We start from the raw sequence: 72,089 nt of genomic DNA on the forward strand, positions 1-72,089 counted from the left end.
CTGTTGGGTTTTATTTGCAAGAATGTTCACAAATACTTCTGTGCTGTGTTCACCCAGCTGTCTATACAACAGGAACAGCTTAATATTTAGAGGGATCCCTCTCTTACCAAATTGCTTTGAGCTCTGTTTCATATAGGAAACCATACTGAAATATAAAAATGACACTAAAACTATAAAACAATCTCTTAAAATGCAAAAGGAATAAATGTGTTAAATACTCGGAGGGAGACCATTAAAGGCAAAGGAGTAAACAGGTATGAGGGGAAGGTAATAAAGATGACCCTAATAGGGGTCATCTTTAAAAATGTTTCCGGATGTTTAAAAAGAGTTTTAAGGCCTCCTTGAAAAGGGAGGTTGATGAGTGTCTCAGGGGAGCAAATTCCATCAGAGGAAAGCCCCAATTGCTCTGCCAGTCTAAAGCAAATGATGAGATTCCTAGAAGGCATCTGTTGTGGGAACACATTGATAATCATCCAGACAGGGCTTGAGGAAGAAGTCTTGAATGTAGCCTACATCATTAAGGGGTTCGGCCACCAGTAGTTCCATCTTAAACTCAATTAACACTATTCAACGCTCAATCAACAACAATCAAGACCTGTCAGGAATGGTCTAGATCAGGGGTGGGCAAAAATTTTGGCTCAAGGGCCATATCTGGGTAGGGAAACTGCATGCAGGGCCATGAATGTAGGGCTAGGGTAGGGGGTTGGGGTGTGGGATGGGGTGCAGTGTGCAGGAAGGGCTCAGAGCAAGGTGTTGGGGTGTACGAGGGGTGCAGCAGGGGATTCAAGGCAGGGGGTTGGGGTGCAGGGTGCAGCAGGGGGCTCAAGGCAGCGGGTTGGGGTGTAGGAGGGGTGCAGCATGGGGCTCAAAGCAGGGGGTTGGGGTGCAGGAGGGAGTGCAGGAGGGGGCTCAGGGTAGGGGTTTGGGGTGCACAGGGCTGTAGGGTGCAGCAGGGGGCTGAAGGTAGCAGGTTGTGGTGTAGGAGGGGTGCAGCAGGGGGCTCAAGGCAGGGAGTTAGAGGGCTCAGGGCAGGGGTTTGGGGTGCAATATTTTAAAATTCTGCAAATGTTATTTGCCAAAATAACACAATATAATCACACTAGTTTCAATTATTTTGGTAATTTATTTCAAAATACCTGTCAGCAAGTATGTCTGTAACAATACAGACACACAGAAAAATTCCCCCAGGACTAGAGTTAAAGAAATCCCTACAACAACCCGTTCCTGTTTCTCTGCCCCCTTGCCTGCAGAGCCCAGATGTGGACCTGCCCCACAGCCCATCCACTCACACCCCTTCCCCCCAGAGCCCAGCCGCTGCCATCCCCTAGCCCAGATACTCATACTCCCTACTCCCCAGAGGCTTCCCTCTGGTCCAGACACTCACGTCACTCCCCCCGGCCCAGACACTCATACCCCCTACCCTCCTAGAGCCCAGGGATCCAGAGAGAAACATCCTGATGCTGGATCCCAGGCTTGAACAGAGTTTCCTGCACACCACCACCTCCTTCTTTCAGGGCATGCTGGGAACTGCAGCTGCCAGGAACCCTCCAGCTCCCTTGCCCTCCCCCAGGCATTGTCTTCTATTTCCGAGCTGAGCTCTGCTGGGTCAGGTGGCGCCTAGTGGTGGGCAGCAGCTCTGCAGCCCATTTCTGTAGGGGGGAAAGGAAATTCTGCATGCTCAACACTATTTTCTGCAAAATTCTGCGTGGTGCAGAATTTCCCCAGGACTAATTGCCATGCCTGCAAGTATGCCGCTCTGTAACCACTCAGCGGTATAACAAACCACCTGGAAACAGTGACTTTGGATTGTGGGAGGAAGGTGAAAATGGTGGAAATTCCATTCATATATCTAGTCCATTTTAATTAACGGTAGTCCATATAGTCCACGGGTGACAAAATCATTGGTCCCAAATTCAATTGAGGTTTGAAATTTTGTCCAGAAATGTTCTGAGGTGGTGAGAGTGAGGGAGTAGAAGGGTGAAGGCTTTGAAGTTGTGTGTGTTTGCATGAAGCCATAAGCAGCTAAGTCACATGGAAGCTAATGCATCATCCTGTTGATTCCCTCAGATTTCTGTCCCAATCCTGGGTGCTGATAGCTGCAAACTTTCCCTGAAGCAGGAACTCCAGATAGGTAGTCACATTTTGGGGAAGGACATATTTTCCAGTGCCACCTTGGTAGCTGACCAGCTCACTCCACTCACAGATGTGCTCTTCAGTCACTATATTTTTGAATAATTTGGTTGCATACACTGCAGGTTTCCCACTGGCAGCTTGGAATAACGTCTCCCTTTGCCAATCAGGCACCACAAGAACTATTATGTCTTCCAATATGTTGAAGTGCTGAAATGATAGAAAAGGTTTTGTAGCCCAGCCACTGACACCTGCACCTTCACTGCCTCCTAAACCCAACTTCTCCAATTTTTATAAAAGAAAAAAACCCAAGCTTTGAATTTTTAATTTACCATTGTCTCTGAACTTCTTTTGCTGCTATTAACCAAGCTGAGTCTAGGGAACTTCTGTGGCCTGAAGTGTCTTTCTCACAATATACTGAAGTTGAGTTTGGAAAAATAACATTTTATATCTTTGAAATCCCTCAAAGATTATTTCTGTGCTCCCACAGTGAGCTATTTGAGACAATAACCCTCTATGTCTTGTCCTTTTCCTAGACCTCTCCTTGCTGCAGTACCTGAACAGCTCACCCACGCTGCAGCTGAAGCCTGGTCCAACGTGCCTTCATGGACGGTTCCAAGAAGAAGCGTTTCCTTGATGAACTTATGGTTGAAGTTCTGGACAGGGCCAACAAGCAGGTCCAGAACCAAAGACAGAGGGACCGTGGCAAGAGTAAAGGCTGAGTCTGGCTGCACAGCTTGAGGACAGGGTTTCAGTGGGGGAACAGGCACTTGCTTCGCAGTTCCTGGAACAGGAATGGACAGAGCTTAGTAGAAAGCACTATTTGAGCAGCTGATGTCTCTAATGGCCTCAAGTGTACCGGCTCCTGACACATCATGTTAAATGTATAATTTGCTACATTTATTCAAAATTTACACTTCATGGGTAAAATCCTGGCCCCTGTGAAGTCAATGGCAGTTTTGCCCTTGATATCAGTGGGGTCAGGATTTTAATAGATTCCTAGATTATAAAGTCATAAGAGACTATAGTGATTATCTACTCTGACCTCCTGTGTAACACAGACCATAATACTTCCCTGATTAATTCCTCTTTGAAGTAGAGCACCTTGTTGAGAAAAAAAAATCCAATCTTGATTGTAAAAGTTGCCAGTGATGGAGAACCCACCATAATCGTTGGTAAGTTGTTCCAATGATTAATTATCCTGTGATGGGGTTTACAGACCCCACACTAAACCAGGGCAAGACACAAACTAGTACTGAGCTACGGGGACCCGCATCATGCTGGGGCTTCCGGGCGTGCTCCTGGTGGAAAGATAATTTAAAAGGGCACTGGTAGCCCAGTGAATGGGGGGAACTAGATATAGACTGCACCAGGAAGTAAGGCTAATGCCTAGAGCTGTGAAAGGAGTGCCTACAGCATTGTCAAGGCTAATCTGGAAGTGGTAGTCCCAGTCCCCACCTCCACTCACATTTGGGGAGTTGGAAACTCACAAGAGACTGACAAATGGGACACTGTGGATACTCCTAAATCTGTGGCCATGCCCCATATGGAGGAGCCGCAACCTGGAAGGAAGGGACCCAGGGAGGAATATAACTTGGGGTGGACCAATGAGTGACCCGGACATTTTAACACCCTTCTAAGGGCCCTGAATTGATACCTATTCTCAAACTTTAAATAGGTAAGGGGTCTGGCTCACTGGCCTGGAGCCAGGCATGGAATGAGAGTGCCTAGTGGACCACTTTTGATAAGCAGAACTGGTGCTGCAGGATGTGGCCATGCCCCATATGGAGGAGCCGCAACCTGGAAGGAAGGGACCCAGGGAGGAATATAACTTGGGGTGGACCAATGAGTGACCCGGACATTTTAACACCCTTCTAAGGGCCCTGAATTGATACCTATTCTCAAACTTTAAATAGGTAAGGGGTCTGGCTCACTGGCCTGGAGCCAGGCATGGAATGAGAGTGCCTAGTGGACCACTTTTGATAAGCAGAACTGGTGCTGCAGGATGAACCAACCACCAGGTTAAGGCGCCTGATGCCGATGCTCATCAGACCCCAGAAAAGGTGTTGGTTGATATAGATAGCAGGATGGTGGCCATGGAAGTTGGAATCCATGAAGGAGTATGTAACAACTCACCTGCCAAATCAACTAGCCCTGAAAATGGATGGCACTGGAGTGTCAGGTCCATACCCAGCCATAGCTGGCAATGAGAGCCGTGGGGGCTACACTGCGATGAGTAGGAGGGACGCTGCAGTACACCTTCAAGCCTGGGGCCTGGGCTCAGGTGGAGCTGCCGCAGGTGCAGATCTTGGTGGTAGTAGCAAAAATTCAAAAGAGAATTTTGAAGGCCGAAGTGGAGAAGGGCTCCATGTGAACAGCAGTTGAACATGGGTCAGTCGGTCCTAAGAGATAGGCAAGTGCCGTTCCGAAGGGACAGGCTATGGCCTCCGTTGCCCTCAGCCAATGGAAAGGGAGTTGGGTTCAGATCCCCATATCCTTCACCTCTGCTATGACCAAACCCTAAGAGGAGTGGAAGGAACACTCAAGAGGGATTGAGGCTGCCACATATGACCCAGCCGGGTCCCCTCTGGAATGGCCAGGCTGGAAAGAACTGTGGAGCCACTGCCTGACCAGAATGCCAGCTGGATAGTTCACTGACCTGCTGCATACCTTTGTGTTACAAATGTATGCCTTATTTGTCTAGCTACAACTATTAGCCATTGGATCTTCTTGTACCTTTGTCTGCTGGATTGAAGAGCCCATTATTAAATTTTGTTCCCCATGCAGTTACTGATAGACTGTAATCAAGTCACCCCTTAACCTTCTCTCTGTTAAACTAAATTTAAGAGATTGACATCCTGGAATCTATCTCTATAATTCATAGTTTCTAATCCGTTAATCATTCTTGTGGCTCTTCTCTGAACCCTCTCCAATTTATGAACATCCTTCTTGTTCTGATGTCCTCAGTTCTGGACACAGTATTCCAATAGCTGTTACACCAATCCCAAATACAGAGGTAGTATAACTTCCCTATTCCTACTCAATATTCCCCTCACTATGCATCCAAGGATCACATCAGCTCTTTTGGCCATAGTATTATATCTGGCAGTTTATGTTCAGCTGGTTATCCACCATGACCCCCAACTCTTTTACAGAATCACTGCTTCCCAGGATAGAGTCCCTCATCCTGTAAGGATGGCCTACATTCTTTGTTCCTAAATGCAAAACTTTACATTTGACTGTATTAAAATGCATGTTGTTTGATTGTACCTATTTTACCGAGCAACCCAGATCACACTGTAACCAGATCACTTTCCCCTTCGTTATTTACCATTCACCCAATCTTTGTGTTTGCAAACTTTGTGTGATGATTTTATGTTTTATTCTATGTCATTGATAGAAATGTTAAATATCATATGGCCAAGCACTGATTTTTGCTGGACCTCACTAGAAATACACCCAATTGAAACATACACACATTTCCAATTTACAATTACATTTTGAGACCTTTCAGAGTAACAGCCGTGTTAGTCTGTATTCGCAAAAAGAAAAGGAGGACTTGTGGCACCTTAGAGACTAACCAATTTATTTGAGCATGAGCTTTCGTGAGCTACAGCTCACTTCATCGGATACATACTGTGGAAATTGCAGAAGACATTATATACACAGACACCATGAAACAATACCTCCTCTCACCCCACTCTCCTGCTGGTAATAGCTTATCTAAAGTGATCATCAAGTTGGGCCATTTCCAGCACAAATCCAGGTTTTCTCACCCTCCGCCCCCCCCACAGACAAACTCACTCTCTTGCTGGTAATAGCCCATCCAAAGTGACCACTCTCTTCACAATGTGTATGATAATCAAGGTGGGCCATTTCCTGCAGAAATCCAGGTTCTCTCACCCCCTCACCCCCCTCCAAAAACCACACACACAAACTCACTCTCCTGCTGGTAATAGCCTATCCAAAGTGACCACTCTCCTTACAACCTGCATGAAAATCAAGGTGGGCCATTTCCAGCACAAATACAGGTTTTCTCACTCCCCCACCCCCATACACACACAAACTCACTCTCCTGCTGGTAATAGCTCATCCAAAGTGACCACTCTCCCTACAATGTGCATGATAATCAAGGTGGGCCATTTCCAGCACAAATCCAGGTTTTCTCACCCCCCCCCCCCACACACAAACTCACTCTCCTGCTGGCAATAGCTCCTCCAAACTGACCACTCTCCCCACAATGTGCATGACAATCAAGGTGGGCCACTTCCAGCATAAATCCAAGTTTAACCAGAACGTCTGGGGGGGGGTAGGAAAAAACAAGGGGAAATAGGTTACCTTGCATAATGACTTAGCCACTCCCAGTCTCTATTTAAGCCTAAATTAATAGTATCCAATTTGCAAATGAATTCCAATTCAGCAGTTTCTCGCTGGACTCTGGATTTGAAGTTTTTTTTGTTGTAAGATAGCGACCTTCATGTCTCTGATTGCGTGACCAGAGAGATTGAAGTGTTCTCCGACTGGTTTATGAATGTTATAATTCTTGACATCTGATTTGTGTCCATTTATTCTTTTACGTAGAGACTGTCCAGTTTGACCAATGTACATGGCAGAGGGGCATTGCTGGCACATGATGGCATATATCACATTGGTGGATGTGCAGGTGAACGAGCCTCTGATAGTGTGGCTGATGTTATTAGGCCCTGTGATGGTGTCCCCTGAATAGATATGTGCTGTCCTTTAGCTAGTTTTAAATCTATTTAATACAGAAATATAGAACATAAATATGTATTGAGCACTTCTGCCTTTCCTGTATTATTATATAAAATTCTAACATTCCTAGCTAGTAATGGACCAATATCATTGTTAGGATTCTTTTTGTTCCTAATATACTTTTAAAAACTCATTATTTGTATTACAGTAGTATTCACGAGGCCTCCATTGTGTTAGACACTGTTCCTCTTATTGTCCTTAACTCTGATGGCCATAAATGTCTCCTTGTGTCCTTGTGCTTCCCTAATCAATTTTCTACACTTCTGGTTTATATTCATTAAAATCAACTTCCCCTTTCTTCCATTTACTTATATTTTTCTTTAAAAATTTTATACCTGTCTTTACTTCCCCTTTAAGCAAGCTTGCTGTTTTTAAAAACTAGTGAAGCCTTCTTTCTCAATTGCCAGATTATGGCTTTTTCAGCATCTAATAAAGTGTTCTTAAGCAGATCCCGACTATTATGCACATTTTCCTGTTTAAACTTGTCCCCCATTATTTATTTGTTTTGTTTGCAGAGAGGAAAGTTCTCATGCAGCATTCCAAAAAGTGAACAAGATTTGTGCACCTGTAGCCACATAAGTGGAGGAGTCTGCATATGCAGATGTGATTGCAGGGTTAATCTTCAACGTATCAGAAGCACTGGTACCAGTGATTCTGGGGCTGTTGTACACATTTTATCTTTGGTGCTATTAGAACTCTCTTTCAGTGGAGTTGCTATTCATACACTCTGTGAACATAAATGAGTGAATGTTCAAACTGACCTTTATTTACTTTGAATACATTTCATACTGCTGAAGGGGTAATTCACAAACTGTTTGCTCTGACGATTCATATAACATGGAAATAGCATGCCTGGTATTACTAGTCTCTAAGGTCACATGGTATTATATCTATTTTTCTTATTGGATGAGTGAAGCATTCTGAACAAGAGACTAAAGAACACTGAATAATCAGCCATGCACCTCTAGGGAAATTCTCAGCCTTGTAATCATTTGAGCTAAAGTTTTTGAAAGTTTGTGGATTTGTGAACATTTTTCAGGAGTACCCAGAGAGGATGTGAACATTCATATGATCCCACAAAACCATGGCATAGTCACAAAAAATTCACAAATTAGTTTTCATTCTCTGCACAACAACACCCTTGAACTATTAGGGTTTGTTCTATAGATCACCAAGAGCAGAAAGAGATTGGAAAGATTAGCATTTTGTCTGCTCTCCAAAATGGTTTGAGCTATTCATTTTCTCATTGAGCTATGGTTTTAGCTACTCATTCACTCATTTTCAAACTGTTTCGTTATTTATTTAGTACTGAACATGGCAGCATCTATATACCCCTCACATAAATGGACCTCTCTTTTGTAGCAAATGCAATGAAATCATTTGTAAGCTCTTACCCAAGAGACCAGCAAAAAATGACTGCCTAGTAGAGATTTAACTAGAGTTTAACTAAAGGTTGAACAAAAGGATACTGGAAAGCTCAGGGATAACGTAAAAGTATTCGAAGAGTGTTGCATATTAGATTTTGTTCTTAGTGAAGATTTCACTGTATTAATATAACTCAGAAGAAAATAGAAGGCTTCAGCCCTGCCAGGAAGTCATTACAGGATGCAACATACTGTATTTCCTTGATTTGTCTTTGTGTTTCTCACAAAATTACAACAGACTAGTTCTTATTGATTGTGGATGTTTGACAGAGCTGCCGAATTTCAGTGGCTTTTGCATACATCTTCAATTTATCACTCAGGTAGATAGTGCCCAGGTGCATATAACTTTATACAACTACATTTGTTTAATGTTTCCTGCCTGTGACAGCATTTTTATTTGATTAGCATTAGAAACAGGCATATGCCTTCATGACAGTAAAGATAGTTCTTTCGCTTTGAGAACTAGCTGCTGTTTATACAGTAGCTTCAGATAACATTGACTAGTATCCAACACTGTTTCATTAACAATTGTATTCAAATCCCATTGATTAAATATTGCTCTTAGCAACTGTATAAAAATGGCACTCTTTAGTGGCAAATTATTTTATGCTGTACCATGCTTGTTAATTACTTCACTTTCTTTCCCACAAACTCTTCCAGTGCATAGCTAGAAAAATTGCGTAACATGGCTTTAACAAGAATTCGATATGACTGTGCAGTTCCACAGATCCAGTGTAAACTAGGAAAAATTATATTAATACAATGATACCATTCATTTGTATCTATTATTTTTAGTAAATATCTGGATCCTACAAGGATGCCAAATACAGAAGATTGACTGGAAGCTAAAGTTATTTTGAATATTGTTGTCTATGCTAGCTCTATCACACAAAAATCTGTGTGTATCATGCATGTGTTATTAGCACACTGGTGTACAGAGCAAGACATGGACCTTATATTCTCATTAGGAAAGGAGGCTCAACAGCTTTCATATGTGTTGCCTTTGTCAAATCTTTGGAATCTCCTGGAGGGACAGAGTGATGAATACTGGGGTGCTCAAGCAGGCCAGCATATCCAGCATACAAACACTCCTCAGCTGGCTTGGGCATGTGTGCTGAATGAATGATGGGCACATCCCAAAGGACATCTTCTATGGTGAATTGGCTCCTGGAACAAGGACCCAAAGGATGCCCAAAATTCTGTTTCATTGTGTGGAAGCAAGACCTCAAAGAAATGGACATGGATGTGGACAACTGGAAAAATCTCACTCAGGACCTTTGGAAACAAGAGCTCAACACAGGTCCCCAGAGTTACAAGAGGAAGCCGTCCAGTTTAGCAGAGGAGAAAGGAGCGCACAGAAGGCGGAGCCCAAAGGGTTAAAACATCACCCTTAAATGTGGCAGCTATGGCAGGGATTCTCTCTCTTGAGTGAGTCTCTTCAGCCTCAGTCACAGCCACAGTTGCCATAAAACCAACTGAGAAAATTCTTTACCTCTCAGGGGCACATATCCATGGTCTCTTGAGACTGAAGGATGCCTACTAGTACTAGCTCTATCAAAGGCACCAGTCCTCATTAAGGCCATAGAGTCAAACAAATCTGAAGTTCCTAGGTCAAGGTTGGGATATTCAAAGAAGGAAATTACAGGAGTTAGGCATCTAACTCCCATTGAATTTCCACACCCTTAGCTGCCTTCTGAAAATCCCATCCTGAGTTATTTCATGCATGGCAAGCCAAAACCAGGGAAGAAATAAAAGGGCAGGAAAAATTTCCAGTAACTAATGTCTTGTTTTGCCTTTTTTTCAAATCTCTAATTTCCCAAAGTATTGTCTAATTTACCATAAGACTTTTCAGAAATACTCTATAGCATGTCAAATTTCAGATGGACAGAAAGCCACAGTCTTAGCTATATGAAGAGAGTGGTACCTCCTCAACATACTTGGGGAAACTCCAGCACCACAAATAACACTAACTTTGCTTCTTTCAGTCTTTTTTTTTTTTTTTTTTTCAAATATGCAGAGAAGATAGTTCCGGGGAAAAGGATAGTTTCTAATGTTGGTGTTCAAGGAGATTGGAATGCTGAGCGCTGCCTTTTAAATAATTAAAATGATCAGGTTAGCATTTACATGTACAGCAGTTACCATTAAAAAGTCAACATTTCTTAACAGTTACCAGGTTTCTCTCCTAGTCTAAGAATGGGGGGAGTCAACATTTCTTAAGTTACCAGGTTTCTCTCCTAGTCTAAGAATGGGGGGAGTGGGGAAGGGAACTGGTATCTCATACACTACTGTTGGTAAAGATTGATTTCTTTTCTTTTTTAAATGGTGAGCAGCATGGAAGATTTTAAACAAATGAGCACGTTGGGGAGGAAAATCTTTCCTGGAAGCAGATTATATGTAATCAAGCAGCGGGTTTTGCCACTGTAATTGAATTTTGCTAATAAGCGCCAATAATTAGGAATATAACTCTTGAAAGACAGTAACATGGAAATAGATTTTTTTTCTATTTTTGTCTAAACATTGTTTTGTGCTCTGGAGACAGAGCAATCTGTATTGCTAAGGATGCCTTGGTAAAAGTATGGGAAATTGCTTTGCGTTTTCTCAGTGGAAGAAGCAAGCGGACTGCCAGGATTCAGAGGAAAACAAAGGCTCTAATTGTACTTGCAAAGAGAGGTGCGTGCAGCCACTGGGAATAATATCCGACTTTGTTTTATGAGCCCTCCAACTTGTTCTCTCAGCCTTGTCATATGATCACCAGAATGCTGAATGGGATAGGCATGCCATTTGGCTTTTGGGACTGACCAATTACTTGCACACTAAAGAAGAGTGCAGATAGACAGCTGACACATAAGTAGAGCCACAGTCACACAATAAACAGAACACATCCTTAGTTTGGGGAACAGAGGGGCTTGTTAAATATGAACGCCAGTGGTGAATGGTTAGGCTTAAAAGAAAAAATCTAGCCTAACAGCCATGTTTGCCTCTCCACTGTTCTCTGCAGCCTCCATTGTATCTTTTTCTCTCTGTAGCCAAATGACCTCTAAACCTTGCAAACAGCACACAGAGCTTTTTTTCTTCCTTCTCTGTGTAGACTATTATCCTTTCATCTTGAAAGGTCACTGAGTATCGGTTGAAGAAATATACCACTTAGCTTTGAGTGTTCTCTCTGTTTGAAGTGATTTGCCTGTTTGTTTTATAAATGGGGGGTCTGTCTACAAACAAATTGAAAATTAGTTAATCGCCTTTTCCAGGCAGTGTACTGTAGGTGCTGTGCCATAAGGAGAACAGGTTAATCCTAAAACAGATTGAAATACTTCATCAGCTGCAGCCACACACAGCTCAGTGACTCAGTGCGGTGATGAGGTGGTTGGGCATTCTGAGTGAACATAGTTCTAATTTTCAAATGCTGGTGCTCTCACAGCTGCTCATTCGTCCCACTTTTGCAGTAACTAATATCCTGCACTAAAATGAGTTTGCTAGATCATGGGATGCACATATGCATATTTCAAGCCCCATGATGGTGAGTCTAGACAAGTCAGAAAAAAAGCATTAGAGTTACCAATTGTACAGAACCAAACACGACAAAGGAATACAAAGTATTGTCTGATAATATCAAGCACTGAAGTGTGATTTCTGTTATGTATTTGTAGAAACTTATATAATTAAAAAAATCCTCTTTTAGATACATTTATAAAGAAATTGTATAACCAAAACAGAAAAAAAAAATCCAGTTCACTTTCTTTGCATTTGTTGTTGACCAAACAAACATTACATTAAAGCTGGTTTTCATGAAGTTTTCTACGCAAATAGATTGCAGTATAAACTAGCAAATGTATTTTATTATCTTATATAATTTTATAGACTTATTTTTTTAAATGTCAACTCTCTGCATTTCTAACGTATTCAGAGAGCAATGTGAAAAAAATGGAAAACAAAAGGGAGCACGATAAACAGGTAAGTAAAACAGGAGCCAAGTTCAGAGCTGCATGGTAGCAGGATCCAGAGACTTAGAGCACAGCAGGCTAGAGTGCTATAGATTCACACCATGGCTTGCCATGCACTAAGCCTCTGTGTCGACAAGCCCTAAGATTCTGGTTTCAATTCAATAGGTTCTTTTATAGTGTATTAATTCATAATATTAGATGGCACAGCCTTTATGTAGAACTTATTTTGACGGTGAGAAGACAGTGGGACAGATTGGTATTATGACTGTCCAGTTCAGAAATAGAACTGATAGGCATTTAAAAGAAATAGATTTCTGTTTTGACAAACTAGGTTGTTTTTTGTGTAGGTGATTTTTTTAAATGTAAAATGGCTTGGTTATTCCAATCTCTTAGGTGTTTAGTGTCCAACATCACAAAATCACTACCAGAACACACACTAATTGGCAGACTTGCTAGTAACAGGAGGTAAAGAATGAATGGGTAGGAAAACTCTCTCAAACTTTGAAGTGGATCTTCCAGTTAAGAGCTGAGACACTTTAATGGGGTAAAAACAATGAGGAGTCTTTGTGACACCTTAGAGACTAACAAATTTATTTGGGCATAAGGTTTCATGGGCTATAACACATGTCATCAAATGCATGGAGTGAAAAATACAGTAGGCAGGTATATATATTATCGCACATGAAAAGATGGGAGTTGCCTTACTAAGTGGTGGGTCAGTGCTAACGAGGCCAATTCAAACAGAGTGGATGTAGCCTGTTCCCAAGAGTTGACAAGAAGGGGTGAATATCAACAGTGGGAAAATTACTTTTTGTAGTGACCCGGCCACTCCCCGTCTTTATTCAGGCCTAATTTAATGGTGTCAAGTTTGCAAATTAATTCCAGTTCTTCAGTTTTTCATTGAAGTCTGTTTTTGAAGATATTTTGTTGAAGAATGGGCGCTTTTAAGTTTGTTATTGAGTGTCCAGGGAGATTGAAGTGCTCTCCTACTGGTTTTTGAATGTTACAATGTTACAATTCTTGATGTCGGATTTGTGTCCATTTAGTCTTTTGCATAGAGACTGTCCAGTTTGGCCAATGCACATGGCAGAGGGGGAGAGGAGAACACTTCAATCTCCCTGGACACTCTATAACAGAATTCAACAAGAAACTGCAGAACTGGAATTAATTTGCAAACTTGACACCATCAAATTAGGTGAGAATAAAGACTGGGAGCGGCTGGGTCACTACAAAAAGTAATTTTCCCTCTGTTGACATTCACCCCTTCTTGTCAACTGTTGGGAATAGGCTACTTCCACCCTGTTTGAATTGGCCTCATTAGCACTGACCCCCACTTGGTAAGGCAACTCCCATTTTTTCATGTGCAGTAATCTATATACCTCCCTACTGTATTTTCCACTCCATGCATCTGATGAAGTGGGTTTTAGCTCACAAAAGCTTATGCCCAAATAAACGTGTTAGTCTCTAAGGTGCCACAAAGACTCCTTATTGTTTTTGCTGATACAGACTAACACGGCTACCCCTCTGAAACCTGTTTGATGGGATAGTATGAGTCATGCTTGCCCCATCTCTCTCCAAGCTTTGTATGTCTTTTGGGTAAATACGGCACTTCAGTTTCCAGGGATGTCAGGCTGGCACCTAACAAAAACACTACAAACATCATATTTTTCAAAGAATTGGAGTCTGAACATTGTGTTTTTTGTGAAGCATTTAATCCTTGGTTTGATGACAAGCACATACGGTGATTTTGAAGACATATTGATGTTCTAACTTGCCATAGTGAATACTCCAGAAAGCAAAAAAGTACCATTTACTGGAAGGCTGCTTTGTTTTTTACTCCATGTTTCATTCTGCAGCTCAGAGATCCTGAAGGAAAAAAAGTGAGTCATTGGCATTGCTGTTGCTCTTATGTCATTACTCTTCCTTTCAGGACACTGGAAATTAACCATGTCTAAGTGTAGCTATAAGATCCTTGACTATTATACAGGATAAAAAAAATCCCTTTAAGAAAACCCAGAGAAGTATTTCTTCTGTGCTGATGCATTTAGGATATGTTCACAGAGCCACAGAATAAAGGACTTTGGATCAAGTGAAGTACTGCGTGATTCAAGGCTGCTGAGCAAAGTGATGTATTTCGCCACAGACAAAGTTATCCTCCAGAATGTTAGACAAATGTGCAGTGTTTGCAGTGGCAGTCTGTTTATAGACCAGAAGAGTAATGACATCTCTATGTAGAAAGAAAATTTGCCCACATCAAACATTTTTCAAAAAAATAAAGAAAGGTAAGGACAGCTGATTTCAACTCCTGCTGCTATATGACCTTGGTAAATGTTTATTCATGATTTGCATAACTTCTGTTCAAATGACTACATCTTTACAATATGCTTTGCATTTTTCCTTTGCTTTAAAATTATTATTATTTATTTGTGTTAAGTAGCACCTAGATACCTCAACCAAGATTGGGACCCCATTGTACAAACACACAGTCCCTGCTCCAAAGAATTTACAATCTAAATACATAAGACAGACAAAGGGTGGGAGAAAGGAAGCATTATTGTCCCAGTTTTATAAATGAAGAGCAGGTAACTATTATAATGTATTATTTACTGTATATACTCTATCATAAGCCAGTTTGTTTATAAGCCAACCTCCCTAAGATGGATAAGTAAAATGGAAAATTTTTATGACCCATTCACAAGCCAACCCTATAATTCAGGGGTCAGCAAACTTTGGCTCCCGGGCCACCAGGATAAGCCACTAGCGGGCTGAGATGGTTTGTCTACCTTGAGCGTCCGCAGGCACGGAGGTAAACCTAAGTAAACAAAAGTGTCCCGGCGCACCAGCTGCTTACCCTGATGAGCTGGGACAGCAATTGGTGGGGAAATTTTTTTGGGGGGAGAAGCTGGGGGTCAGGGGAGTAACCCGTGACCACCCCCCACATGACCCCACCCCTAGCCCGGGACCCCCACACTCTCCGGGGAGGGCCAGAGAAGGATGTCTCTGGCCTGGCTGGAGCTGCTCTGGCAGGCTGAGCAGTGTGGCCGCAGCCTGCTCCGGCAGGCCAGACCAGGCAGCGCGGCCGCAGCATGTTCCAGGAGTTCTGGGCCGGGTGGCATGGCCACAGCATACTCCAGCAGGCCGGGTGGCGTGGCCACAGCCTGCTCTAGGGGGGCAGGGGTGGGCGGTGCGGCTGCAGCCTGCCAGCACCAGAGCTGCAGCTGCTTCGGAGGCTGGGGGGAGAGCAGCATGGCCAGAAGCGGAGAGACTCTGGCCCCACCTCTTCCCTTCTGCCTCTGCTGGCTGTGCTGCCTCTCCTTGCCCCCTCTGTTGGGGGGAGGGGCTGTGTCCCACCTCTTCCCCTCTCTATACCCATTCATAAGCCACCCCCCTTCTCTGGTGCTTCCCTTTTTTTACTAAAAAAATTCGGCTTATGAACGAGTATATACGGGTATATACAGTAGTGTCCAAGGCCCACTGTGTTAGGCTGTGTATAAACATATAACTAAGACAATCAAAGAGCTTACAGTCTAAGATTGTGATTTGCCCAAGATCATAGAGGAAGCTTGTGGCAGAGCCAGAGAGTGAACCCATAGCTCGTAAATACCAAGTCAGTGTCTTACATGCCCACCCTTCCTCATCCTTCTTAATTTGACACATGCCTCCCTGGATGCTGAACGGATTTAGGTTAAAAAAATCTGGATTGAAAGTTTGTTCAAAACTTGAAATAAAACCCAAATGACACTTTTTTTCTGATGTTAATAATATCTCTTTTTTTCTTATTAATTTTCATTTGCAGAGACCCCAGCACAGGTTCTGGCTGAGCTCAAAAGCGGCAGTGCATGATAGATTTTGTTCAAGGTATTTTGAGCACATATGAAAGTAGGAAGTACCATTTCACAAGATAGTTTATTCTCATAAAAAGTCCAGCTCAGATGGCAGACTCAATCATTTGACACTTTGTAAAGTTACAGTCATATATTGGGACCCAAATTCTGTTCTTAGATACACCTACACAACCACCACTGAAGTAATGGAGGCTGAATTTGTCACTTTTGAATGTTAACATTTGCACTGCATTAGAAAAAGAATGCAGCAATTACAATATAGTCCTCCTGGCTTTAAATGTGACTGAAAAGATGTGGGATTTTAATCAAACCTTAATATAAGTGGATTCTCAATATAATAGTTACTTTTACAGAGCCCTACCAGCTAGATCAGGATTAAGCAACAGGCATTTCAATAGTTATCTACAAAAAAGAACTTTAAAAGAAAATGGTAGCTAAGCACACACAATATAAGGATTGGCAGGAAGAATTCTCTTAGTGTCCTTAGTCAGTCAAATATTTCTCTCGATTACTGTGCAGGACAGAGGGAGAAATGGGCAGTTGTAGACCTTCTGTAAATTTCACTGTGCAGCATATAATTGGCTTTACTGGCCACTGTATTGTGCTGCTCAGTTCACCAGGAAAGGCCAGAGAGATGGGTAGACAGATGAGGAGTATGGCAACAGTTACACCGGGATGTTTATTGGGGGTTCCTTGCCATTAAAACACTACCCTAAGCCTGCACAGCCATTTTTTTCTTGCCTTTCTGTTGTCTTTCCCTATTCATTTATACTTTAATTTAAGTTCCAGGTTCCTGAAACTTGTGGTTTGTGATACGTTTAAAAATCCATCTTAGCATGTGGCACCTTCCTTTTTCTCAATGGTAGCAATGAGAGTCATCAACCAAGCCTAGCAAGATAGTGTGATATTTAATGGCACGTTCTGGGCTGCAGGATTGTTTTTCAACAAAATGGTGAGGAAAGAAATTGTGCACAAATTGTAGAGAGAAACAATGCAGGCAGATGGTGTCCGAGCTGTTTAGTGCATTATATATTTGTAAACAAATTATGTAAATTTTAAAAGAAAAAACTACAAATTGGTCTTTAAGACATCTGGTAAAAAGCAGAATTTATTAAGCTAACATTGAATTAATGGAAAATAAGAAATTGAAAATACACAACCGTATTCTTGGTTCTCTTTTTAAAATTCTCATGTCCCCCCAAAATTGGTGAGATTGAAGTTAAAACTAAGCTGTGTTTGTCTTTCAGGTGATTCAAATATTGAAAGATGAGCCAGTATGCTGCTGCCAGTACTACTCTTATTTAATATTTGTTTTACAGGAACACTCAAAGGCTGTAATCAGGATCAGAATTCATTGTTCTTGGTCACATACAAAGTCACAATTCCTATTCACCTGGAGTTAATTGCAGGACCAGGGCATAGAAAAACAAATGGCACATAAAAGATGGGAGGAGAGATATACTATCAAATATCTACAATTTAATTATAGGAAAGGATGATAGCACTGCCTATAATTAAGGTTGCCTGCCCCTTCCCATTAGAAGACCCTGTTTTCAGTTGCCTATACCTTTGATAAACATTAACCATTTGGGCTGACATTTTTCATGCCTGGTGTCCACCTCAGGGTGAATTTTTCTGAAAGGCTTGTTTCACTGTTCAGTATTTTGTTTTATCCTCATTGTTCTGTGTGTAGCCTTAGGACTTACGTAGCACACCTATTCAAACCTGCTTTGAATACAGAATTATTAATTTCTGCACAAGCTTTTCTATGGTGTTCATCACTTGAGAGTTGGTGGGTTTCACAAACATTAATTATCTTCACAACTTACCTGTGAGGTGGTATTATCCCTATTTTGCAGATAGGGAGCAGAGGCACAGAGATTAAAATTAAAAAATGCCCACTAATTTTGGATGCTCAATTTGAGATAAGTACGTAATTTTTCAGGGTTCTTAGCATTATATATCAATGTATATGTGCAACGCACAGCTCTCATTGACTTCAGTAGCAGCTGTGCACTTCTGCAAATCAAACCCCAGCATCTCAAGTCAGGAACTTAGAAGATGAGAAACACTCAATTAGTGACCACAGCTGAAAAGTTTGGTCTAAGTTATTTGCCTAGCATTACATAGGAACTCTGGCCTAGGCAGGGATAGAATCAAATTATTCAGGGCAGCATTCAACTGCCTGAACAAGACCATCCTCTCTCTTCTGGCAATCTCCTGCCTCATTCAGTACACACCTTCCAACTCCTGCAAGAAATGAGGAAGGGATCCCACACACAACAGCCTCCTTTACTACACAACCCGATTCATCACAGGATGCACAAAATGAGGCAGAGGTTCTGTGGAAAAAAATAGCACGTGATCAGGTAACTAAAGACTGTATACTAATGCATATACACAAGGAGGACAAATTAAGTTTAGGACAAAGAAAAGAATGACACAAGGGCTACATTTCTTAAACAACCCAGTTTTAAATTAATTTTAATTCATAAACAAATTAATTGTAAATTAAAAGAAAATGTATTTTTGTCCTCAAGGAGTAAGGCCTATAAGTTTGAGGATGATACGTTGTATTCTTCATACATAACAGATGGGTTGAAACTGAATTCTACCTTGATTATGGAGTTGCAATCAGTTCCTCTATTATAAAAGGACCTCTTTTTTTTTCTCCCTTCTAACTAGAGCTGGTAGAAAAAATGTTGGTGGAACAGTTTGCCACCTGTAGATGCAATTTCATCAAAAATGATACTTTTGCAGGAACATGTCAATTCTGATAAAATTTTCAGTGGGAAAAATTCAAAATGAATTGTTTAGACTTTATTGTTTAGATTCATTTCATTTTTACTACTAGTTTATAAAGTTTAATATTTTATGTATGTTATACATAATAATTACTCATTTATATTTTATTGAGGTTTTGACATTATCAAAACAAAATTTTGATGGTTCTGAATCAAACTTTTCTAAAATGTTCATTTTGTGGAATATATTGAAACAGAAACATTGGCTTTTTTTTTTTTTTTTTTAAGGAGTTGGAACAAAAACAGATTTCTAAATGTCAGGATTTCCTCCAGAATGGAAATTCCAGTTTCTAACTAGCTCTATTCCTGACTTATTCAACAGTCAGCCTATCAAAGAGAGACAGCCCTGGGTGTCACTTATCTTGCATCATCCTTCTTTCTCCTTACCTAGCTCACAGCGGTATTACACTTGTCCAGTTTCTTGGACGTGTCAAAGCTATTGGCATATGAGAAACATTCCCCACTGTAACTGGTGTTTTCCTATGTGTCTCATGATATATTCATTGCCTATATCTCAGGTTCCTTCTCTATCGGATTAATTGTTTTGAATAAGCAACCTTTTATCAACTATAAACCTTCCTTGGAAAAACCATCACACAGTAATGGTGCCTCTGTCCATATTCATATCTTATCACCCCAAATAAATGCCTTATTGAATCAGAATGCATCTCCCCCCTCCAACAACAATCTGCTTTTTGTGCTGGCTGCTTGCATGATCCTTCTCCTTCTACTCTGGAAAAAGACAGGAGGTTTATTTAAATCATTTGGATAATGCACATCTTTATTCTTGTAGTAAGAGTTGTTGTTTTTGTAGCGGATCATGTTAGTTGTCACTGCCTGTAATATTATGTGTCACTGAGAGGAAGAATATCAAGAATTACTTGGAGTATTAGCATTGTTGGGTAAAGCAATGCTTTGGGGAAAAAACTATATCAGGTATTTTCTACTGCAGTGGCTGGACTGCATTCCCAAAACCTCCAGAAGGATTATGGGTTTTATCCATGTGTGGTCACTTTCATAAACTTCAGTCTGGTCTTCAGTATTAGAAATAACCATTTAGGAAGTCTGGGGCTGTAACCAAATAATTATTGGACTTTGATTTGCAGACATTAGCACATTAAACAGAGATAATGTGACATGAGGAAAGAACATTTATTGATCCTATACAGGATTGCTTTTCAGCTTGGTTTCTTTGTAAGGCACTGACAGAACGAGATCAAATACTGAGCATTAATGTTTATGGATAAGAATTTGTTTTATGTGCTATCCCAGAAGTGTACTTTTTTTCTTTTCAAAGAAGGGTTTCTATGCCAGTATGTTCCTTAAAACTCAGACTCTTCCAAGAATATGTGAAACACCAAATGATGTTGTAGAATTACACATAATTAGTGGAACTGATTGAAATGTCTTGACTAATTTTTTGCCTATTAAAATCACTTGTTTTCAAAAATAAAATTTTGGCACAAAAATATATGATATTAATTTCCCTGGTTTCCCCCCATTTTCACTGGCAAAATGGAAAAAGGAGGGGGAGAAAGGGGCATAGAAGGGGGAAGGAGAGTGTGGTTCTATAGAGAAAAATTGTAGCATAAGGTTCTGTATTTTTCATCCCTCAGTGATTTCAGATGACATTCCTCAGTTTATAAATCAAATAAGGTTTTCTTCTAACCAGCACTCATGTAAATGCAGACTAGACTCTGAGAGTCAAGGTAGTGTCAGGACCCTGATATTTAACCCTGGCCCACCAGAACCTTAGGTGCTGGGCCATAGTGATGCACTAAATCATAGCCCCTTACCAACAGCCTTAGTGCTAAAGGCCTACAGCAGCCACACCCCAGACCCCTGATTGGAGGGACAGGCAGAACTTTCATTGGGTACCTGGACTACATAAAGACACCAGGAAGAGGAAGGTGTCTGAGCAACAGATCATTGTCTGCTGGTTGCTGCCCAGACCAGCTTGCCTTTACTCCTCTGCCTAATCCTACATTATTGCCCTGCTGCCTTGCCTGACCCTACCTTCCCACTTCACCTGATCTCATCTCCCCAACCTACTGACCTGGCCCCTTTGATTGGATCTTCTGGCTACTGGCTCCTGCGAAAACTCCATCAATTGCTGTGGACTGCCTCTGAGATTAATTGATCACCTTTCGACCCGACCACCTGTGCACACTTGACTACAGCTCTAGACTGTCCCTAGCCCACCGTTGCCACCAGGCATTACAATTTGCTCAGATTCCTTCAGTCTTCTCCTAGGCTCAGCCTTCCAGAAAAGGGTATTGTAATGGAATGCTAAACTATATTATACTGTTCAGCCACTAGATGGTACTGTGTGGAAAATACCTTATTTAAACGAAGCTCAGCCATACCTGGCAGAGCATTAAAGGATCTTATGATGAACACATCTGGTGTATAAAAGTAAGTTCTGTAGCCAGTCCATATGTGTACAGGGACATGATGTCAGAAGTAAACTAAGAACAGGCATGGAAGGAAAACTGCAACAAAGGTTGCAGACAGAAGAAACTAAGCAACAAAGATTTCAGGATCTCATCAACATGCCATTTCTAAATGCCCCAAATAACTTCAGCTTTGACAAACCTTCACAGTGGACAGCCTGGAAGCAGTAGTTTGCAAGATTTTGAATTACAAACTCCACAGAACTGGAGATATACAGGTATCTTCTTAAATGTATACTGTGGGTAAGCAAGCAGAGCATATCTATAAATTCTTTGACTTTACTGAAGACAGTCACAAAGATGACTATGCAAGGATTCTGGCTATGTTTGATGCATACGTTATACCTCAGCGAAATGTGATGTATGAAAGAGCATGTTTCCACCCGAGAATTCAAGAACCAGGGGAAAATGTTAAATGTTTTATAAGAGCTCTGCATACATTGGCTGAAAACAATGATTACAGGAATGGAAAATATCAGAAACTAGCTGGTTATTGGGTTAACAGATTAAAACTTTTCTCAGCAGTTACATTGGAAGACAGATTTAACTCTAGCCACAGCTATACAAAGAGCAAAGCAGTCTGAGGTGGTGAGACAGCAAAACCTAGAGCAACTTGACAAACTTGAAAACCCTGAAACAAGCTTAGAAACTTGAGTAAGCAGACATTTGAGTGTTAAAAGTCATCATAAAACCCTTTTCTCCTTGCCTCAGAACTCCCAGACAAAAAGCAACAAATTCCAGCCTACTTGCACAAAATGTGGAAAAAAGTCATATCCCAGAGATGATGCATGTCCAGCCAAAGGCACACAGTGTAATAAATAAATGAAATATGGACATTTTGCAGCTGTTTGCCACACCAAAGCAGTCAGGGATTTGATTCATAATACAGACAATCAACAGTCACAGTTTCTGCAGTCTATTACTTGTGATGACATAGAACTTACCTGGAGAGCGAAATTGAACTTCATGGCAAGACTACTGACTTCAAAATAGATTCAGAAGCTGACGACACAGTCATCACAGAAAAGACTCAAAATCACCTTCAACCCCTCCCAGAGCTGAAATCACCTGCCACAGCTCTGACTAGCCCTGGAGGTATTCTGAACTGCATGGGACAGTTCACCTCAGAAACAATGTACAAAGACAAAAGCTATGCATTTAGAGTGTTATGTGACCAAAGGATGACAGACCAAATAGTCTTCTCTGCTTCAGCCATGATAGGCCTAGTGAGAAAGGAAGAACTCAATGGACTATTTGGGAATATTGGACTTTTCAAAGGAAACCCAGTACTAATCAACTAAAGAGACAATGCTGGATCGTGCAGTGTACAAACACCTCTACAAGGGAAACCTTGGAAGAGACTAGTTGGATATTTATGCAAATTCAGATGACATCATTACCTGGTTGTGATGGTTGATTTCTCCAGGTAAATAGAAACAAAGTACTTGAAAGATATAATATGTCACAGTGTTACCGAGAAACTGAAATGCATGATGATGATGCCTTTTGGACTTACTACCATGCCCAAGACTTTTCAGCATCTAATTAATGATGTCTTATGAGATATACTGGACCACTATGTGATCGCCTTCTTAGATGACATTCTAATTTACTCTGAAGACCAGCCTATGCACAACCAGTATGTGTGTAAGATCCTAGAAAAAATCTGCCAACGTGGTCTCTGTGTTATGCTGGAGAAATGTCTGATCAGCCCACTGTGGAATTCTTAGGCTACATTCTCTCCACTGAGGGAGTCTACATGAGCTCCCAGGAGGTGGAAGTGGTTTGTTCTTGGACAACACCAAGAAACATTTCAGAAATTCAGCACTTCACTGAATTTGGGAATTTCTATAGATGCTTTATATAGGACTACTTCCGAATCCTGATCCACGTATCCTCTCTGCCGTGACAGGTTTCAGAGTAACAGCCGTGTTAGTCTGTATTCGCAAAAAGAACAGGAGTACTTGTGGCACCTTAGAGACTAACCAATTTATTTGAGCTTAAGCTTTCGTGAGCTACAGCTTACTTCATCGGATGCATACTGTGGAAAGTATAGAAGATCTTTTATACACACAAAGCATGAAAAAATGGGTGTTTACCACTACAAAAGGTTCTCTCTCCCCCCACCCCACTCTCCTTCTGGTAATAGCTTATCTAAAGTGATCACTCTTCTTACAATGTGTATGATAATCAAGGTGGGCCATTTCCAGCACAAATCCAGGGTTTAACAAGAAAGTCTGAGGGGGGGAGGGTAGGAAAAAACAAGGGGAAATAGGTTACCTTGCATAATGACTTAGCCACTCCCAGTCTCTATTCAAGCCTAAATTAATAGTATCCAATTTGCAAATGAATTCCAATTCAGCAGTTTCTTGCTGGACTCTGGATTTGAAGTTTTTTTGTTGTAAGATAGCGACCTTCATGTCTCTGATTGCGTGACCAGAGAGATTGAAGTGTTCTCCGACTGGTTTATGAATGTTATAATTCTTGACATCTGATTTGTGTCCATTTATTCTTTTAGGTAGAGACTGTCCAGTTTGACCAATGTACATGGCAGAGGGGCATTGCTGGCACATGATGGCATATATCACATTGGTGGATGTGCAGGTGAACGAGCCTCTGATAGTGTGGCTGATGTTATTAGGCCCTGTGATGGACCCACCAGACAGTATGCATCCGATGAAGTGAGGTGTAGCTCACAAAAGCTTATGCTCAAATAAATTGGTTAGTCTCTAAGGTGCCACAAGTACTCCTCCTCTCTGCTGTGAAAACCCACCAAGTTTACTTGGACATCAGAAGCCCAAGAAGCCTTTGATCATCTGAAGACTGCACTCACCTCCATACCCATCTTCATACATACTGACCCAAGCCAGTCATTTGTCCTGGAAACCAATGCTTCCAAAGTCACTATTGGGGTGATTCTGTCCTAGAAACAGGTCTCAAACAAGAATTTCATCCCTCTGTGTGCTATTCCTGCAAACTCACTCCTGCTAAGTACAATTATGAAATTGCAGACAAGGAGCTACTTGCCATCAAATGACTTTTGACACCTGGAGTCATTATCTAGAAGGTGTTCACTGATCACAAAATCTAGCATACATGCACTCTGTGAAAGCCCTAACCCACTGATAGCTCTCCTTTTCGCTACGTTTGATTTTTACTATCACCTACCACCCTGGTTCCCACAATGGCAAGGTCGACCTCTGTCCCACAAAGAGGAATATTCCAACAATCCTAAAGGACCTTAAGAAGGTCACTCCTGCATCCTGAAACCACATAACTTTCTCAGAGGAGCATCGCTATCAGATTTGTTCATGACCATACGTTCCGCCCTACCAAGTGACCCCTTCACACAGACGCTCCAAACTTCCAACACAAGTTCACACAAAAGGATGGACTCCTCCTCATTCATGGGCACATTTACATCCCTGAGGGACTCCACCATTTGGAGGCCCTACACATTTGCTATTATGTCCCTTGGGTTGGACACTTTGGCCAGATAAAGGCAACTCCCATAGCACATCAGTCATTCTTGTGGACAACACTGAAGTCTGATGTTCAATGTCAAGTCTTGAGGCACCTGATGCTGTACCAAAGTTCACTGAACTAAATCCCTTGGGACGTTAATACCCACTGAGACCCCATAGGGACCAGGGCTATCATTACAATGGACTTCATTGTTGAATTCTCAGAATCTGAGATGTCACACCACACTGACAATTGGTGATCAACTGACAAAGATGGCACTTTGGTGTCCTCGGTTGTGGGAAGAAGTGCACAGGGAACACTCACCTCCTCGTCACACATGTTCCATCTCCGTGGCATCCCAGACCATCTCACCTCAGATCATGGTTCCCAGTTTGTGTCTTGGTTTTGAAAACAGGTTTTCCACCTCCTAGATATGCTTCTCAATGTATCGACTCCCCACCATCCATAAATCAACAGCCAGTCAGAAAGAGTGAACCAATTATTGGAACAGCACCTGCTATGCTACACAAAATACCACCCAAATGACTAGGTTTCACTGATTCCATACTCAGAATTCCCATATAACAACATAGACCATGCCTCAACCAAGATGAGCCAGTTTTTTTTTTACAAAATGATGGCTTCTACCCCTTTTTTCACCCTACAGTGCCCACAGAACCCACAGTTCCTGCAGCCTCAGACCTGGTTCATTAAATCCAACAAACATAGGAAGAGTTGAAACAATACCTATTTGCAGCCAAGATGCTGGCCATCACCGACAGGACGGCCCTACATTTGCAGTAGGACAAAAGGTATGGCCAAGCACCTCACGACAGGCAGACTTGAATGTAAACTGGATTACCAGTACCTAAGACCTTACCAGATCTGCAGGCAAATCAACTCATAAACCTTTGTACTTCAACTTCTCTGTTACCTTAAGGTGCATCCTGTATTCCATGTCTCTGTTCTTAAACCCTTCCCTGACAACCCCTGTCTCAAATGTAAACAACCTTCCCCTCTGCCAGTCCAAGACCAAGAAAAGTTCCTTGTCCACAAAATTCAAGACTTCCATATACAGAGAGGGAAGAGATGGTACCTTGTCAACTGGGAAGGATATGGGCTGCAAGAACCAGCCCCTTATGTGCACACTCCCAAAAAGCCAAGAGCCTTCCACAGAGCTCAACTGGACAAGCTCAGTCCTTCGGTGCCCTGAGAGAGGAGGGGTAATGTCAGAAACCTGGTATCGAACCCAAGCCTGCTATGTCCTTGGGAGGCATCTTCAGCTGCTGTGACATGGTGATGCACTGATCCACCACCCCTAACCAATCACCTTAGTGCTAAAGGCCTAAAGACCCACAGCAGCCACACCCCAGCTCCCTGATTGGAGGGAGGGGCAGTACTCTCATTAGGTACCTGGACTACATAAAGACCCCAAAAGGAAGAGGAAGCAATCTGAGCAACAGACTATTTCTTGCCTTTTGATGCCTGGCTTGGCCCTACATCATTGCACTGCTGACTCACCTGGCCCTCTCTTACCACCTCACCTGACCTCACCTCTCCAACCCACTGATCCAGCCCCTTGGATTGGATCTTCCAGCTACTGAGCCCTGCAAGAACTCCAACCATTGCCCTGGACTGCCTCTGCTATCTGACCACCTCTGCATTCTTGACTACTGCTGTGAACTGCCACCTACCCTGCCTCAGCCACCAGGCATTGCAGGTAAGTTCTTTCCTTGTCATGCCTCAACACAAATAAAGATTCTGCAGAATTAATTCCTTCCCTCACTTGCCACACGTGTCAATGTGACTGCTTAATTTGAAAACAACGATGTTGCAGTGGTGTAAGTGGAGTGAGTTTTTGACTTGTATCTTTATTATTGTATTGATTCATGAGAAGGAAAGAACCAAGCTTGACTTTCAGAGCCTAGGAGGAGTTTTCAATTTGTGACAGATACACATGGAATCCTAAAATGCTGTTTTAACAGTCACTTTTAAAACTAAAACTGTACTTCATTTAACAAATAGTACTATAGTGAATGCTTAGAAGTGGAGGGTGAGAGAAGGGTTGGAAGACGCAACACTAGATGGATGGTTGTCATACAAGATGATTTGATTAGCTGTGGAGGTTCCAAGGAACTGTATGAAGACAGACAGCAATGGAGAAAAATGATTTGAAAAGCCGACCCCATATAGAGGGGACAAAAGCTAGAAGATGACAACTATAAGTGACTATTGTAAATTAAATGTAAAAATGCCAAGGAAAACAAAGATAAATAAGGTCTACTTTGAAATATAAGAAGAATCTGACTGAACAGCAAGAAGGCGGTCAGTCTACCTAGGGACAAGTGAAATGTTATGGACTCATAAGCTCAACTGTATTAATTTTTCATCTCAATATTCACAAAAGAAGCAAAAGGGTAATAGCCCAGCAATTGTCTTTGATACTTTCTTGTGGCCAGGAAAGTAAAATGTCAAAATTCTTTACCACTTCAGTGAAAACAAATAGATTTATAGTAGGCAGCTTCTACTACTCTAAACTGGCAAATCCTTGGCTCAGATCAATTATATCCACAACATAAAAGATTGTAGTAGATGAGGAAAGCCTTTTAGAGAGAATAGCTGATAGCTCACTTGGGATTGGAGTAGTGGAGATGATGGAACCTGGAATGTTTTGAAACTGTTTAGAAAATCCCCCAAAATGATGAGGTCTGATCCAAATGTGGTGAGGGCTTCTCATTCCCTTTTCTGCCCCAACACCATTCTTAATGCACCATCCTTTTCTTCATTTCTCCATATCAACAGATCTTTCCCCCTTCTACTTACTGTCTGAGCCTCAGTTCTGCTCTCTTGCTCTTCTATGCTGCAAGCAGGATTTTGAAAATCTACTTTATATATTGCTGCACCAGATATTCTTTAACTTCACTTGTGCCATAATGTAGTCTTAATAAAGAGGAGAAAGTATATTTTCTCTGTAGGGCCTTCAGAGAGGAATTTTGTAGCCTCTGAATTCCTGCAGAGAATCCAGCAGACTATGCAACACACACAATACATTGTCTTTGCAATTTCCAATACTGAGGGACAAGAAGAAATGCTCATACTTTTCAGCTGTCATTAATCTAGTGCATTTTTTATATAAATATTTATAATGAATCTATATTACTTGGAAATTCCTGGAAGGAAAGGAACAGAGTGATTTCAAGCCACTTTTTGATATATAGCAGTGCTTAATAAGAAAGAAGAGTTCCGGTATTGAATTTGACTAGCATGTATGAAGCAATATAGGTAAGACTTTTTTTAAACTACAAGTGGTTAGAATGTTGAATAAACTGCTGAGTCAGCAAGAGAGAGAAGTAATGTACAATAAGATAGCACTGTAATACAGAAGCTGAAATATCTTTAGAAAAGGAATATAGGCAGTGCAATGACTTTTTTTGCACTGAGGTGATGAGAATAGATGGCTATGTACTTCCAAGATACATGAAAGAGGATATTGATTAACGATATGATGCACTCTAGGCTCTCATCTTCCTTCAGGGGTTGGTTGGGAGCAGAAATTCTCACATTTGATAGCTCACTAACTCTGTTTATTCCAATTCTGTTTCTATGGTATAAGCCACAGGAGGCATAGCACAGGTATTATATTCCTAACTAAAACACAGTAAAGAGATATCTCCAATGTGCCCTCCCACAGGGAGGTAAGAATAATTTGGGCCAAAATCAGAGCTGATTTTAAGGTGTAGATTCTGACTTAAAGCACACTAGTCTAAATCGATTGATTACAGTGGAGTCATTGCACTGGTGCTCCTGAGATCAGAATTTTCCCTTAACAATCGAAGGGATTCTAAGCGGGGATAGCTTAGAAAGAGGCGTATAGCAGGAAAAGCAACAGGAGAACAATAAGAATGTCTGTGACAAAGTTTACCACACTTGTAACTTTTACCTTCTTGCATCTTCTTCCAGTTCCTCAGCATGCAAAATTACACTAGCTTAGATTTCTTTACATTTGCTTAGCTCCAGCTCATGGATGGACTGTTGTGATGGTTTGTATTATACTGATTTGGCAATCCCACTACAGTTAAGATTGCATTACGAGTTCTGTTAAAGGTTCACTTCCATGCTTAATTGGATTCTTTTGAAATTTGGTGACTCTCAGGAGAGTGCAGGGTAGGGTTAGTGATCCCAATTTGGGGTCATTTGACTGGAATTGCAGAGATATAAGCCCCACCCCAAAAATAGCCATTTTGCAAAAGTTTCTAGGTGTGGATTTTTTTTCACAGAGCTGGAGCTCGAACTATGTATGTGATTGTCACTGGGCCTCAGTAGGTCACAGCTGAGAATATCAGATTCAGGACAAACTTCTGAGAAATAGGGCAGACTCACCCCAAACTAGTGGTTATTCTATTATTAGATATACCAAGCCAGTAAAAAAGTAAACTTCTATCTCATCACACTGGCTAACAGTCTCCTTAGGCACTCCAGCACTCATTTCACCACCCAGACACTAGACTTTACGATGAGTGGTTCTTTAAACCAAATTCATCAACCAAAGGGTCCTTCTAATCCTAAATGATCAGCCACATAGCCAGGTCAATATATAACTCTGAATTTACCCAATAATCATTCTGTTGCCAATCCTTTGGTATCTAATATCTAAAGGTTTATTTATAAGAGAAAAGAAGGAGAGAGTTAAAATGGTCAAAGAAGTCTCATACATAAAATGATTGCAAAGTTTTTGGATCAGGTTTCTAGCAGTGATGTTATATACTGCTGGCTTGTAAATGCTATGGTAACTTCCAAAATGTTGGAAGGTCCTCAGTCCTTTGGAATGCTCCTTTTAGTGTAAGTCTATACTCCAGAGATCAGAGCAGGAAAGAGGCAAAATGGAGATGCTTCCAGGGTCCTCTATACCTTCACCCGTGTGGAGGGGATGCTCTCAGTCTTAGTTTGTGGAAAATTATAGGCACAAGATAGAGTTCAGGGTCACATGAGCTAGTCACAAGCTCTTGCATGCTTTGATGACTCATAGGAGTAGCCATTACCCATGTTCTGGCTAAAGCATCCCCCCAGGAAGTCTCAAGTCAGCAGGGAGGGGAGATGAGCAGGGAGAAAGGAGGCATGGTCCCTTCAGTGGGGATGGGGTGGGGGCTTCGTTGAGGTCTGAGGCTCCTGGGAGGGGGTGGGGGTAGAGCAGTGGTGGGCAACCTGCAGCCCACGGGCCACATGCAGCCCATCAGGGTAATCTGATTGCGGGCTGCGAGACATTTTGCTGACATTGACCGTCCACAGGTGTGGCCCGCCCAGCCCCGCAGCTGTCAGTGGCCCTGGTTCACCGTTCCTGGCCAATGGGAGCTGCGGGAAGAGGCAGCCAGCACATCCCTGCGGCCCGCCGCTTCTGGCAGCTCCCATTTCCCGGGAATGATGAACCATGGCCATTTGGATCTGTGGGGGGCCATTCCTGCGGATGGTCAATATCAGCAAAATGTCTCACGGCCCACAATCAGAGTACCCGGACGGGCCATAGGTTGCCCACCACATGGGAGTAAAGACAGATGCTCCTGCTTTTCTAACTTTGTGTGGATTTTAACTCAAACTCTTAAAAGTGAATAGATACTCCACCCCCTGATATTTGTGTGTCCCAGATATATATGAAAAAATACCTGAAAGAATAGCCATTTTTCAAAAAAGTTTCTAGGTGTGTTTTGTTTTGTTTTTCTACAGAGCTAGAGATCAAACTATTGCTGTGATGCAGGTCAATATCATTTCAATTAGTCAATTTTTACTCAAGATAGTGAATGGCACCCACTAAGACTTTGGTATTTCAGAGCATGTTCACTTCTTCACTTGCATAACTTTGCAGTCTGGAAGGATTACTGTGCACATGTGCCAAGAAAAATGGGGAGAAGGTGTAAAACAGAAACCTCTTGGTGCCAACTGGGTTAGAGGGATGTCCTGGGTTTACAAAAGGTGGTCATGTAAGGGCTCTACTGAAAGCCTATGTTACACTGGTCATCACAACGACTGTGAGATGTATGGGCAGATAATGTGAAAGGAGTTATGCATGTAACCTGAAAATTACATTCTTAATGTATATAAGTTAAGACAGGTCACAAGAAGGTGATGAACAGATTTTAGGCAGGAAGGGGGTAGTAAACACCTACCTGTCTGGCAGACCACTGTGTATGTATATGTCTCCAGGCCAACTCAACCAGGATAAAAAACATGGGACGTATTTGATGACAGGCTATGTTTCCTGCCAGGTACAGGCCCTGAGGACTTACAAAGACAAGGGAATTCCAAGATGAGGGGACCTCCAGAGGGTGAGGGACCATACTCTGTAATAGCATAAAGTGGAGAGAGGCAAATTTTCATCCTTCAGTCTGAGAAGACAAGCTGCCAGCAGGCCTGATCTTATGAAAGAAAGGTGTCAGCCCTCCTGCTTGAATAAAACTGGGAAAAGGGACTTGAGGTAAGCTATCTTGTAGGAGACTGGATAATGTCTTATAATTAAGTTTAGGCTCTAGAAAATGGGTTATGCTTTTGTTTTATATGTAACCATTTTTTCCCAATAGTCTTATTCTTGTTGTCACTCAAAATCTGTCTGTGTGCTGCATGTTATGTGGTCTGTTGATCCTGAGTTAAAACAAGCTGGTGTGTACTGGTACTTTGGGAGAAGCGAGTGGGAAAGTTCTGTGAGTGTTCAGTGGAACAGGGGCTGGGCACTCCAGAGGTTCACATAGAGGACTCAGAATTTGGTGCGTGCCTATCACTAACCTGTGGAGAGAATTAGGGCTGTGGAGGCCTGGAAGTAGTGCTTTGATTGGTAGACGCAGGTGGAGTCAGTGAGCTGACTCACAGGAGGCACAGACAAGGCTTCCTCACATGAAGGGCTCAGGATAGCAAGATACCTCACAATCCTGGGTACCCCGGGGAGTGTCACACCACTTTACGCTTGTTTGGATAGTTCGAGGAAATGTACCAATTCAATTGCTTATGGTGAATACCCTGCCACTGACATTTCTTGTCCAAACCTTTTTACACAGGTGTAATAAAGATTTACTAACATGTTGCTTGCTACAAGCTGTCTCTGTTATAATATGCTTTATGTTATGGAGAGGTTTACTGTGAACAGAGCAGAATAGTGAGCAGCTGGTTTAATCAAAATTGTTCTCAGGTTGGGAGGAGCTGGAGAAAGAGGCAGGAATGGGTGGACAGGGACAGGATTCATAGATTCAAAGGTCAGAAAGGATTACTGTGATCACCTAGTCTGACCTCCTGTAGAACACAAGCTATAGAACTTCCCCAAGAGTATATATAGTAGGAAAACATCCGATCTTGATTTTAAAATTGCCATGGAGAATCTACATGTTTCAATGGTTAATTACCCTGACAGTAAAAAATGTACACTTTATATCCAGGCTGAATTTGTCTACTTTCAACTTCCAACTATTGGATCACGTTACATCTTTCCCAGCGGGATGGAAGAGCCCGTTATCAAAAATATGTTCCCCATATAGATACTTATAAACTGTGGTCAAATCAGCCTTTAACCTTCTCTTTGTTAAGCTGAATCATAGAATCATAGAATAACAGAGTTGGAAGGGACCTCTGGAGGCCATCTAGTCCAACCCCCTGCTCAGAGCAGGACCAATCCCAACTAAATCATCCCAGACAGGGCTTTGTCAAGCCTGACCTTAAAAACTTCTAAGGAAGGGGATTCCACCACCTCCCTAGGTAACGCATTCCAGTGTTTCACCACCCTCCTAGTGAAAAAGTTTTTCCTAATATCCAACCTAAATCTCCCCCACTGCAACTTGAGACCATTACTCCTTGTCCTGTCATCTGCTATCACTGAGAATAGTCTAGATCCATCCTCTTTGGATCCACCTTTCAGGTAGTTAAAAGCAGCTATCAAATCCCCCCTCATTCTTCTCTTCTGCAGACTAAACAATCCCAGTTCCCTCAGCCTCTCCTCATAAGTCATGTGTTCCAGACCCCTAATCATTTTTGTTGCCCTTCGCTGGACTCTCTCCAATTTCTCCACATTCTTCTTGTAGTGTGGGGCCCAAAACTGGACACAGTACTCCAGATGAGGCCTCACCAGTGTCGAATAGAGGGGAACGATCATGTCCCTCGATCTGCTGGCAATGCCCCTACTTATACAGCCCAAAATGCCATTGGCCTTCTTGGCAACAAGGGCACACTGTTGACTCATATCCAGCTTCTCGTCCACTGTCACCCCTAGGTCCTTCTCTGCAGAACTGCTGCCTAGCCATTCGGTCCCTAGTCTGTAGCGGTGCATTGGATTCTTCTGTCCTAAGTGCAGGACTCTGCACTTGTCCTTGTTGAACCTCATCAGATTTCTTTTGGCCCAATCCTCCAATTTGTCTAGGTCCCTCTGTATCCTATCCCTACCCTCCAGCGTATCTACCACTCCTCCCAGTTTAGTGTCATCCGCAAATTTGCTGAGAGTGCAATCCACACCATCCTCCAGATCATTAATGAAGATATTGAACAAAACTGGCCCCAGGACCGACCCTTGGGGCACTCTGCTAGATACCGGCTGCCAACTAGACATGGAGCCATTGATCACTACCCACTGAGCCAGACAATCTAGCCAACTTTCTACCCACCTTGTAGTGCATCCATCCAGCCCATACTACTTTAATTTGCTGACAAGAATACTGTGGGAGACTGTGTCAAAAGCTTTGCTAAAGTCGAGGAATAACACGTCCACTGCTTTCCCTTCATCCACAGAACCAGTTATCTCATCATAGAAGGCAATTAAATTAGTCAGGCATGACTTTCCCTTGGTGAATCCATGCTGACTGTTCCTGATCACTTTCCTCTCATGTAAGTGCTTCAGAATTGATTCCTTGAGGACCTGCTCCATGATTTTTCCGGGGACTGAGGTGAGGCTGACCGGCCTGTAGTTCCCAGGATCCTCCTTCTTCCCTTTTTTAAAGACTGGCACTACATTAGCCTTTTTCCAGTCTTCTGGGACTTCCCCCGATCGCCATGAGTTTTCAAAGATAAGGCCAATGGCTCTGCAATCACATCCGCCAATTCCTTTAGCACTCTTGGATGCAATGCATCCGGCCCCATGGACTTGTGCATGTCCAGTTTTTCTAAATAGTCCTGAACCCTTCTTCCTTCACAGAGGGCTGGCCACCTCCTCCCCATGCTGTGCTGCCCAGCGCAGTAGTCTGGGAGCTGACCTTGTTCGTGAAGACAGAGCAAAAAAAGCATTGAGTACATTAGCTTTTTCTACATCCTCTGTCACTAGGTTGCCTCCCTCATTCAGTAAGGGGCCCACACTTTCCTTGGCTTTCTTCTTATTCCAACATACCTGAAGAAACCCTTCTTGTTACTCTTAACATCCCTCGCTAGCTGCAACTCCAGGTGTGATTTAGCCTTCCTGATTTCATTCCTACATGCCCGAGCAATATTTATATACTCATCCCTGGTCATTTGTCCAATCTTCCACTTCTTGTAAGCCTCTTTTTTGTGTTTAAGATCAGCAAGGATTTCACTGTTAAGCCAAGCTGGTCACCTGCCATATTTACTATTCTTCCTACACATCGGGATGGTTTGTCCCTGTAACCTCAATAAGGATTCTTTAAAATACAGCCAGCTCTCCTGGACTCCTTTCCCCCTCACGTTATTCTCCCAGGGGATCTTGCCCATCAGTTCCCTGAGGGAGTCAAAGTCTGCTTTTCTGAAGTCCAGGGTCCGTATTCTGCTGCTTTCCTTTCTTCCTTGTGTCAGGATCCTGAACTCGACCATCTCATGGTCACTGCCTCCCAGGTTCCCATCCACTTTTGCTTCCCCTACTAATTCTTCCCGGTTTGTGAGCAGCAGGTCAAGAAGAGCTCCGCCCCTAATTGGTTCCTCCAGCACTTGCACCAGGAAATTGTCCCCCTACACTTTACAAAAACTTCCTGGATTGTCTGTGCACCGCTGTATTGCTCTCCCAGCAGATATCAGGATGATTGAAGTCGCCCATGAGAACCAGGGCATGCGATCTAGTAGCTTCTGCGAGTTGCCGGAAGAAAGCCTCATCCACCTCATCCCCCTGGTCCGGTGGTCAATAGCAGACTCCCACCATGACATCACCCTTGTTGCTCACGCTTCTAAACTTAATCCAGAGACTCTCAGGTTTTTCTGCAGTTTCATACTTGAGCTCTGAGCAGTCATACTGCTCCCTTACATACAGTGCAACTTCCCCACCTTTTCTGGCCTCCCTGTCCTTCCTGAACAGTTTATACCCATCCATGACAGTACTCCAGTCATGCGAGTTATCCCACCAAGTCTCTGTTATTCCAATCACATCATAATTCCCTGACTTTGCCAGGACCTCCAGTTCGCTCTGCTTGTTTCCCAGGCTTTGTGCATTTGTATATAGGCACTTGAGATAACCCGCTGATCGCCCCTCTTTCTCAGTATGAGGCAGGAGCCCTCCCCTCTCACACGCTCCTGCTCGTGCTTCCTCCCGGTATCCCGCTTCCCCACTTACCTCAGGGCTTTGGTCTCCTTCCCCCGGTGAACCTGGTTTAAAGCCCTCCTCACTAGGTTAGCCAGCTGCTCGCGAAGATGCTCTTCCCTCTCTTCGTTAAGTGGAGCCTGTCTCTGCCTAGCACTCCTCCTTCTTGGAACACCATCCCATGGTCGAAGAATCCAAAGCCTTCTCTCCGACACCATCTGCGTAGCCATTCATTGACTTCCATGATTCGTCGTTCCCTATCCCGGCCTTTTCCTTCCACGGGGATGATGGACGAGAACATCACTTGCGCCTCATACTCCTTTATCCTCCTTCCCAGAGCCACGTAGTCTGCAGTGATCCACTCAAGGTCATTCTTGGCAGTATCATTGGTGCCCACGTGGAAAAGCAGGAAGGGGTAGTGGTCTGAGGGCTTGATGAGTCTCGGCAGACTCTCCGTCACATTGTGAATCTTAGCCCCTGGCAAGCAGCAGACTTCTCTGTTTTCCCGGTCAGGGCGGCAGATAGATGACTCAGATGAATATATGAAGCTCTTTATGACTATCACAATAAGGCATGTTTTACCAATCCTTTAGTCAGTCTTGTGGCTCTCCTCTAAACCCTCTCCAATTTATCAACATCCTTCTCAAACTGGGGACACAATATTCCAGCTGTGGTCTCACCAGCCAAATACAGAGGTAAACTAACCTCCTTGCTGCTACTCTAGATTCCCCTGTTTATGCATCCAAAGATTGCATCAGCCTGTTTGGCCACAGCATTACATTGAGAGCTCGTGGTCAGCTGATTATCTATCACCACGCCCAAATCTTTTTCAGAGTTACTGAGTCCCAGGATAGTGTCCTCTACTGTAAGTACGACCTACATTATTTGTTCCTAGATTTAATATGGCTAAATATAAATGTATAGAACACATAATGTTCGTGCCCAGCTTTCCAAGTGATCCACATTGCTCTGTATCAGTGATCTGTCCTCTTCATTATTCACTACTCCAATTTTATGTCATCAGCAAACTTTATTTTTTCTTCCAGATCATTGATAAAATATTAAATAGCACAAGGCCAAGAACTGATCCCTGCAGGTCCTTATTAGCAATACAACCATTTGATGATGTTTCCCTGTTTATAGTTACATTTTAAGACCTATCAGTTAGCCATCTTTTAATCCACTTAACATGTACCATGTTAATTTTATATCATTCTAAATGTTTAATCAAAATGTCATGCAGTAACAAATCAAACACTTACAGAAGTCTAAGTATATTCCATCAATACTACTCTATTTATCAAAAAATCTCTCTCTTTTTTGGTGAGATTACAAGTTAGATTGACACAATCTATTTTCCATAAATCCATGATGATTGGCATTAATTTTATTACCCTCCTTTAATTCTTTATTAATTGCATCCCATGTCAGCCACCCCATTATCTTGCCCAGGATCAATGTCCAACTGGCAGGCCTATAGTTACCCAGGTCATCCTCTTTACCCTTTTTAAATATTGGCACCCCATTAGCTTTCTTCCAGACTTCTGGAATTTCCCCAGTGCACTAAAACTTACAATATTAGTGGTCCAACAAGCTCCTCAGCCAGCTCTTTTAAAACTCTTGGAGGCAAGTTATCTGGACCTACTAATTTTAAAATGTCCAATTAAGTAGCTGCTGTTTAAAATTCTCCTGAGATACTAATGGAATGGAAAGATCATCATCATCACCACATTATATGACTATGTATTTTTCCCAAATCTAGAACCAAAATATTTATTGAACATGTCTGCCTTTTCTACATTATTATTGATAATTCTACCATTTCCATCTAGTAAGAGACCAATACCATTGTCAGAATTCTTTTTGTTCCTAGTGTAGGGTTTTTTTGTTTGTTTGTTTTTGTTTTGTTTTTTTAAATCTTGTTAGTGTCCTTAACTCTGCTGGGCATAGATTTCACCTTGTGTCTCTTTGGTTGCCTTATCAATTTTCTATACTTCCTATCAGAGAGGTAGCCATGTTAGTCTGGATCTGTAAAAGCGACAAAGAGTTCTGTGGCACCTTATAGACTAACAGATGTATTGGAGCATACGCTTTCATGGGTGAATACCCACTTCGTCGGATGCAACCAACAAAGTGGGTATTCACCCACGGAAGCTTATGCTCCAATAAGTCTTTTAGTCTACAAGGTGCCACAGGACTCTTTGCCACTACACTTCCTAGTAATGAATACAAATCAAAGCTATCAAATTCCTCTTTCTTCAATGTATTATTTTATAGCTGCCTTCATTTTTTTAAAACCAAAACAATTCCTTGATTGTGGCTTTTGGGGCATCTACTAAAGTGTTAAGCAATTTCTAATTATGATTCTCACTTACCGATTTAGTTGTTCACAGCTGATTTGGCTCAATTGTTTTCAGCTTTGTAAAACTGGCCCTTTTAAAGCATGGAGATACAGGGCTCAACTTTGGTGAGCCTCAGAGCTTCAAGGAGAATGCAGAATGGGCATAAGCGTCTTCCTCAGTTCACACTGAATGTAAAGATTTTCAATTCATCCCAGAGCTCTTGTTCTGATCACTTAAAGGTGAAGATACAGCATAAGTTGTGTGAAAGGGCAAAAACAACCATGTATGCATTAAACTGCATTTGCTAGAAACCTCGTAAATTTCAATTCCACAAACCAGTAAAAGTGGTTCAGAGGGAAGATTTGTCAATCTTGTACCCTACACTAAGTGATTATGGATATCAGCCATATTTGAATAGATATTCACTGACAGTACTGAGGTGTTTGTCCTTTGTGACTTGAAGTGAATACTGGTATATGTTAGATTCATATGCATATTAAAATCAATTCACAGTCCATTTCCTTGCTCTTACATCAAACCATGAACAACGTTTATACAGTGAATTGTTTATTCTCTATGTATGGTTTTGTTTCGTTTTTAAGCTTTCCTTACCAAAATCTACTGTATAAGTATCGTAGCAAAAAAACCTTGTTTACACTTTTTTTTTCCCACACTAAAACAACCTAGCCCTACCATGGAGCTCCCAGACAAAACTACTTGTTAGTTGCTTGCATTCCTTCCCATTAGTGTACATTTTTCTTTTTAATCAAGTATTTTAACATCATGTGTAATGTGTTGAATTGACTATAAAAGCAGAACTATTCCTGACTTTTTGAAATGGTAAGTGGCACTGAAACAGTTAAACTGTTTCTTCCTTTTCACATTGGAATAAAGTTAATAAGCAACCAGTGACAGGCTGTAGCTGCAGAAGCTAAAGTTATAAGTAATCCTAAAGGGAAAGAGGAAAATTGTTCCTGACAAGCTGAAATTCCATTATAAAACCTCCTGTATGTTGAAGAGCCCTGAGTTGTTCAGGGCATGAAGCTTGTTTCAATGTTTAACTAAACCTGTTTATAAAGAAAATATCTTGCCCAATATCAGTTTTCCTAAAGCATGCCCCTTAACCCCAGTTTTTTGTTTCTTTTCATTGTTGGCATGGAAACCAAGAGGCACTCCATTAGACTGATCAATGCATGGTTACATCAACATAACATTTTCAGTCAAGTTCCCAGGAGCCTTTCTCCTGAATCTGTCATTTTGATTCAGATAACTAAATCAGGCTAAGCACTGCAATGATAACGGATGACTTGCCTCATTAGCTGGCTCCTGCTGCTTGACTCTGTCAGGAAGCACCACAGTGACTGTCTGGGTTCCTGGGAGAGAGAACTTGTTTCCCTGGTGGTGTCTTTTCCCCTCCCCACATTTCTATTTTTGGTGTCTTTTCCCCTCCCCACATTTCTATCAATTCTTTTGTCTCTATCTATAGAGGGAGAGAAAGAAAAAAATACCGAAAATCTTTATGCAGAGAGAGTAAGAATTTCTCGCAAATGTTAAATAAATAGCTGATTACATTTTGAGTAGCATCCTAATAGCAGTACTGTATATACATTCACCACTAACTCCATACTTCCTATTCCCTTTATATAGTCTTGAGGGTCACACTTTTTTCATCAGTATGCCTGTGATGGAATTTATAAACCCTGCACTGGACACAAGGGGTTAAGGAGCAGTTCTGGACCCAGGTGACGATGCCCTGCTGCACCTGCAGAGCCTGCTCCAGCTGGAGGAGCTTAAAAGAGAGTCAGACAGCTCAGAAAAGGGCAGAGGGGGTGAGAGGACTGACCTATATTGGGAGTTCCTCAGTAAGGGGCCTGCTGGAGTCCTAGCTGCAGGGGAGAGGTCTGCAAGCAGCAGCTCCCTTAGAAAAATCCCTTAGGACTTTACTAAGCTCTGAGGAACTCCATTGTCTGGGGACCATTTGTGATGCTGTTTGACTGTGCCCTGAATTAGGAATCAGAGTAACAGCCATGTTAGTCTGTATTCACAAAAAGAAAAGGAGTACTTGTGGCACCTTAGAGACTAACCAATTTATTTGAGCATAAGCTTTCGTGAGCTACAGCTCACTTCATCGGATGTAGCTCACGAAAGCTTATGCTGAAATAAATTGGTTAGTCTCTAAGGTGCCACTAGTACTCCTTTACTTTTTGCTGAATTAGGAAGTAGCCCAGAGAGGCAGCTAGGAAACACACCTAAGTGTTTGATATTGCTGCCTCTTGTAGGCCTCTGGGCTGGAGCCTGGACTTCCCTCCCAACACCCTTCCCACAAAGAGGGCACAAACACCTTCACCACTGAAGCTAAGGGGGATTGAGACATTGTAAGACCTGAGGAAAAGGCTCACAGCACACAAAGGCTTGGACCTGGGCTGAAGACCCTTTCCCTTGTGGGGGACATTAGGCTTGTATATATTTTGTTGGACTCTATTACCCCCAGACACCTCTCCCCACAGCCCCAGAATGGGGGGTGGACTCAATTGGTAACCTGGCCAAAAGGCTGAGTCAACCCTCCATCAGAAAAGAAGACCACAGATGGCATGACTGCATGGCCCCACAGTATGCTAACATTTTTATGGCGGACTTAGAACAACGCTTCCTTACCTCTCATCCCCTAACGCCCCTACTATACTTGCGCTACATTGATGACATCTTCATCATCTGAACCCATGGAAAAGAAGCCCTTGAGGAATTCCACCATGATTCAACAATTTCCATCCCACCATCAACCTCAGCCTAGACCAATCCACACAAGTGGTCCATTTCCTGGACACTACGGTGCTAATAAGCAATGGTCACATAACCACCACCCTATACCGGAAACCTACTGACAACTATACTTACCTACATGCCTCCAGCTTGCATCCGGGACACACCACATGATCCATTGTCTACAGTCAAGCTCTAAAATACAACTGCATTTGCTCCAATCCCTCAGACAGAGACAAACACCTACAAGATCTCTATCAAGCATTCTTAAAACTACAATACCCACCTGCTGAAGTGAAAAAAAAAATAGATTGACAGAGCCAGAAGAGTACCCAGAAGTCACCTACTACAGGACAGGCCCAACAAAGAAAATAACAGAACACCACTAGCTTTTACCTTCAGCCCCCAACTAAAACCTCTCCAGCGCATCATCAAAGATCTACAACCTATCCTGAAAAATGATCCATCACTCGCACAGATCTTGGGAGACAGGCCAGTCCTCACTTACAGACAGCCCCTGAACCTGAAGCAAATACTCTCCAGCGACCACACACCACACAACAAAAACACTAACCCAGGAACCTATCCTTGCAACAAAGCCCGATGCCAACTCTGTCCACATATTTATTCAAGTGACACCATCATAGGACTAATCACTTTAGCCATGCCATCAGGGGCTCGTTCACCTGCACATCTACCAGTGTGATATACGCTATCAAGTGCCAGCAATGCCACTCTGCCATGTACACTGGCCAAACCGGGCAGTCTCTACGCAAAAGAATAAATGGACATAAATCTGACATCAGGAATCATAACATTCAAAAACAGGAAGGAGAACACTTCAACCTCTTTGGCCACTCAGTAAAAGACTTAAGGGTGGCAATTTTGCAACAGAAAAGCTTCAGAAACAGAGTCCAATGAGAAACTGCTGAGCTTGAATTAATATGCAAACTAGATACCATTAACTTGGGTTTGAATAGAGACTGGGAGTGGCTGGGTCATTACACATATTGAATCTATTTCCCCATGTTAAGTATCCTCACACCTTGTCAACTGTCTAAATGGGCCATCTTGATTATCACTAAAAAGTTTTTTTCTCCTGCTGATAATAGCTCATCTTAATTAATTAGCCTCTTACAGTTTGTATGGCAACTTCCACCTTTTCTGTATGTATGTATATATTTTCTTACTATATATTCCATTCTATGCATCCAATGAAGTGGGCTGTTGCCCATGAAAGCTTATGCTCTAATAAATTTGTTAGCCTCTAAGGTGCCACAAGTACGCCTGTTCTTTTTGATAGAGCTAGACACTGGGGAGAGTTGTGAGCCAGGTACCTAACCACTAGGCCGTACTACCAGTTAGCTCCTCCTGTCAATGCCCTACTTATGTTAATATCCAAAAAACACTTCTATATTAACTTTGTGTTTAAATGTACTGTGAGTATAAATACAATACATTCACAAAAAGAAAAGGATGCATCCAATGAAGTGAGCTGTAGCTCACGAAAGCTTATGCTCAAATAAATTGGTTAGTCTCTAAGGTGCCACAAGTACTCCTTTTCTTTTTGCGAATACAGACTAACACGGCTGTTACTCTGAAACAATACATTCAGATATTGTAAGTTGTATTACTTATGAGTGTGACACCCTGGCACCCCAATATTTGCTACTGTCATGTAATTAGGATATGTTTTGTACAAAGTATGCTTTGTGAGGAATCATTCAAAAAGTCTTGATGTGCTGGACATTAATAGCTCATTTGATTGTACATGCTATCATTGTATGTGAAGTTATGAAGTTTGGCTATGCATGTGTCACTGAAACATGCTGTGAGGTTGAAAACACCCACAAGCAGCCTTTCGGGTACAACAGTAAAAAGGCCAAACAATGTTAATGTCTCACTGAGGAAACACACACAACCACAAGGATTACCCCAGGAACTGTGTACAATAGAAGCCTCTCAGAGATAGCACTACATAATAGGAACTGTTTGACCCAGGTCACAGCAAAAGAGCCTTCCAGCAAGTGGGAAGAAGATATAAAAGAGGGAAAATGACATCGTGGGGGTACCTCATTCTCCCTACAACAATGCACCTGGAAACACCTGAGGAATAAAGACTGAACAGGAGGGAAGTGATGGTCCCAGGCTAAAAGGGATTTCTAACCTGTGTATGAAACCCTGGGAAACCCAAGATGGAAGCCAAGGCAGCTTGTGGCTTAAGAATCTGCCAGCCTGTTTATCACTCGGGGTAAGAATTTGTTAATTCATGTCTTACCTATCTAGTATGTTAAGCTCAGTTTGCGGTTTTGTTTATTTACAAGGTAATCTGCTTTGATCTGTTTGCTATCACTTAAAATCTCTTCTTTTGTAGTTAATACACTTATTGTGTTTTAATCCAAACCAGTGAGAGTTTGACTAAGGTGTCTGGGGGAAATCTCAGCTTGGTTACCAAAAGTGTGCATGGTCCTTTTCACATTGAGGGAGAGGCAGACCCATACACTGGCCAGATTTGACCAGGGCAGAACAGTATTGCTCTGGGGTCTTAGGCTAGGAGGCTGGTGGTTAGAGAGCCTGCATGTGACTGCAGCTGGGTGTGCCCCTACCTGCGTGAATGCTGGGGAAAGTGCAAGCTTGGAGAGCTTTGCAACTTGTCACAGCAGCACAGAGTGAGAGGGAGCCCAGGTTGGTGTGTCAGAGGGCTCAGTGATACTCCAGTTCCAGGTGGCACCCCAGGGACAAACCCTTCTAAATGGGTTTTAAATTGCAATCAGCACATAGCTCATGGGTGCACCCCAGGAAATAATTCGACCAAATGTAAGACAAGGTGAGGCCAAAGTCCCACTGTTATCTATATACTAATGGAACAAGGAACAACTTATTGACTTGTATAACACCTTCTGCCTTTGCAGGTAGATGCCTTAAATATAGAAAAATTTAGAGCCAGATCCATTAAATAAGCCACAAATACCACAAATGCTGGTACTCCCTGCACCTGTGCTATGCCCTGCATAGATGTGCTCAAAGCAAAGAAGAGTGGTTGGGATTTCTCATCTAACTATATTCCATGGCATTCACGATTTTAAAGATCATCCTACAGAGGAAAGATGGTATAAATAATGGCTAGGGTGCTAGCCTGGAATAGGGGAGACCCAGGTTTAATTCCTTGCTCTGCCACATAGTGGTGTCCCTGTCAATTTTATAATCACACAGTATCTTGGCCCACTTTTTGAAACTTGCTGAAGACTAGCCACTTGAAAGAGCTTCCAGCCAACTGAGCAGGTGAAACTGACAGAAGGCTGGCTGAGTATATTTGTATCTCAAGGACCTCACTTTAGCAATCTATCACCTGTTGATACCTTCCTTCCTTCCCTAGACCATCTAGTGATAACTCCCTCTCCTTTGCACCAGCCATAACCCACATACAGAGTCAAACTCAGAGGATAGCAGGGAAGGGATTATTTGTTTAAGGAGAAAATACCTTTTTCCTCTTGCCTCCCATGCGCCATGCTGGTACACTCTAAAACAGTCCCCTGTGCATTCTGACACACACACACACCCTGCATAAAATATGCTGTTTCTTCCTGTATTTCCCCCACCCATTTTCTTAGACTAGTTTGAGGGGGTGGATGAATAGGGGATTCACCTAAATGAAGTTTCTTATGGGACAATGACTGACTGAAAATCCCACCTGTTAAGATTAAAACCCAATCAAGCTTGAAGTTGTTAAATGGCCTTAATTTGAATTAATGAGAAAATTATGTGAGCAAAACCTCACTTCATTTATTAGTTAGAGGAAGGTGATGAGAGATTTCTTTAATGATTTTCATACTAATAGAAAGACTCATTTCTAAGTATTCAACCACTTAAACTGTCTCACATTGTTAGAGTCAACATAAGAAGCTTTTTTTTGTTGAACGATCACAGGTATTTGATTCTAGCTTCTCTGATCTTTGAAACAACTGAATACTACTATAATATTTCCCTTAAAAGCACTCTGTGAAAGACAGGCAGATCAGAATAAATAACGACAATAGGATTGCAGCTTATGCTATAGAACAAATAAAACAGAGCAAATGTGTTTGGTGCTCATGATTGTTTACTCAGCATTTATTAGACTGTGTACCAGTTAAACATTATGTAGAAAACCTGTTGTACAAGGATTCAAATGACTAATAAAAGTCTGATTTTATTTAAGTTAAGTTAGAGCTATAAGGTTACAAAGCTGTTTCTTTATGGCCGTGAGTAGTGAGGCATCTAGCAAAACACCAGCGCTTCACAACAACCTAGGGTTTGATGCCCTTGATCCATGTTGAGAGCATATTGCCAAGTGCCTCAAAGTATTTCCATTTTCCGACAAGGATCACTTAAGTCTTTGCTACACTGGAATTGAGCCAGTGGCTCTTTTTACATCTGGTGATTCCTTCTAGGAGTTGGGACATCTAAGTGATGACAAAGGATGTATTGGTGGAAGCGTAGAGTTGAGTATTACCAGCATATCAGCACTGGACAATTAGCCATGTCAAAGGCTGCAGAAAGGTCTGAGTATCAACAGGCAGGTTTGCTTGTTTTCCAAAGCCAAAAGCCGCTTGTCCATCAGTGCCACTGAGGTTATTTCTGTGCGGTTTCCTGATCTGAAACCTGATTGTGATTAATCTAAGACACTAACAAAGGACAGTCTGGAGTCCGTACTTGCTGTTCCCACCCCCACCTCAAAATGTTCTAAGATATTTCCTTCTTCTGGGTCTCAAGGTGTACTTGACTTGTGTTGACTGTGAGTGAGATCCTGGCACTACTGAAGTCACTTCAGAGTTTTGTCATTGACCTCAATGGCAGATCTCTCTCTCTCTCTGCACCTCTCATTGTTCGGGAATTAGTGGTCAATGGGCCACTGGAGCCATATACTGCATCTGGGGATATATGGAGAGAGTGATGTATCAGCTCCCCCTATGGGAAGTTCTGATCCAGGGTGAAATTACACCATCTCCTGTAGCAAATCAGTATTTCAAAGGGAAAATGATTAAGTTTCTCCTCTGAGCACATATGAGTTTATCCCAGATAGAAATTCATAGTACCGCCAACTCCAAGCACTGAAAAAAAATCACAAGTCAGGAACCCTAAAATCATATTTGTTTAAAAAAAAATCTGTTTTTGCTTTGTCTTCTGAGCCTTTAGGGTGCACTCTTCATGTCTTCAAGCTTTTATGCAACCATGCACCCATGAGTTAGAAGTGTATTTTTTTAAAAACGAAAACTGAGATTCTCATGGAATCTGAGGCTTTAAGAAAAAAATACCAAATATCGTCAGGCTAGCAATAAGTCATGAGTTGACAACCCAGTTTGTCGTTTTCAAAATGAAAACATCTTTGTGGTTAGGGACAGTCTTCTGCCTGAGAACGGTCTTACATTTTACAAAAATCCCTGACTTGTCATCTGCACACTTTTGTTTTTTAAATCAACAATGAGGATTTTCTTGCACAATTTTCTGAGCAATCTCTTGCATCTGCTTCTAACCTTTCTACGAAGTGACTTTACTATCTATTTCCCCCACAGGTTTAAGTAGAATATAGTATTCTCGTTTTAGCTAAAGAAAGATTAAGATTAGCACTGTCTCCCAGTCTGAGATTCCCTCTTTTCAGCAGTAGATTCCCTTAGGGTAACTACTTATTGAATCAAATAAAGTTCTCAACATTCTGTGTCATCCTGACTTCAGGAAGCTGAACTATAGTTATTTTTCTAGACTCAGAACATCTTACTTCTACCCATTGCAATGTAGGCAATACCAAGTATTCAAGAAATCTTTACCCTTGAAATAGATGTTTAAAATTCTGTTGACTGGCAAATTTTGATCTGTGCAAAAGAAAACAAACTCTTTCTAAAGCCTTTTGGTATGCATGGGTTTCGGGAAACTCAGTTTCCCAGTCTAACATGTCCTTGCTGTGATGCTAAAAGTTCAGTTACTTCAATCATATTGCATTTAAGGCATTTTTTCTTTAAGACATCTGGAGATAAATTGAGCCTTTATGAAGCAATGTGAATCTGCTATTTCAGAGATACCCACTCTTTGCTAAGCTACTTAATATCTCTACATTCTATTACGTAGCACCTGTGGCAAATCACCAATAGCAGTGTGTGCTCCAAAGTGAATTACAGATTCTGCTGGCTTTACACAGATATTATCTTCACTTCCCAAAGCAGTGGCTATTAAAATTGCCCAATCATTTCCATTCTAAGTTTCTCACAGACTAAAGCTTCTCCCCCACTGGACTAAAATATCTAGGCCTCATCTGTGTCAACAGGTAAATTGTTTTGGAAAGTTTGAGGGGAAAACAGTTCTGAGTTTCAAATGTAAGAAATACATGTTCTTAATTAAGAATATTCTTATGACTTATCTTTTAAATAGTGCTAGCTCTTAAAATGGCTGACTAAAAGCTGAAATATCACAAGGAAAGATAGGGGGAAGGCCTTATGAGGTGAATTGCTATTGAGCGTTCCCACGAATACTGCTTTTTCACTTGGCTGAGTTGTGAGCCTTCAAAAAAAAATCAGTCTGCACACATGCAGGGGGCTGCACAAGCATTGCCTTATTTTTCATACATCTCTTGTAAACATGCATTGGGCCAAAGATATCAGAGTCCACTGTCCAAAGTGTAGAGGGTGGAATGCGCACTTTATGAAGCTTGCACTGAATATTGTAGGGGTCAATAGAGCCATACTTCATTCAGTGAATACTTAAGTTGAGCACTGGAAAAAGGTATCTAGCAATAGTCTGCCAGTATCAAGACAGTAGATTATCTAAATATTAGTAGGTAGTATACAAGAACTATTTTAAAGTTTTGTAAGGTCATGAACATATAGCAATCTTAATTCTAAATCCCAAAAGGGATGTTGTAGTCCCCCAGGATGAAAATGAATATTTTAGAGGAGATGAAACAGGAGAGCCAGGTACTGAAGTCAGACAGAGAAGAGATTTGGATTTATATTTTGAGAATTTATGTTTAGTTATTACAATAGTGTCTAACGGCTCTTTATTTAGTGAGAGGGATTAGCCTAGATCAAGATAAACTAAGGTTAAGTGGCAGAACTGAAACTCATCAGCATGTAGTGTTTTCCAAAAATCAGTGCAGTGTCAGGGACAGTTATACCATTTCTGTGGCCTGCTGAGTTTCCGTATGAACCAGGTTAGTACAGACAACACTTCACAGAGATAGCATACTTAAATACACAGATGACAACTGAAAAGCACCCTCAAGTATTATTACTCATTAAGTTACTTAAGGGTAACTATTAAAGCTAAGAAAAGAAAATGTGGAAGAATCATTCATATGGGGTTCGTTAGTCAAACTCTCAAACCTCACTAAAAATTTAGATGTGATTTAGCTCAAAGGATGGGTGAAGTTTTGGGAGCCTTCTGATGTATAATACATCTGTTTTGCTAGCACAATAGCAATATATTGTTGCCATTTAGCCATGATCCATTAGAGCATTTTTAACACAATGTTCCATCTTAAACCCCAAACCCTTTAACTTATCAAGATGCTGAAATATTTTCCTCACATCCACCCTTAAATCTAAATATTGGCATAACATTTAAAATAGGAGAAACTTCCATATCAGGTGGTGTAGGGTGCCTAGCACAAGGGAGAACCATTCTTGGCTGGCCATTAAGTATTGTAGTTTGCTTTTAACTACGCCGATATCAGATTTCAGAGTAGCAGCCGTGTTAGTCTGTATTCGCAAAAAGAAAAGGAATACTTGTGGCACCTTAGAGACTAACAAATTTATTTGAACATAAGCTTTCGTGAGCTACATCCGATGAAGTGAGCTGTAGCTCACGAAAGCTTATGCTCAAATAAATTTGTTAGTCTCTAAGGTGCCACAAGTACTCCTGTTCTTTTTACTGATAACAGAAAACATCCGCAGAGAGGAATTGTCTGAGCAAAAACTCAATCACACATACAAGGGTATATGGATCATCTCATTCTATGCTCATCAACAATAGATATTCTCTAGGTTCCATCCAGCTGAACTTACTTGGATGGCATCAAGAACAATTTATTTCAGTTAACTGAATAATAATCTTAAAAGTATCTTGTTTTAAGATAGTCTTATGAACTATAAAACTACACATTGCACTTATACACACAGCAATGAAGATAATACTGATTTCTGGGTGACCAACTTGAGACACTTACTGCTGGAGCCACCTAGTAGTCAGGCCGGGGCATCTCCTTTCTAGACAACCATTGCTGACAGCCACTCCAACCCTGCAGGGGCCTGCTCCTTCCACAACTCAGCCCTCCAGCCAGGTTGTTCATTTGTGTCTGTCCATTTAGGGGTATATAAAGAGTCCAGAGAGTAGCCCTCTTAAGCAAGGGGCTCTGGGCTTCCCCTTGGATCAGGGTCTCATGGTCCAGACCCTTTTGACTTCAGGGACTCCTCAACTGGATTCCCCACACCAGGGGGAGACTTTTGGTACCCGCAAGGGATTGGTAGAGGAATCCCAGTCCACCCTCTCCACCAAGTTGTAATTTAGGACCCAGTGGTAAGCAGCTAACTCCTGCATCAATTAGAAGTAACAGAGGAGGAGAAGGACCTTGGCGTATTGGTTGATCATAGGACTATGAGCTGCCAATGTGATATGGCTGTGCAAAAAGCTAATGCAGTCTTGGGATGCATCAGGAGAGGTATTTCCAGTAGGGATAAGGACGTTTTAGTACCGTTATACAAGGCACTGGTATACTGTGTGCAGTTCTGGTCTCCCATGTTTAAGAAGGATGAATTCAAACTGGAACAGGTACAGACAAGGCTACTAGGATGATCCGAGGAATGGAAAACCTGTCTTATGAAAGGAGACTCAAGGAGCTTGGCTTGTTTAGCCTAACTAAAAGAAGGTTGAGGGGAGATATGATTGCTCTCTATAAATATATCAGAGGGATAAATACCGGAGAGAGAGAGGAATTATTTAAGCTCAGTACCAATGTGGACACAAGAACAAATGGATATAAACTGGCCACCAGGAAGTTTAGACTTGAAATTAGATGAAGGTTTCTAACCATCAGAGGAGTGAAGTTTTGGAATAGCCTTCCAAGGGAAGCAGTGGGGGCAAAAGATTTATCTGTCTTTAAGATTAAACTCGATAAGTTTATGGAGGAGATGGTGTGATGGGATAACATGGTTTTGAATATTCATGGTAAATATTCATGGTAAATAGGCCCAATGGACTGTGATGGGATATTAGATGGGGTGGGATCTGAGTTACCCAGGAAAGAATTTTCTGTAGTATCTGGCTGGTGAATCTTGCCCATATGCTCAGGGTTTAGCTGATCGCCATATTTGGGGTCGGGAAGGAATTTTCCTCCAGGGCAGATTGGAAGAGGCCCTGGAGGTTTTTCACCTTCCTCTGTAGCATGGGGCATGGGTCACTTGCTGGAGGATTCTCTGCTCCTTGAAGTCTTTAAACCACAATTTGAGGACTTCAATAGCTCAGACATAGGTGAGAGGTTTTTCACAGGAGTGGGTGGGTGAAATTCTGTGGCCTGTGTTGTACAGGAGGTCAGACTAGATGATCATAATGGTCCCTTCTGACCTTAGTATCTATGAATCTAAGTGTTTTGACCAAAACTATGACTATAAGAGTTATGATTTTATTTCATTTATCCAGGTTTCTCTGTACTTGGATCTGTGCTGTATGCAGCTCGTCTTCTTACTACAGTTTGTTACAGAGTAGCGTATAATCTTCTGTAGTCACTATCTCTCATAATCTTCTTTATCAGTTTGCCCTTCTCTCTTCCTTATAAGTGGAGAATAGCTTTGTCTCTTTTTTATTTTTTTCCATTTTTAAAGCTTTAAAAAGTAGTGATTACACTAGCCTGTCTATCTAAATGCACTTTTACAGGATTCTCTGAAAATGTCTTCTGTGTCCTGGGTGATATTATCTCTAGCTATTGCTAGAGAAACATCAGTTCTGTCAGACAAAGACATATACTAGATTGTCACTTGTCTTAGCTCTGATATCTCTTGGGAGTATTTTGGATCATACTGACATTTATTTCAGGGGTTCACTATGATCATCTTTAACAGGGTCATATATAACCAAGTTACTCAATCATCTCTCTCCTTTTTCAATTGAATTCTCTTGTAAATCAGGTTATTTGGTTGGCTAAATGCTTTACCTCTTTTTCTGATACCTTGTCTGCATTGTCCTCTCTGTATCATACAGTGTTTGTACACAGTTCTGACAAAATGAAGCTGTTTTCAATTCTGCTATATTTCTCCCTAATTATACTTTCATACAAAACAAATTGGAAATGTACTGATAATGGATGGAAACTATCTTAATAAATCCCCTGTGCTGCAAGATATAGCATTGCTAGGCTCTTTTGTTATACAGTAAGTAGATTCAACCATTCAAAATAAATGTTAGACATTAAAGGGATGTTATTTAATACAGTGAATAATTAAAATATCCATTTCTCATACAGATGTTAGCACTGCTCATATATTTTGCCTTCTTCTGTATTGCCATATTCTCTTGCTTAATGGAGAATCTTCTGTGAAAAGTAGTAAACACACAAGTAACTGAAATGCAAAAATGTGCAACAATTCTTTGTACGTAAGGCCTGTCCAACATCCATTGAAGTCAAGGGAAAGATACATGTCGGTTTCAGTGAGCATTTGATCAATCCTTTGTATAGCATCTTCCATCCAAGGATTTCAATGTGCTTTTAAAAACTTCCAGCTTAGCCTCACAACACTCCTGTGAGGCACCATAGATAAGTGCTATGCCTATTTTGCAGATGGGCAAACTGAGGGACAGAAAGTTTCTGGGGCCAATTTACCACCTCTTTATTTATTTTTCCCAGATAAGGGACTGAAAAGTCCATAAGGGCTGTCTGGCAGAATTTCTGTTGGTGGGGATGCATTCAGCTTTTGCTTCCTTGTGGAAGTGACAGCAAGTCTAACCCCTGAAACCATAGCTCTCCTAAGATCTATGTAGATCAGGACATTGTGCCACTATACAGCCATCTAGCGCCACCTCCTCAATGAGCCATACTCCTATCAAGTACCACAAACCACCAAACTGCATTAAGTTAGCCTAGAAATCCCTTCAGGGAAGGATGAGGTCATGGAAAGCAGCTTTCATTCACCATCCACTGAACCTGATCCTATGGCACAGCCAAGGACTGGGTGAGATGAGAGAAAGGGTGAGCATGCCACAGGACTGGCTCACTATCTCTATTCCCCTCACCCCTCAAGTCTCAGGGAAGAGCAGCATGTGGCCATATGTGACTTGCCCAAGACCCCACAGGAAATATTCAGCAAAGCCAAGGAATAAAGCAAGGTCTCAAGCTAAGAGTACAATCAAATATAGAGGTGTCTAAATGCCATCAGTTGCATCAGCACTTATAGGCACTTGCAAATTTGGAATCTGCTTCTAAAGCTTTCCTCCAAGTTAAATGTTCTGGAGTTAGTTTTTGTGGAACTATTCATGAAATAGAAACTGCTTATATTTCTGAATCAGAGCCACAGGATCATCCTTCTAGGTGCCTCCTCCTTCCACTTCAGTCCAGGGCCAGCCTAGTGGCTTGTAGCTAAGTCTAGGATTCTGGCAACCTAGGAGCTGACTTTCCAGAAAAATACAAGGAATCTGCATCCAACCTCTGTTCTAAGAGATTTCAATTATTACTTATAGATATCCCCCCAACAGACTGCTTTTCTGAATATATGCAGCAAGTCTGTCCCAGACTTGTATTTTTAGCTTAAATGCTTGTTTGCATTATTTGACTAAGCATAAATTGTGTTCTTGACTACATAACATTTAAAATAAATTCAGTCTTAGGAAGTTTTGAAGAGTTATTAAAGTGTTAAAATTATATTTTTCTCTCTTCTCCCTCTGATTTTATGAAACAGACTTATGCAAAGGGCAGTATTTCAAGATGTCAAATTTTAGTTTGAGTGAAAATGCAATGATTCGACAAGAAAGCAATATCTTTATTATTTGTGTTTTTATTATTATATTTTTTCCTTTTCTTATTTCCTGTCAAACTTTGAAAAGAACAAAAACATTATGCCACAGCAACTTCTAATTATATGAGGCCCTACAATGCACTGTGTCACTAATTCTTAAGACAATACAATTCATTCAACTTTCCTCCTTAATTATACATTTCCTTTGTAAAGTGTACTATTAATAATTATCCATTTCATTCATTTGTATATGTCTAAAATAACCAAGCTGTTTTTACGTGTTTAAAGTTAGGCACTACTAGTAATACAAATAGGTCCAATAAATTAAAATTGCTGAACGAAAGAGGAGACTGAAAAATTTTGAAATTTCAGTGAATATGTTGAAATGTCAGTTTTTTGACAAAAATGGATAAACTCACCTTTTTTGCTGAAGCACTCACTAGTTCTCACTGACTTCAAAGGGTGCTACTCAGCATTTCTGAAAACCAAGACACTTATTTAGGCTCCTAAATAGGGATTTAGATTCTCTAACTGTCGGCAATCAGTAATAGTTAAAAGTTGTTTCCATATTGGATTTTTTTTCCCACTTCATGTTTTCTGCAAGAAATTGTGCCACAAAGGGTATTTTCCCCATCCAAAACTTTAAATTATGAGTATTCCCATTCACAATACTACTTAAACGAGTTACAATACCACTCAGATGAACAATATTAGGTACATGCTTTGAGCTGCTCAAGAATTTTTCAGTAACCCATTTTCCCCACCAAAATTTCTGATTAATCAAAACTGAAACTGTTGGCAGGAAAGGATCAGTTTCAATTAATTTCTTGACTTGAAAAAAAGAATTCAAAACAAGTTTCAAGATTGTCAAAATGCCCTATTTTGACACTTTCTAAACAAAAAAGAGTTTCAAAATTTGAGCTAATTATACATTTTGTTTTAAATTGGCCAAATTTAAATGAAACATTTAATATCATTAAAATAAAGCATTTTGATTGACCCAAACAAAAAATAAAATCTGTGTATTGATTTGCAAACTTTCTGAGATACTGAATTTTCATCCTGATTTGGGATGGGAATTTTTCTTTTGAAAGCTCAAATATTTTTCTCATATGGGAAAAACATTTCCCACCCAATTCTATATGTACATGAGTGTTTGCATGAACAGGTCCTTAGACTGTAAACACCCCAGGAGTGGAAAGTCAATGGGACTTAGATTCCTCAGTAACTTGATCACTTTATTTTATATTTTTAAGCTCTTATCTTTTTATATGTCTGTAAAGTGGCACTCTCAGCTTTGGCAGTATATAAATAAATAACAAACCAAATAGCTTTATCACTATCTTACCTTGGTCATGTCAGCAAATACATGTGTGTTCATTTTATGGTCCTCTTGCAATCTCTCTCCTCATGCTTTATTTTCTCACGTAACTTTTTAGTTGCCTCAGCCTGTTATAGCTAAAATAGACAGGATTTGAGAGCAATACTGTGTAGTATACAACATGTCAGGAATATTTATTCTAAATGGATTTTTATGTGACTATATGAGATACAAAACAGACACAATGTTGACCATGAAGAAAAAATGCAGCACCTGAATTATGAAGACATTGGAAATGTAAGATGTCAAAACCTTTGATTGATCAGGTATGTCCTTGAGATTCATTATATTTCTAAAGGTATTTGAAGATTTTGAAAGTCATTACCTGGGTCTTGAAGGCATAACAGCTGTCACCTGGAAAACAGCAGTAAAAACATTGTATTTCTCATCTTTAATTACAGAACAGAATAAATGTTGATTAACTTGGGATATATGAATTTATAGCCCCTCGACAGCCAACCTCCTTTAATGTGATCAGTTTCAAGTATATCTGCCAAATCAAACTGTAAGAATCCTAGCCTGATTCTGCGTACATCACAACCACATCAGAGATGTTTACAGTTTAAATCACAAACCACAGAATCCGTCCATTCAAGGAATGGAAGGATCTGTGGTTATAAATTTGTTTTAGATGGAAGGCTGAAAATTGAGAAGCACAAGTAATTTGTTCTATCCAGAATGGTTGAGAAATGAGCACCTTCACTGAGAGCAAAGTCAAGTTAGAAAGATAGCAGTACTGTTAATAATTAATTTCACTCTATTGTGTCTGGCATCCTGGCTACGATACCACAATATCCCGTCAGAAACTGTCATATCTCCCAATGTGCAGTAATCCAGTTGAGATGCATTGTGCCTTGCTGTGGTACTGCCCAACATTATAAAATTAAAGCAGGAAATACTGTCAGAAACACCCACCTCATTTAATGTAATTAAATCTAATTTGGAGGTGAGAGAGTAAGTCTAAAGCACTGGCCCAAAGTTGGAAAATCTATATATTGCAATCCCCATGTTAGGGGTTCGTAAATCATGTTTGATAACAACCATTCTTTCCCCCTAAACTTCCATCCAATTTTTTTTTATTTAAACTCAGTTCAGAAGGAACCATTTCACATTTTCAAATTATGGGATACTGTGACTCAATCCTGCTGAAATAAGCATATAGTGAAAGCAGTTGAAATTTTCTATTTATATGGCTCAGTTTTCTTGATTTGGTACATCAAAGTTTGGGTAAGCTCTCTCTCTATGGAAGAAATCTATCCTAGGTATTTGCAATAATTCTCAGCTCTTATATAGTGTTTTTCAGCAGTAGATCTCAAAGCGCTTCACAAATATAATGTCAATATAATTAGCCCCATTTTTATAAGTCAGGAAATTGAGGCACAGAGAGGTTAAGTGACTGGTTCAAGGTTACCCATAGGCCAGTGGCAGAGCCACGAACAGAACCCAAGTACTCCGAGTCCCTCACAGAGGCCTATCCACTAGGCCCCGCTCTCTCATTTGCTCCTTCTCTTACTGTAGTAGCTCAGTGCCTCAGAATCTTTCAAAACCGTATCCTTCAACATCCTGGCTAAGTAGGGAAGTGCTACCATCCCCATTCTACAGATGTGGAATTGAGGGACACAAACTAAGCTCAAGGTCATAGAGGAAGTCTCTGGCAGAGCAGGAAACTGAGCCTCAGTTTCCCAAGTTCCAGACCATAACCACTGAATTATCTGGTCCCTTGGTGCAGGTGTCTTCCATGCTCATCTCATACGTTAACTCCTCAAAGTCTCTGCTAGTGTAACCCACACACCTTTGGGGTGTGGTGTTCTGTGAGAGAGAGAGAGAGAGAGAGAGAGAGAGAGAGAGAGAGAGAGAGAGAGAGAGAGAGAGAGAGAGAGAGAGAGAGAGAGAGAGACGCGCGCGCGCGCGCGCACTAACAGGAAGTTGGCTTTTAGCTCATGCAGAAGAGGCTCATGCACTAAGGTCGCGAGGTCCCTGGTTTGATCCTGCCCGCCGACGACTGGGGTCTGTTGGCATTACACTAGCCTCCTACTTAAACTTTTGCCTCTGAACAGAAAAGTGTCAGAGGCTATTTGTTCTGCAGATGTTTTTAAAATGAGGGCTTTTAAAAATGTATTTTTGATACCTTTCAGAGTAACAGCCGTGTTAGTCTGTATTCGTAAAAAGAAAAAAGAAAAGGAGTACTTGTGGCACCTTAGAGACTAACCAGTTTATTTGAGCATGAGCTTTCGTGAGCTACAGCTCACTTTATCGGATGCATAGCATATCGTGGAAACTGCAGAAGACATTATATACACACAGAGACCATGAAACAAAACTTCCTCCCACCCCACTCTCCTGCTGGTAACAGCTTATCTAAAGTGATCATCAAGGAGGGCCATTTCCAGCACAAATCCAGGTTTTCTCACCCTTCCCCCCCCCACCCCCCCACCGACACACATACAAACTCACTCTCCTGCTGGTAATAGCCCATCCCTCTTTGAAACCTCTCTTTATAATGCGCATGATAATCAAGGTGGGTCATTTCCAGCACTAATCCAGGTGTTCTCACCCCCCCACACACACACACACACACCCCCCTCCAAAAACCACACACACAAACTCACTCTCCTGCTGGCAATAGCTCATCTTACAATGTGCACAGCAATGCACATTGTAAGATGAGCTATTGCCAGCAGGAGAGTGAGTTTGTGTGTGTGGTTTTTGGAGGGGGGTGTGTGTGTGTGTGGGGGGGTGAGAACACCTGGATTAGTGCTGGAAATGACCCACCTTGATTATCATGCGCATTATAAAGAGAGGTTTCAAAGAGGGATGGGCTATTACCAGCAGGAGAGTGAGTTTGTATGTGTGTCTGTGGGGGGGGGGGGGGAAGGGTGAGAAAACCTGGATTTGTGCTGGAAATGGCCCTCCTTGATGATCACTTTAGATAAGCTGTTACCAGCAGGAGAGTGGGGTGGGAGGAAGTTTTGTTTCATGGTCTCTGTGTGTATATAATGTCTTCTGCAGTTTCCACGATATGCTATGCATCCGATGAAGTGAGCTGTAGCTCACGAAAGCTCATGCTCAAATAAACTGGTTAGTCTCTAAGGTGCCACAAGTACTCCTTTTCTTTTTTCTTTTTTTGATACCTGTTACAGCAATATACAAAGTTATCTAAAGTGAAGACTGGAGAAAGGCCATAATGAATTATTCACCAGTTTTCTCAGTGTGTAGGACCCGAGCCTGCACCACTGAATTCAGTGACAGCTTTGTCATTGCCTTCACTGGGTGCAGGATCAAACTTTTAATGGATAATGTTTTGAAATGGTCTGAGGCCTGGTCTCTTTGTTAGTTGCCTTAATTTTCACCTGCAAAATTTGCTCCACAACATAAATTTAAGGTTTCAGCCACAAAATTTAGAACAAGAGCTCTTATATCCCAGAGTGTGGAAGTTTGGACCCATGGATTTGGCTTAGAGCAGTATAGTGATGGAGGGCTGTGCAATTTGATTTCCAGATCTCCCTCCCCTATGTCTAAATTTCATGATAGTTAGAATATAGGGTTTTAGTTCAGGCTCAGTTCTAACAGAAATTGGCTACATGTCACCTTGTAGTCATTTCCCCTGGGGCAATGTTGATTTTACCAATCACTAGTCTGTCTATGGGCTCTTGAAATTCCTGAGTGTTCTATATGGATTTTGGTTTTTGCAGATAGATAAAAGACCATCTACTTGGTCCCCCTTCCTCTTTCAATGTACTTCTGTAAAGGGTGGATACTTGGTTTCATTGTGCTTATAAGGTTTCCAATGGCTAATTTCAGCAGCCAGAAATAGTATTCCTTGAAGAGATTTCTGCTTTACAGAGCATACACTCAGCTTTCACCAGGTTCCTATCGCTCTCTGAGCAGCTCCCAGACAAGGCTTTTCTCTTTCTCTACAGTGCTTCAAAATGGAGGCCTTGCACTTCAAAATCAGCCAGTCTTGCCCTTTTAAGGTTGACTGACCAATCAACACGCAGAAATCAACAAGATTAGGTGATGGGTGAATCTCAGATCCATCTCTCTCTTATCCTAGTAATTCCACATGCAATTAAATAGAGGCCTGTGCAGATCAATCAGTATTTGTCACATTTCTAGCTTTGATCCATTGTATGATTATTTTAGGAGTTTTAGTTCAAACTTCACAAACTGTTAGTGTCAATGATTTGCATATTTATTTCTCTACAATATTAGGGTAGGATAAGGAATGTCTAAATAGTTTATTTAACAGCAAGGTACTTAAATACATTATTTCTTTTGAAATTATTATACTGTGCTGGCACTGTGGGTGGTATGGCAAAGTACAGTCAGTCCCGTTTCATACAATGGTATTACGGTTAAAAATGTTCATGATATAAGGAGCTGATTATTTAGGATTGTTCTCTTATAGTTTGTAGATGAGATGCCTGTAATTGTCTTCACTTTTGTTTGCACAATTTAACAAACAAGTTCCCCTAACTGTCACATTTAATATATTTTATTGTAGGCCCTGGAATTTATATTGCAAATGCAAAAAAGTTGCTGTACACAGCGTGGGGAATTAATATATATGCTATGCTATTCAGATGGCTGCAAGTTGCTATTGTAACATACTGTGGTTTAGATTCATTTTTAGTATCTATTTTTAAATAAAGGAAATTAAGCTGGTTAACTGTGCCCCCCCCCCCCCACAGAGTCAAGCAAGCACATACAACATACTTGTGTACATTGTACTCTGGTTATGAACACAAATGTTAATTACCCTAAACCAAACATTACACTCTTTAGGCAGACTTTTAGGACTTGATCCTGCAAGCTGCTGAGCACCTTTAACTTCCAATGAAGTCAGTGGGGATTAAGGCTTCTCAGATTCCACACAGGTGCATGCAGCACCTTGAAGGGTTGACGCCCTACTTAATAAAGAAGAAGGACCTATCAAGTTGTCTGTCTGTATACAAGCAATACTCCTGCTGATCTTAGCAGGCATGCCACCTGCATATGTAGTTCAGGAGGAGTAAGGCCAGTGGAAATTGGTCCCCCATGTGGACAAATTCGGGAAAGTCCAGAGAAGAGCCACAAAAATGGCTAAAGGTCTATAAAGCATGACATATGAGGAAAGATTAAAAACATTTGGTTTCTTTAGACTGGAGAAGAGAAGACTGAGAGGGAACACAACAGTTTTCAAGTACATGAAAAGTTGTTACATGGAGGAGGGAGAAAAATTATTCACCTTAACCTCTGAGGATAGGATGAGAAGCAATGGGCTTAAATAGCAGCAAGGAAGGTGTAGATTGGACATTAGGAAAAAACATCCTGTCAGGGTAGTTAAGCACTAGAATAAATTGGCTAGGAGGTTGTGGAATCTCCATCACTGGAGATTTTTAAGAGCAGGACAGACAAATACCTGTCAGGGATGGTCTTTCGTCCTGGTACGAGTGCAGGAGACTGGACTAGATGACATTTCAAGGTCCCTTCCAGTCCTACGATTCTATGAACTAAGTGGCACCTATTTTTAGTTAATTTGCCTGTATGTTTTAATAAGCCTGAAATCAATCAACTGTTTCGCGGTAGGCCCAGTAAGATAAAGAATTACTCACTCATTTATGTTACTCTAAAGCATTATTCCCATCTTCTCTGTAAGTAAGTGGAAGACATAATGGGTATTTGATTTAACTGTGTAACAAGCATGCTGGTGCTGGAACTTTGGGTTTATAATTTTATAATTGGGTTTATAATTTTTTTTGGGGGGGGGGTGGGAAGGAGGAGGATATTTGTTCTTCAAAAACTTGCTTTGATGTTGGGTTATTATTCCTGCCAACCATTGCTTAACTGAAAGTGTTTTATTTAACAAAATAGTAGCCTTATTGAAAGAATGCATTTAAAAACAGTTCTGGGGTTACTGCAATGTCAGAATTATTTGAAATTTTTGAAATATGTGTTTTCTAAGATCTTGTTCTGATTGTCTTTCAATTACTTTTCTTTTCCCACATCAAGAACACTTATCTCTTTACTTTTAGAGCATTTGTGCACAGAGGGCTCTCACAAAATTTCCTTGATAATAGCCATATGGAAGCTATAAAGTCCCTAGAAAAACATCTCTTTCCTATATTTAAAGGGAATGTGATATTCTTATTCTAATATAAAGATTTATATCATTATTGGACACTAACCACACTCCTTTAAAATGAGAATAAGATAATGGTTTATGATACTGTTGCTCGAAATGGTCTGCACTTCTGAAGTTTAGCTTAAATGAAAATATATCGAGCTTTGAGAGAGTCTGCAGCAGTGTTTTGTAATCTGTATAATGTTGTCACATTTACAAGCAACTACCATGGGAAAATATTGTTCTTTTTATGACTACTCTCTCTATTTCAAATGTTTCCCCTGATGAAAGAGTTTCACATACAGCACAGAATTAGGAAGTATGTATCTTCTGCAAGAACCATATTCCTAAGCGGAATACAAGTCCAAGCTTATTTCACTTCTCTAAAACTCCTAAATGTGTTTTGCTTGTTACATTCCATTTGTTACTCTATTTTTTCTGTCCTCCCATTTCTGGCACACTCATATCCTGGGACAAATCCTGGCCAATGCACCACCCTCTTTGCACAGCCAGTATAAGAACAGCCTTCAAGATGCCTCACTTCTGGTGGATAGTGGATCTGTCGCCATCAAAAGTGGCTTAAAGACACCTATGCCACCAACTCTGGAGTTGTGCCAAACATAGCTCAGCTGCATAAGAGAATCTGGACCCAAGTCTCTATCCCTTTTTCCTTTTTAGAAGAATATGTAAACTAATCACTAGGTTTGAAAACAACAAGTGGGATCCTCTTCTCCTCCAAGAAGTGGGACCCTAAAGATTCTCCCTGCTACTACCGCCGCACACGTTGAATGAGTAAGTTAATGTTTAAGTGTCTCTCTCTCTCTCTCCCCCCCCACCTCCCCCCCCGGGGCAAAAAAAATTCGCTTTCTACAAACCTGTAGGCTAACCTTGTGCAAAGTGGTATGATCATGGTCGGCAAGAATGAGTTTGTATTCAGTGGGACAGTGAAAAATTGTCTCACAGCTCCTGATGAAAAAGCTAAAAGATAGGTCTATTCACACAAATGAAAGCTTCTTCCCAAAACCACGTTTGAAGAAAGAGGTCTACATTGACTGTGAGAAGTAAATTTAATAAGGTTTGAACTTGGTTAGACTGAGTTGTAAGTAGAAAGTTTTTAGATTTTTGAATTTTTAGGGAGGGGGAGAAAAGGCAGAAACATTTGACATTTTCAATGTTATGTATTAACTTTTTGCTTGTTAGAGCTCATCAAACTGGAAATCAGATATATTGAACATTTGTTAATTGGGCTTTGTGGGAAATGGTTTAAGATTTTTGAAAACTTTTTTGTCCCAAATCAGGATCAACATATGCAATTTCAAATTTTCATGAAGAGACAACCTCCTCTGCCCAAATCCATCAAGAACTTAAGAATGGTCATACTATGTCAGACCAATGGTCCATCTAGCCCAATATCCTGTCTTCTGAAAGTGGTGAATGCCAGATGCTTCAGAGGGAACTAACCGAACCAGGCAACTATTGCAGGATTCATCCCTTCTTGTCCACTCCCAGTGTCTGGCAGCTAGAGGCTTAGGACCCCCAGAGCACGATCATAGCTAATAGCCATTGATGGACTTATCCTCCATGAACTTATTGAATTCTTTTTTAACCCAGTTATACTTTTGGCCTTGACAACATCCCATGACAAGTTCCACAGGTTGAGTGTGTGCTGTTAGAAGAAATAAATACTTCCTTTTGTTTTTTTAAATCTGCTGCCTGAAACCAGTCACCTAAAACATTTTGTCTTGATAGTATCACAATGGTTCATTCTGATTTTAACCTCTCTTTTTAAAATATTTGTGTTGTGTAAAAAAACATTTAGTTGAAAATTTCCCAACTAGCCCTAGTTGTGAGTACAGTTTCTTACTGCTCACCAAGCCTGGCTTCTGACAATAACTAAACCATGACTCTTCTGCGGGGCTGAGTAGAAAGAGTAATACATATCACAGATCTTCAGGATATTTCTTTTAACCCTTGGCTGAGGCTGGAAGAGTTTAAACCACTTTCAATAGGCAGAAAGGTGGAAACAAGTCCTTAGAGCCCATCTGAGCAGTAAACCTGGAGAGAAAGCTGGTGGCTATGGATTGTTAGGCTACTGGGAGACGGAACTGATAGCTTTGCCTCCAAAGTGGGGGAATCTATAAAAAGGAAGCATGTTTCTAGAAAGGAGGTGCTGGTGTTGTTGCTGGTTTTGTCTGTCTCTTAACCTGGGAGACTTCTGAACCACACCCTGACTAGAGGAAAGAGAGAGACTTGTTTTGTTTGGGTTTTTTCCCCGGAAGTGGATCCTTGGTTGAATGAAGCAGCCTTGTGCTATTTGTGGTCACTTTAACTGAATGGAAACTAGCTGCCCTACATTTCCTTTGTTTTACTTGAACTACTAGTATTTCTTTCCCTTATCCCATCATCTGGGGTTGGGTTGTCATGCAAGCATCTGCATCTGTCCAAGGCACATTAAGATCACCTGCTTACCACCATCTCTGATGCAATCCATCTATTGCTTCCTTTCCTTGGGATCTCTTTCCTACCAACCTCTTCTGCAATTCATCTTCACCAGGTCCTCTTCATTCATCCTCTATACATATCTGAACAAATACTTCCTAGATTTTGCCAGCTACATCAGACTTTTACTTGCATCCCATTGATTTCACTTTGAAAGCTCTTTGTGTAAGTCTTTTTATAGCACAAAGACCTCTTATCTCGAACTCCCATAGGCACTGAATCTGCCTCTTTTCCACCCAGGGTTCTGCCATAGAGCAGACAGCACTGGAGGCTGCACCACTGTTCTGTACAGCTGGGCTTTCAGTCTGAGTGGTACATGCTTGCACACACAACACCTGAGTTGTTCCACACTTTTCCAGCACTCCCTGGTCTGAACTGTATCTCACATTCAAACTCACTATCTTCTGTAATCCAGCTGCCAAGGTACTTGAACTGGTCTGCCTGGTTTAGTCATAGTCCATTAATCTCCATGTCAAATTTCCCTGGGGCACCTCTACTGACCCACTAGATCTCAGTTTTAGTCATGTTCATTTTTATCTCCTGTCTGCTTAGCCGATCATACCACTGGTTACCATTTCCCCCTAGGTATTTTTTTGATGACACCTTTATTTATATGTCTTCTGCATATCACAGTGCCTCCCCTTTTTCCCATTGGGATCTTCCTGCTGACATAGTCCATCAATATGATAAACCAACAGTGGACTTATCCTGATGCATGACCCCTGATGCAGTCTGCCTTCCACTTCAAAGGGACTCACCATCCCAAAACATGTTCAGTATTAAATGGTATTAGGTGTTCTATATAGGGCATTCACTGTAGTTATTAAATCCTCAGACACTCCATATTTCCTCAGCACTGATGTGAGAATCCTTCTGTCCACTTTTACTTGAACCTCTAGCCAAAAGAGCTGCCCTGTGATGGATATATTTTCCTCTGGTGGAACCTGGGAGTTTTTTTCCTCCTTTTTGGGACCCAACTTAAAGGGGCTGCTATTCCAAACTTCAAAGGTAACAGGTGGTCCTGTTACTTTCCTCTCTAAAGGAAGATGTGGGACTTACCGACTAAAGTATACCTTGCTGAGTAAATCCTTGCATAATCAGTCAATGGCAAGATTCTTTTGTGGTAATAATAGCTAATCACTTATGACACAGTGGCCTTACACAGGCAAATCTAGGATCTTGCTGAAATATTTTTATCAAGATATTTCCCTTTCCTGTGACTAAATTGTTATGTCACAAACTAATTATTGAAGGGCTGAGCTAATTTGACAGTCTCTTCTCAAAAGAAAGTACTGTGGGTTGACAGGTTTGGCATGGGAAGACTAAGAATTATCTGAGCCTACTAAGAATAATATGAAAAGCAAATTGAAAGTGTTTTAAAAACGACAGTGAATGGCTCTAACATATTGCTGGTATTTATATGCCCTCATGCACATGTCATCTTTTCAATATTGCTACTTAAATATTTAAACATTTTTCTCAGATGCTGATTAGCTCTGTGGAAATGCTTTGGTCGATAGTGCTTTTTTCAGCTTGAAGATTCGTTTGTAAAGATTTCATAGAATCATAGAATATCAGGGTGGGAAGGGATCTCAGGAGGTCATCTAGTCCAACCCCCTGCTCAAAGCAGGACCAATCCCCAATTAAATCATCCCAGCCAGGGCTTTGTCAAGCCTGACCTTAAAAACTTCTAAGGAAGGAGATTCTACCACCTCCCTAGGTAACGCATTCCAGTGTTTCACCACCCTCCTAGTGAAAAAGTTTTTCCTAATATCCAACCTAAACCTCCCCCACTGCAACTTGAGACCATTACTCCTTGTCCTGTCATCTTCTACCACTGAGAATAGTCTAGAACCATCCTCTTTGGAACCACCTCTCAGGTAGTTGAAAGCAGCTATCAAATCCCCCCTCATTCTTCTCTTCTGAAGACTAAACAATCCCAGTTCCCTCAGCCTCTCCTCATAAATCGCGTGTTCCAGACCCCTAATCATTTTTGTTGCCCTTCGCTGGACTCTCTCCAATTTATCCACATCTTTCTTGTAGTGTGGGGCCCAAAACTGGACACATTACTCCAGATGAGGCCTCACCAATGTCGAATAGAGGGGAACGATCACGTCCCTCGATCTGCTGGCTATGCCCCTACTTATACATCCCAAAATGCCATTGGCCTTCTTGGCAACAAGGGCACACTGTTGACTCATATCCAGCTTCTCGTCCACTGTCACCCCTAGGTCCTTTTCCGCAGAACTGCTGCCTAGCCATTCGGTCCCTAGTCTGTAGCGGTGCATTGGATTCTTCTGTCCTAAGTGCAGGACCCTGCACTTATCCTTGTTGAACCTCATCAGATTTCTTTTGGCCCAATCCTCCAATTTGTCTAGGTCCCTCTGTATCCTATCCCTACCTGCCACCATATCTACCACTCCTCCTAGTTTAGTATCATCCGCAAATTTGCTGAGAGTGCAATCCACACCATCCTCCAGATCATTTATGAAGATATTGAACAAAACTGGCCCCAGGACCGACCCTTGGGGCACTCCACTTGATACCAGCTGCCAACTAGACATGGAGCCATTGATCACTACCCGTTGAGCCCGACAATCTAGCCAACTTTCTACCCACCTTATAGTGCATTCATCCAGCCCATACTTCTTTAACTTGCTGACAAGAATACTGTGGGAGACCGTGTCAAAAGCTTTGCTAAAGTCAATAAACAATACATCCACTGCTTTCCCTTCATCCACAGAACCAGTAATCTCATCATAGAAGGCGATTAGATTAGTCAGGCATGACCTTCCCTTGGTGAATCCATGCTGACTGTTCCTGATCACTTTCCTCTCGTGTAAGTGCTTCAGGATAGATTCCTTGAGGAATCTCCAGTATTCTTCTCTCTTGCTTGCATGCTCTTTCAAAACACAATATGGCTCCAACCCCAGCAAAGCACTTATACAATTGGGTGCCTTTAAGCAAGTCACATTGAAGTTGCTGGGTTTTTCCCGTTTTGCTTTCAGCAGTTCACTGCTGAAGTCAATAGGAGTTAGGTATGCATGACCAAGTACAGAACTGAGCTAAATTTTATTTTCTTTAAAAAAAATTTCTTCAAGCAAAATTGCACACTACTCCATTTGCATTATATCTTTAGTATAAGAGGCTTTCTGGGGCTCAGAGGAGTAAACAGTAAGGGTAATGCAAGTTTGACAAAGGGAGGCATGAAAGGATGCAGAGCAGCATTCATACCTTAACCAAAGCTATGCTAATCTTTTGAAGCATGCCTATCACCTATCTGGTTGCTTCTAGAAAACATAGTAGGACCCATGAGAGAGACCTCTTCTTCATCGTTCCAATCTCCCTTATATGTTCTGGCTTTCTGTAAACAAACCAGCCACATTATTTATGGTTCACTAGAACTAAATACCAGCACACACCTTTAATTTAAAAAGCAAACCAAAAACCTTGTACCACAGGATTATGAAAAGTGAGGTAAAGATTGAAGGAATAGCTGTGGGCATACATATTAAAAGAGAAGATACCTTATGTTTTAGATGTTGAGCATATGAGAACTAAACGTTAGTTAAGACAGGTTTTACCACCACAAAACCAATTTTCTATCTTATTTTAACTCACTCGGCTAGCCTCTACCTACACTGCAGCACTTGATCAAGTTTCTCTCCTTTGTCCCTCATACATTCTTACTACAGTATTTTGAGCACTGGCTGTATGCCATAATAATGGACACTTCACTGTGGTCTGACAAGAAAAGCCAGATTTGTCAGCAGACTATAAAGCACATGGTGAGGAAAATCATCAGTTCTTCGCTACACAGAGTACATTCAAGGTAACAGGCAAAAGTTGCCTTTTGTTTGCTGGCAGAATGCAATTTGTCACTTTCCTGTGTGGAGCCACTTTATTACAGTTATTAAGAAACATTGCATGAGATCTAGAAGTTGTAAAGAAGATGAAATGAGCTGGTGCTACAAAAGTCAGCTGTACTGCTAGAGACATTCAGAGTCCAAAAATACCCATCTTTTGTGTTTGTGAGGGCCCTTTATATGTATACATGGGGTGAAGAAGAGATATTGGTGACAGTGTGCTGGGAATTTAGTGAAATACTTAGTTTACATGATCCTATAAAATAATTGTATGCTCCTATTTTTACTTTAGATACTAAGATGCTCATAAGGGTCTAGATGGACTGTTTGACTGCTTGCCTTGCATATTTAGGATGTATTCTCTGACAATGCACTTCCAATGACTGAGAAGAACTGTCACTGTCATCAAAACTGAAACCAATGAATCTAAGCACATCTCTATGTCATTTGGCGGATATCTCCAGCAAATTGGATATGAAGACTTGCAGGAAAAGAAATAATTCCAGATATTTGCTGCTGGTTTCATTCCAACTTATAGAGGTAGTATTTTTCCCCCAAAGGCTTTGCCTTGTTTCTTGACACATGACTACTGAAAATAAAAGTCTGGGTGGCTTAGGTTGTATTCATCGGAATACATTCGATGAAGTGAGCTGTAGCTCACGAAAGCTTATGCTCAAATAAATTTGTTAGTCTCTGAGGTGCCACAAGTACTCCTTTTCTTTTTGCGAATACAGACTAACACGGCTGCTACTCTGAAACCTATTTTGTTTCAGTTTTCCTTAAAGTTTAATGGTGACCAAATGCTTCATACATTTAATATTAACAACAAGGGAGAAGAAACACAAACCAAAATAAGGAAAGAACAGGTTAAAGAATATTTAGTGAAGTTAGATGTATTCAAGTCAGCAGGACATGATGTAATTCATGCTAGGTTACTTAAGGAACTAGCTGAAACAATCTCATAACCCTGAGCAATTGTCTAAGAACTTTTGAAGGACAGATGAGGTCTGGAGTAGTGAAAATATAGTACCTCTCTTTAAAAAATAGAGCAAAAATCAGCCTAACTTCACTACACAGAAAGTTACTGGAACAAATTATTAAACAAACAGTGTGTAATCACCTAGAGGATAACAGGGGGATAAGTAATAGAAAACGGATTTGTCAAGAATAAATCTTGCCAGACCAATCTAATTTCCTCTTTGACGGGCTTACTGGCCTAGATGAGATGAGATTATAAGGTGGGTGCAAGCTGGTTGAAAGTCAGTCATTTTCAATGGTTTGCTGTCAAACTGGGCTGATTTATCTTGTTAGGTCCAACTGGGGTCTGTCCTGGGTCTGGTACCATTCAATATGTCTATTAATGATTTGGACAATGGAGTGGAGAGCATGCTTATAAAATTTGTAAATGAAACAAAGCAGGTAGGGGTTGCAAGCACTTTGGAGAACAGGATTGGAATTCAAAACTACCTTCACCAATTGAAGAATTGGTCTGAATTCAAAAGACAAAATTCAATAAAGATAAGTGTAACCTTCAAATATGTTAAGGCCTGTCACAGATTATGAGCAACTGTTCTCCATGTCCACTGAAGGTAGGACAAGAAGCAATGGGCTTAATCTGCAGTAAGGGAGACTTAGGTTAGATATTAGGTGCTTGTCCGTGCACTGTGGTAATGCACATCAGTGGGGTGTGAATTTTAATGTGCACCAGTGTGTTGCATGCTAACTAGTCCATGTAGACCTTGCTAGCATTAACTTAATATACCCTAGGGAAGTGTTAGTGCACGATAGCGGGCCACTGTGTAATGAGTGGACCACTGTGTAATGAGTATGCACATTAAAATTCCTTCCCACTAGTGTGCATTACTGCAGCATGTAGACAAACCCAAGGAAAATCTTTCTAACTATACGGGATTGTTAAGTACTAAAATAGGTTACCAAGGGTGGTTGTGGAATCACCATCACTGAAGGCTTTTAAGAACAGGTTAGACAAACCAAATACCTATCAAGGATAGTTTAGGTATTTTTGATCCTGCCTCAGTGCAAGGAGCTAGACTAGATGACCTCTCAACATCCCTTGCAGCACTACAATTCTGTGATGTGGGGGACCATCAAATCCCGGTTCTACTGGATTTGGAGGAGATACTTGAACCTAGGTCTTCCAAGTGAGTGCCCTATAGCCTGGTTATTAGGACACTCACTTAGGATGTGGGATACCTGGGTGCATGTTCCTGCTCCAAATCAGGCATTTGAACTTGGGCCTCCCATGTCTCAGGTGAGAGCCCCAATCACTCAGGTGTTCTGGGACACACACATATGTTTTTGGGCCAGGCCCCAAAATTCCTGACCTGCTCACCCCAAACTGTCTTGTGTGCGTGAGGTACATTCAGAACACACATACCAGATCAGGCCCACAGGCAAAATTGGCAGGGGAATGTCTGCTTTGAGAATCCTGCTGGGGATGGCAGAAGTGAGGACTCTCTAGTTATAGGGCAGCATCAGGACTTAGGCAGCTTTGCGCATGCCTGATGGTAGAAACTTCACCATGGGACTTAAGGTCTCTACAGGGTTAGGCAGCAGTTGGTTGAACAGTAGATTTGGCATCTAAATGTTGGGCTTAAGCACTAACTCTCTCTTCAGGGAACAGTGTACCTTGGTGAATCTGGCCTCTGGGGCCTAGTTTTCCACTGCATCACACTATGGGCAGTCACCATATCTGTGTAACATTTTTTGTTTCCATGGAGTTCTTGTGAATAAATGTTACCTATATTAAGATTCAGGGGGGTGGGGGGGGAGACAACAAATTTTAAAATGGTATTGAATACCATTAAGCAAACTTGTGGGTATTTCTCACAAAAGTTTCCAGGAATATTTTACAATTTTTGCCCTCTGTATTTCTGAGTCTCTGGGTCAGCTTGATCAAAGCAATAATAAGGATTATCTGAAATTATGTATAAGTGCATTGTATTTTGTGTATATAGAAGTCACTATTAAAATCTCTGTAATTTTGACTTTGCAAGTAATTAATTATCCTAGTAATAAGACAGAAATTTTTATTTTAAGAGTGAAAATCTGGCCCCATTATGATGTACACTCCATATTCTTAATGGAAATATGCTTATTATATGGATATGACATAACTGATGTACTTTATGCAAGATGGCTCATGTAGGATATCATTGGAAAGGTTATGATTTACTGAATGTGATTATTCAGTTTGTATTCCTGTGTCATTTCAGTGTCTAAAGTTAGGAATATGGACTATGTAACAATTACAATTAGGGCTGTATTGGGAAGACACCTACCAGACAACAGGGCATTAGATTTGATGGGCCATTAGGAAGGAACAAGAAGACTGTGAAGATAAGACTCTCTCTCTCTCCTGGGAGGCATCCAGGGACGTAACTGTAACATTACTAATTCAGGTGGTCTTGTCACCTGATACTGAACATTATCTTGGACTTCTTGTAACTTTCCCTTAAAAGGGGAGGGGGAGGGTCAAGTTTGGGAAACAAAGGATTCCCGCTTTATGTAAACCTTATTTAAGGGTGGGGAGAAAGGCAAACTGGACTCCTCTCCGTGGCCTGTCTGCCAAGAAGAAAGACTGCTAAAGACATATGAAGGGAAAGGCCAGTGCGGAGTCCAGACTGACACATGGGTCCACTCTGAAAAGAAATATAACTGGAACTCTAAACTCCAACAAACAGCTGCATGAGGCCTAGGGCTAGAGTAGCTAGCCTTGAACAATGGGGCACAGACTTATTCACATTGGTGCAAGCTCCATTTTGAAGTGTCTGCACTGGAGGTTTGCACCAGTAAAACTAGTCTGTAGTCTTTACCCTAATCTAAAGTCCTTAGATCAGTCAATTCTCCATTTTTCTCTTGCTCTTATCTATCTTGTTCTTCATCCACAGCTGGATCCAATGTTTCACTTTTCTGCCTTATCAATTTCATCATTTTCTAGAAATCTTTTCTTCTCTGGTATGACCATACGACTGTATTAGTCAGATAACTCTTCTCTTCCATGAGTTTTCTTAAGTCTGTCCATACAAGGTCTGTTTTTACCTCTTTATTGCTAAGGCACATGAGATGCCATCAACACAATATATTTTTTCAACTGGTTCCAATTAAGACAGCTTCAGACACACCAAATATCTTTAGATATACAACAGGTAGCATGATCACAGTGGCAGAAAAATAACTGAAATAACGAACTTCTGCACAGTCCCATCACTACAACTTGTATACTTGTTAGAACTGGGCAAATAGCTTGTAACAAATAATTTGACACATTTTGACTTTTTTTGTGTCCTCAAATTATCTGTAAACACATTAGCCTAACTTTATGCATTATTCAGAATTTATTCACCAAATAATTGATCAGTAGCTTGTTCATGAGTAGACCGTTGAATTTTCTATAGACAAACTACGTGGTTTTAACTAGATATGTAGGGAATATAATACATTTCTGTTGCCAGATTGGATGAACTTAACTCTTAGAATTTGGGTTTTCAGGGCAATTATTCATTATTATGAATTTGACATTTTCTTTCCATTAACATTCTGTAATATTTACTTTAAGAGTACTGGGCTTGTGTTTGATGAGAATAATTAGAGAAAGGCAACACAAAAGGGTAAGACCACAAGAAAGGGATTTAATTTATTTAAAAATATTAAATATTTATGAGGTTGTTTTTTTACAATATCTGCCTCTAACATTTTGAAGGGCATATTATAGGAATCTTTAGTGACAGAATAATTGTGTTGTAGAAGGATTTTATTGTGGATCAGATCCTCAGCTGTAGGATCCTTGGATAATGAAGCTTTGCCAATTTACACCAGCGGTGAATCAGGCCCATAAATGTAGGTGGAATTTTCTTGAATTTGGATGAGGAATTTATTTTGGTTACATTATTATGAATTGCCAGGCTACCACACCTTAATGCAAATATGGACTTACTGCTCATGTTGCTGATATTGCAAAACATGATAAATCCCTCAGCAGCTTCTGTGAGAGGCTAGCTTCTGTTGTGTGAACGTTCATGTTCAAGTGCAGGGGATATTTATTTTGTGAACAATGCTTTTGCTTAACAGGATGTGTTGTTTGAACATAGTCCTTCGAAGAACTTCACAGTGTAAAAACAAAATACAGTAAGAAATGAAAACTGTGTTTAGCTCCTTAATCTGCTGGCTCTCTGTCCTTATGGATTAATTTTGAGCTGTGATCTTGGATAAATATGCCTGGCAAGCAAAATGTCTTTTTTTTTTTTTAAAAAACTTTTAAATTCTCCAGGCTGTAGAGACTAAAGTGAGTTTAATTTCAATGAAGAAATCTCCATTTCCTGTCCCCCAGCACAATATTCAAGCTGCATATCCCAGAATACATATCCTGGTAGTTTTGTGATTCATGCATTGACACAACCTATTTACTTTTAACTTATTCATGGTTTCTAAGTCTGATTGGCAAACTTCAATTTGAAGCTTTATTTAGGGAGTTTTTAAAAGGGTTCTCTTTGCCACAGTGGAGCTTTGGCAAGTGGGGGCTCCAGCTAATCCTATTTGTCTTTCTCTAGTGTACTACCTACCTACGTACCAAACGGCTGTACCTGAAATTCTTAAAATGCAAGTTTTTACCATTTTGAAAGATATTTCCTATACATACCATGGAAACTTCAATGGGTTTGGGATGAGACCCTTAAAGTCAATGAAGACTTCCATGAAATTTGGATCAGAACTTAAATCTACCCAGCTCTGATAAATTTATTCCGTGGCTGCCATAACAGTAATATCTGAGTGCTTTCATAGTATTTGGGGGAGGGAAGAGTGACTATTCAGAGTAACAACTAGAGCCAGGGAT

At 41.1% G+C, this 72,089-nt stretch overlaps 1 long non-coding RNA gene across 3 annotated transcripts; it reads right to left on the bottom strand.

The window, feature by feature from the left end:
* Window positions 1–1,499: 1,499 nt before the first annotated feature.
* On the bottom strand, window positions 1,500–54,456 carry LOC141984030 (uncharacterized). Of its 3 annotated transcripts, XR_012638618.1 has the most exons (7): window positions 54,093–54,456; window positions 53,735–53,844; window positions 52,806–52,864; window positions 37,691–37,889; window positions 18,354–18,455; window positions 2,687–2,914; window positions 1,500–2,340 (listed from the first exon to the last, which is right to left on the bottom strand). It is a non-coding gene; the product is annotated as an uncharacterized LOC141984030 (long non-coding RNA). The 3 variants fall into 3 exon arrangements; XR_012638619.1 differs by lacking the exon at window positions 37,691–37,889; XR_012638620.1 differs by lacking the exons at window positions 1,500–2,340; window positions 2,687–2,914; window positions 37,691–37,889 and adding an exon at window positions 14,032–14,134.
* Window positions 54,457–72,089: the final 17,633 nt, after the last annotated feature.

This window comes from Natator depressus, chromosome 3 (assembly GCF_965152275.1).
Source record: "Natator depressus isolate rNatDep1 chromosome 3, rNatDep2.hap1, whole genome shotgun sequence".
Classification (NCBI taxonomy): Eukaryota; Metazoa; Chordata; order Testudines; family Cheloniidae; genus Natator; species Natator depressus.